Source organism: Helianthus annuus, chromosome 7, assembly GCF_002127325.2.
Source record: "Helianthus annuus cultivar XRQ/B chromosome 7, HanXRQr2.0-SUNRISE, whole genome shotgun sequence".
Classification (NCBI taxonomy): domain Eukaryota; kingdom Viridiplantae; phylum Streptophyta; class Magnoliopsida; order Asterales; family Asteraceae; genus Helianthus; species Helianthus annuus.
Genome location: NC_035439.2, coordinates 95,034,837 through 95,106,925, shown reverse-complemented (window position 1 = coordinate 95,106,925; position 72,089 = coordinate 95,034,837). Strand labels below are relative to the sequence as shown.

At 38.5% G+C, this 72,089-nt stretch overlaps 2 protein-coding genes across 2 annotated transcripts; both read left to right on the top strand.

The window, feature by feature from the left end:
* The first annotated feature begins 22,136 nt into the window (after positions 1 to 22,136).
* On the top strand, positions 22,137 to 29,358 carry LOC110867940 (vicilin-like seed storage protein At2g18540). Its single transcript, XM_022117004.2, has 5 exons — positions 22,137 to 22,470; positions 23,637 to 23,830; positions 23,921 to 24,007; positions 26,825 to 27,124; positions 28,617 to 29,358. Exons 1-5 carry the CDS (start codon positions 22,170 to 22,172, stop codon positions 29,196 to 29,198), a joined length of 1,464 nt encoding a protein of 487 aa, XP_021972696.1. The 5' UTR covers positions 22,137 to 22,169; the 3' UTR covers positions 29,199 to 29,358.
* Positions 29,359 to 37,952: 8,594 nt separating this feature from the next.
* LOC110867939 (zinc finger protein GAI-ASSOCIATED FACTOR 1) lies at positions 37,953 to 41,223 on the top strand. Its single transcript, XM_022117003.2, has 4 exons — positions 37,953 to 38,442; positions 38,882 to 39,278; positions 39,351 to 39,583; positions 40,209 to 41,223. The coding sequence occupies exons 1-4, from the start codon at positions 38,325 to 38,327 to the stop codon at positions 40,967 to 40,969; spliced, it is 1,509 nt and encodes a 502-aa protein (XP_021972695.1). The 5' UTR covers positions 37,953 to 38,324; the 3' UTR covers positions 40,970 to 41,223.
* The last annotated feature ends 30,866 nt before the right edge of the window (positions 41,224 to 72,089 follow it).

Here is a 72,089-nt window from a genome sequence, read left to right as displayed (position 1 = left end):
AACAGGAGAAGCTTTACGCCAAATTTTCGAAGTGTGAATTCTGGCTTCGAGAAGTCCAATTCCTTGGACATATGGTTAGTGAGCATGGTATCCAAGTGGATCCCGCTAAGGTGGAAGATGTCATGAATTGGCAAGAGCCGAAGACGCCCACAGAAATTCGCAGCTTCTTGGGATTGGCAGGATATTACAGGCATTTTATTGAAAAATTTTCAAGGATTGCAGCACCCCTAACTTCTCTGTCTAGGAAGAAAATTAAGTTCGACTGGGGGCCTAAGCAACAAGAAGCCTTTGATATCCTTAAGCAGAAGCTAAGCAATGCACTTGTGTTGACATTGCCTAATGGGATAGAAGAGTTTGTGGTATATCGTGATGCATCAAACACCGAGATGGGATGTGTGCTTATGCAGAAAGGCAAGGTTATTGCCTATGCATCACGTCAGTTAAAGGTGCATGAAAAGAATTACACCACCCATGACTTAGAATTGGGTGCCGTGGTATTCGCACTAAAACTATGGAGGCACTATTTATATGGCATCAAGTGTGTGATCTATTCTGATCATAAGAGCCTCCAGCATCTGTTTAACCAAAAGGATTTGAACATGAGGTAGCGGCGATGGATGAAAACTTTGAATGATTATGATTGTGAGATAAGATACTATCCTGGCAAGGAAAATGTAGTCGCTGTTGCCTTGAGTCGAAAGGAAAGGGTGAAGCCTATCAGAATCAATGCCAAGAACATTGAGATAAAGAATAGTTTGAATGAAAGGTTGTTAGCTGCACAGAAGGAAGCTGTGCTGGAAGCTAACTATCCTAATGAAAAGCTAGGAGTAACTGAAGAACAGTTATCCTATGGCAAGGACGGAATTCTAAAGTTAAATGGACGAATATGGGTTCCAGTTTATGGAGGACTTCGAGATGTTATTCTCCAGGAAGCCCACAGTTCCAAATACTCCGTTCATCCTGGAGCTGACAAGAAGTACCAGGATTTGAAGGCAAACTTTTGGTGGATAGGCTTGAAGAAGTCTATAGCTACCTATGTAGCTAAATGTTTGACATATGCGCAAGTCAAAGCTGAACATCAGAAGCCGTCAGGTTTGCTGCAACAGCCTGAACTACCCACATGGAAGTGGGAAATGGTGACGATGGATTTCATCACCAAGTTGCCGAAGACAAGGAAAGGAAATGATACGATATGGGTAATAGTTGATAGGTTGACTAAGTCAGCACATTTCCTACCCATTAAGGAGACCTATAGCTCCGACATGTTAGCCCAATTGTACGTAGATAAGATTGTATCTCTACATGGCGTACCTGTGTCTATTATCTCTGACAGAGATACTAGGTACACATCTCATTTTTGGAAAAGTTTCCAACAATCTTTGGGCACGCGCTTAAATTTCAGTATGGCCTACCATCCTCAGACGGACGAGAAGAGTGAGCGTACAATCCAAACCTTAGAAGAAATGCTTCGTGCATGTGTGATTGATTTAGGTGGTAGTTGGGATAACCACCTGCCTTTGATCGAGTTTTCGTATAACAATAGCTACCATACCAGCATTAAGGCTGCGCCTTTCGAAGCCTTGTATGGTAGAAAGTGCAGAACGCCCGTGTGTTGGGCGGAAGTTGGAGATGTCCAACTGTCAGGACCGGAAATAGTCTTTGAAACGACGGACAAGATTGTCAAGATTCGTGAACGCCTGAAAGCTGCCAGGGATAGGCAGAAAAGCTACGCGGACTTAAAGCGTAAACCTCTGAAATTTGAGGTAGGGGATAAAGTGTTGCTTAAAGTATCACCCTGGAAGGGAGTGATGCGATTTGGAAGGAAAGGTAAGTTAAGCCCGAGATACATAGGACCATTCGAGGTCATCGAATGTGTCGGATCAGTTGCTTATAAGTTAAAATTACCTGAAGAGCTCAGTGGTATTCACAATGTGTTCCACATCTGCAATCTGAAGAAGTGTTTAGCTGATGAATCACTAGTCATACCACACACAGATGTGCACATAGAAGAGAGCTTGAAGTTTGTTTAAAAACCTGTGTCGATCGAGGATCGACAGGTTAAGAAGCTTCGAAGGAAGCATGTGCCTATTGTAAAGGTAAAATGGGATGCCCGTAGAGACCCGAGTATATGTGGGAGGTAGAGTCCACAATGAAAGAGAAATACCCTCATTTGTTTCAGTAAATCTCGAGGTCGAGATTTCTTTTAAGGGGGTGAAAATGTAATACCTCAAAAATTCACGTCCAATTAAATAACGACACGTGTCATGTAAGACAAAAGCATTATAAACCCGGATTTAGTTAAAGATGTATGGCAGGATTTTTGAACATGTCGACATGTTAATTTACACCTCTGAACGACTTCATTATAAATCCCAAGACCCTAACATGATAATAAACATCTATTATACCTTTAAATCCGGTGATTTCTAATATAGTGGATTCCAAATTTTGCAAGAATGGATCCTATGAAGTAATGCACGATAAATCTTCGTTTATAAATTCCATTATTGTCCAAACCAATAATATTGCAAGATAGGGTAGACACAACTGATCAAGCATGGGTTAAAGGCCTCATACTGACAATTCCTAGCTCAAAAACATACTATGCAAGTTGCATGTTCGAAGCTTGGAAGGTTAAATTTTTTTGCCTTCTGGTAAAGGCTTACGGACCGTAAAGGTCCTGCCTTACGGTCCGTAAGGAGTGCCCAGCGACAGAAAGTTGGCTGTTGGCGGTTATAAACGTTTTAACCGACTTAGTAAGATATTTTCTCATCCATGGGCGACCCCTAACTGTTCCTAGGCCTTAGGGGCACTTGTAAATGATCTGGGAACAATGCTAGACTTAGTTGTCATGATCACAAGGCCTCAAGAACACTATAAAAGGCCCTTCATGTTGCAACATTAGATCAGACCTTCCATCTGTTTTCTTGGAGCTTCCTGGAGCATAAGAGCAGACCCAAGCCATCCCTAGTCGTGCATTGGACCTTAGTAAGTATGCTTAACCTTCCCTAATTGAGTTTTACTTAGTTATTAGCCTTAAAGTCAAACCATCATAATTAACGTTTGACTTTGCGATTAATCATTAATGGTCCAGTGATTAGTCGGATCAAAGATAGTTATAAGTTGTTAATTATGTGGGCATTAAACCCTTAAAAGGGCACCCTCTAATTCCCGCTCTAACCAGATCAAATGTCGGGTCAAAGTCGTTTAGAAAAAGTCAACAGAATGCTAGTTTTCGAATTAACGCATAATTAACAATGTAGAAGACATGTAACCTATTTTATCACTCATATAACTTGGTAATAAGTATAAGAACTGGTCTAAGCTTGTTTGGTCCGAAAATTTTCTGTTTTGACCCGGTTCGGAACCGAAAGTCGCAAAACTTTGACTTTTGCGTTGACTTCAGTTCTGATCCGTTTTAGTAGAGTTTAGATATGCCTTAGAGCTTCATTAGGACCATGTTACATGCTGGAATAACCCTCTGTGATTGGTTCGTTGTTTGCCCCATTCGTTTACATGTTTCCGTTAATTGCCTAAATGTTGACCAATATGCCCTTTTGACCATAAAACGAGTTCTACATAATTTTTGACTCAAATCCAATTGCTACTGATTTTATATGATAAATAAAGTATTTTGAACTATATGTAACACCCCGAAATCGGGTTTGGTAATCAAAACCCCTTATTATTAATACACGGGTAAAATACCGTTAGCAGTAACGGTAACCCGGTAAATATTAGGATTTAAAATAAATAAATCTAATATTAAATAAAACGTGAATAGATGTTTTTAAGGAAATAAAGTTATGAGAGGCCCGAGTTTACGGGACTTAGAATGAAACAGGTTATAACCCCAGAACCAACTAAGTTAACTAGGAATAATTAACCTAGTTAATTATGTGTGATCAAGTGAATGAATAGAAAACAAGATTTTAACCCTCTTTATAAAACATCTAAATATGAGGGACTAAAAATGGGCAAACTAGAAAATGTTTTAATTAAAACATAAACACTCCATATTGGAGTCTCCTGGAGATCGACCAGAGAACAAGGGGTGCGACCCCAAGCTTTATCAAAACCTAGTTCATCTCAAAACTCACAAATTGAGGGCTCAAACCAAGTCAAAATCGAAAATCAAGCATAGATTACTGATCCTCATCACAAGAGGAACACAAGGTATGTAAAATTTCATAAAAACTCTCAACTTGAAATTCTCATGTAATTGGGAAAAATCTGAAATTATAGTTGCATGTATGTCTTATGATGATCTAGGAACAACTATAGTGTCTAGGAACAAACCCTAGACAAATACAAGTTGAAATCATGTGAAATTGTAGTGAAACCTATGAACACCATTGTAGGTGATTAGTGAGTTATGTGGAATTTGATGAACACTAGGAAATAGCTTGTTGATCTAGTGTAAATTGACAATTTTGAAGTGATTTCAGAAATTATAGAAGTTAACCACTTTGTAAGATGGTTGATTTATGTGAAATTAGGGCTAAGAGATAAGCTAGAGATTTGATAAATAAACATGCAAAATTCTGCCCTTAAAGTGTTTGTTGAAATACCTCAAAGAAGGCTCGAAACTAGAATTTTGTAGTTAAAACACCTAGTTGTGATGTTTTGGCTATTATGCAAAATGTGATTTAAAAGAGTTCCAAATGTGATGAACGTGGTTAGAACTTTGGTTAAAACGGTGGTCTAAAGTTAACGCCTACCGGGTAATTAAAGAATGCTAGAACTAGATGATGAACTCGAATATGCAATTAGTATACTAATGGGCATTTGACTTTTAAAAAGTCAAACTGACCTATAATTCGATAAATGGTAAATTTTGATATGAAATGTGTAAGGTGGAATAATCGTATTAAATTATGATTAAACTAACCACCTTGAAAACGAATGATGATAGTTTGACGCGTAACAAGCTAGGTGGAAGTTTGATGAGCGAGCGGATCAAACGAATCATGAAGGAAAGGAAAAGCGTAGTTCGGATGAGAGGTAAGTAAAGCTTACACCCATTTGTAGTAAACGTATGTATTTTATAGGTGATAAATGTGACAACCGATTATATTCGAAATTGAAGTTCCGACACTAAGCGATATGAGTCGGAACGAATAAAAACGATCAAAACCATGGTTAATGGTAAAATGGACAAAAAGGTAAATTAGTCATGTAATGACGAACAAATAAAGATGCTTTTATGTAAAACGAGTTAAAGGGAAAACCGGGGTAGGTTTAAAGGTATGAAATGGTAACTAAATACCATCTCATACGAATAAATGGTCAATTAGGCTAAATGGGTCAATTGGTGTTGTTAACACCATTTGACAACTCATTTGACAAATCGTTTGTTGAGTTTTGTAATTACAGGAGATAACATAAGCTTGCGTTGTTTCAACTGGAAAGATTTAACGCAAAAGTTATGTAAACGGGTCAATACTTTGACCCGAGCCAGGTACGTATAAATAAGCTTTTAGTTAAACATGCAATTTTGGTCAAATATTTAGCGAAAGTCCTTCGTCGTAATGTGAGGGACTAAAGTTGACCAAAACACCCTTGAAGGGTATATTGGGCAAACGACCCATAGGGGTTGTTTAGGAACTTGCGTTAAGATTATGGAATCATTACATATGAATAAAAGTCATAGGAATGCACATTCGTGGTCAAATGCTCAAAAATGGTCATTTGCGTAAAATGACCAACCGATGAGCAAAATTTGGGAAAAAGGGGTACATTACGTCAAATCCACCACAAAATAGTTGTGGTGGATTATTTGTAGTTAATTAGACATGGAATTTTTGTAGCGTCAATAGAAAAGCACAGTTCTAGTCTAAAATGCACAAATACCCTTAACGGGTCAAAATAAGCATTTAAGCGTAAACGGGATTTTATTATGTAAGAAACCCGTGATTTGAGATTAATATGATAAGAGATATGGAAATAATGAATTTCATGAGTTTAAAGGTCAAATAAACATGTTGGTGTGATGAAATCATGAACGGGTCAATATTTGGTAAAAAGGGTAGTAAACCGAAGACTTAAAAGTCTGAAATTATGTTAATCCGGATGTAGGATTTTAACTCCATAAGATGGAGAATTAAATTACGGACGCGTAGGAAAAAGAATCGGGTAAAACGGATTAAAAACGAGAGAGTTATGCTCGTTTCCGTGAAATCAGGTCATGCTGGGAATATACAGCAACTGTTTAAGCAACAATCTGCCAAAAAGGGGGCTAGGTGGGGCGTCTAGCCCCTAGGTGGGGCGTCTAGCCCCCCCTGAACTTGAAAAATGCTTGATTTTGTTTATTTGACCCATATAACTTGTTTAAACTTGTTATTTAACTATCAAAACTAACTTTTAAGTTGGTTTTGATCATAGGTGATTGCCAAGAGTGCCCGGATGAAGATCAAGCTCGATGAGGAACCGAACACGATAAAATTTAACACTCGGGATTAAAGCTTCCGCACGGCGTTACGTCATAACTTTTAAACGACGAACTTATTTATATTATGTTGAAAACTTTTAAGTTGTAAAAGTTTTAGATTACTCGTATTTTCTAAGGATACTTAATCGTAATTACATGTTTATTTTCGTTATTTATACGAAAACCTCTAAAATTATAACATGGGTGTTACACTATATAACCTGATCAGAAAACTCAGATTTCCGGTACAACCCGGAAATCGCTTAAAATAGCTTTTTACGCGTATTAACCACCTAGTGTGGGTTTAAAACCATTTTGTCAATATAAGACTTATTACCAACTGATAAGACCTATTAAAATAAGTTATTTCACTGATGTATTCGGACCCGAATCTCAGGATTTCATTTAATCTCTTTTATAATCTTTTAAAATGACCAAAATACCCATACGGGGCTTGAATAGAGATTAAACTCGTTTTGGGCATAATGGAAGATATCCTACTAATATCACAGCATGTTTAAATCAAATTGACTTAGGAAACCTGTATAGGACTCTTACGGTACCCGTTACGCTAATTACGCGTTCGGTTCGGTTTATGTAACTAGTTTGCATAAATTAGCCGAAACGGGTCAAACCTTGTCGTTTTTATCTCAAAATCCAGAATGTGGTTGGATTACCCATATTATATAAGTCTTCAAACTTGTCGGGTCTAAATCACATTCTATTCCGGTCTTCGCTTAATCACGCGTTCGAACCGTATCTTTCTTTAAAAACTAACCGGTCTAAGTTTAGACTTAATTAAAGACCTGTTAGGATTCTAATAGGTTATTATGAACCTTCGTTCCAGAATAGGAGACCCGGTAAAAGCTACACGCACTTGCTTATTGTGATTAATACGGGCTTGGGGTACGGTATATAAAATACCGCTTGGTCCAGCATTGAATCTTTAATCGAATAGAGGTTAAATCATTGATATGCTCCGTTTCGAAATGTTTTGTTTGCTTAAAGCCTTTGGGGGGTTAATGACCATGTCCCGGATATCCTTGGCATCATCTTATGAGATGGCCACGACCTGAGCACGGGGTGTAGGCGTACACCCGTCAGTGCATAAATAAATAATGTGGTGTGTCTATTGATCTTTAACCCGGTCTACGGATCGGGCTACTGAACGCATAAGAAACATGTAATTCTTCTACAAGATTATATTCAAATAATTATCCCAAGTTATAGAAAGTTTGTGCCTCGTGCATTCAAATCAATTTTATTGAACTTTTCAAAATGAGTCGGTTGAATGTATTTACCAGTGTAAACTGACGTATTTTTTCTAAAAAGGTTAAGTGCAAGTACTACGCGAACTAGGCTGGCTTTCTCCTAGAGTCCTCAATAAGTCTCGCAAGCTTGGATGTCAAAACTGTTGAACAATGTTTCCTATTTATTTTTGATCCACCTGTGGATTACTTTCAACTGTTGTGATACTTGATATTACAATTATATTCGGTTGAAACATATCTATCTTTTGCTTCCGCTGTGCATTTAAATATTGTGTTGTTTGACTGTAATGTTACCAACTACATCACGAGAATCCCCCACCGGGCCCACCGGTTCAACGTGGAAATATCGGGGTGTGACAATGAATGTGTGTGTAAACTTATTTTTTCCCAAATTTTTTTTTCATCATATATTATCTTATCACCGTTGTTTTTCAAGTTGTAGACCACCAGCGGCACGTTCGCTAACACATTCTGATATTGTCCACATAGCCGCGGTAAAAAGTACATTTTATTTGAGAAATAGCAAAAACTAATGTTTATTTTTAGGAAAAATTACAAGTTTTGTCCTTTATCTTTATACCACTTTTCAGGCGGTGTCCTTTTTAACGAATGTTGACAGGCGGTGTCCTTTACTAGGTATTTTGTTGCAAGTTTAGTCCTTTACACCCAACCCAGTTAAAAAACCCTGTTAATTGTTGACAGACGGTGTCCTTTACTAGGGTGTTGTTTGTTTTTTCTGTAGAAAAAGGTCTGCAGTCTGCGGACCACATCTGCAAGCATCTGCAGGAGAAGAGGTAGACCAAATGTCTGCAGTCTGCAAGGAGGAGAGGGTTTGTTTTTTTATATAAAACCTCTTCTAGGTTTAAAACACACACACAACACACAGTATCTCTCTCTACTCTCTCTCTACAATCTGCACCACCGCCATCAGCACCACCACTACCACTTCACCACCGCCACCACTTAACCACTGCCATCATCACCACTACCGTCACCACCTCCGCCTTCACACCTCCACTTCTCCAGCGACCACCACTTCACCACCGCCACCACTTCACCATCGTCACCACCGCCACCATTTCACCAACGCCACCACCGTCACAACTACACCACAACCACCACCTTCACCACTACACCAGATGATCGATGATGATGATGATGATGCAGATCGATGATGATGATGATGATGTAACAGATCGATGATGATGATGATGTAACAGATCGATGATGATGATGATGTAACAGATCGATGACGATTTGGGGGTTTTGTTTCTGATCGATTTCGGGTGTTTTGTTTGCCATCGATTTAGGGTTTCGGAGGTGGAGGTCGATGGGTGTCGGCGGAGGTGGGGGTTTCGGAGGTGGAGGTGGTGGAGGTGGTGGCGGAGCAGGGGTGTCGGAGGTGGAGGTGATGATGATGGTGTCGGAGCAGGGGTGTCGGAGGTGCAGGTGGTGCCAAGAAGAGGTAAACGTCTGCGAAGAGAAAACTTGGGTCCATGTCTGCTCCAAGAAGAGGTCTCGCAGACCTTTTTTAATGAAAGGTCTGCGAGAAAACAAACATGCTGCAGACATCAAACGTTTGCGCGCGTCTGCGTCGCGCAGACATAAGTGGCCAGAAGTACTTCTGGCCAAAAAACAAACAGAACCTAGGTATTTTGTTGCAAGTTTAGTCCTTTACCTAGGTATTTTGTTGCAAGTTTAGTCCTCTACACCCAACAATTAACATGGTTTTTTAACTGGGTTGGGTGTAAAGGACTAAACTTGCAACAAAATACCTAGTAAAGGACACCGTCTGTCAACATTCGTTAAAAAGGACACTGCCTGAAAAGTGGTATAAAGATAAAGGACAAAACTTGTAATTTTTCCTTATTTTTATGAATATATAACCGGTGAAATTTTCATTTATGTGAATTTCCCATACATAAACACTGGTTTTAAGAACCACTGGCTAAACTCCGTAAAAAACCAATATACTTTCTTATTTTTCTCATAAAAATCCTTCAACAATTTTTTGAACGTAAAAAACATACTTTCTATTTTGTCTCACAAAAATTCCTCCACAATTTTTTGAACATTAAAGTTCCTTCACATGTTAAATTTGAACAAAATTATGACAATTTTTTTTTTAAACTTGTTACATAAAGTTATGTTTCAACCTAAGATATGTTTAAAAATTCTACAGAACCAAAAACAGTTCATGTTAAAAACAACTAACCCGAACCGAATAAAATCAGTTTGGTTCATATGTAGCTCAATAAAACGAGTAGCCAAAGTAAATTATACTCTATATTTACTTGAATAAACCCAATTATATGAGTTCATTGTATTCGGTTGGAATCCAAAACCAAACCAAATTCAAATGCGGTTTATGATTTTCTTTTGAAGTGCTTAAATTCCGTTTAGTTTGATTCGATTTTTAGTTTAATCCAACAAATTTCAAACCGAATAAAAGGAACCAAATAATCGAATAAACCGAATAGAACCGATGAACACCTCTACCGGTTCCAAGTTGTTTAAATTATTATTGTCATATTTTTGTTCAAATTTAACATATGAATGGCCTTAATTGTTCAAAAAATTATTGAGTGATTTTTTGAGACAAACCATGAGAATATGTTGGTTTTCATATGCAAAAAATTATTGAGGGATTTTTATGAGAAAAAGGAAGAAGTATATTAGTTTTTATGATATTTTTTCATTATTTTTTTACCAGAATTCGAAAAAAGAAATCTTTAAACTAAATTTTTTGACCCAAGAACCACCGGTTAAACTTTGAAGGACTTACTGACTCGCTTGGTGAATAAATATTGTAATTCTTGTAGACCATATTTAAGTCGCAATAACCCATACACAAAAAGAGTGTTTTATTAAAAAAAAAAAAAAAAAATCCTTTTACACCTAAACCACCAAATAAGTTGCACATGCAAGAATTACCCCACCAAGATAGTGTGATCACACCTAACAGACACACTATTGTAATCTGTAAACTGTTTATTTCACCGTAGGGGTAAACTTGTAATTATAAATCAACCTATATAATCAGGTTGAAATAAGCAATCTCAAACTGCCTACGGAAATTATATTATGTTTTCTAAAATAAACAGATAAGCTTACACATTTTTCTTTATCCAAACACTTAACACCATGTATCTGCTTTTAAAAAAGCAATAAGCAATGCTATGCTCCCTAATCCTCAAATCTTTTTTTTTTTTTTTACTTTTTCAACATTGCCTTACATACAGTACTAATGTACCATTAACCTTTTTAAAAGAAAAAAAAATAAAGAAAATTAAAGCACGTCAGAGTTTCACCCTACGTTAGGTGTGTGGGACTGCTCTTTTTTTTTAAATTTAAACTTAAAAAAAAATTCCTAAATATTTAATTGTCACAGAATTATTTTTGAGTTAATTACACATTTGGTCCATATGTTTGTAAAAAATAACAAGGTTACATACTAAGAGTTTAAGTTAACAATCTTTGATATTTACATAATATAAATTTACATAATATAAATTAGAAACAAGTTGTTGCTTTGAGTGTTATACCTCATGTTTTGGGAGTTTTTCAAAATTTTTGTTGATATTTCACTTTAAATCCAACTTGATTTTATAGTTTTAACCCAAAGTTTTTTTGTTTTTTCAATTTAACCTAACAATTTTGATCCCCTATATTTTTCATATTTTGCAAAATTTTTCGCTTTACATTTAATTCTAAACTTTGCGAGTTAACACGACACAATGTGTGTGTGTGGGATTCAACGATTTTACGTTTTGTTATACGCTTCGTTCTAAATTTTGTGAGTTAACATGGCGCAACGTACGTTTGTGGCTTAGTGTATTTACGTCGTCTATTTTTTTTCCTGTTTAACACGTTCGTCACAACGTGCGAATCATAAATCGAGTTAGTTATCATTTTCTCTGTTTTATATGCTGGTCTAATTTCTCCACGTTAAGACGCCATAACTTCAATGTTAGTGGTTGTTGGTTGTTTGGTACTATTTGTCACGATTTTATACCCCCACCGCAATGCAGAGTGCTTAATACTAGTTACAATCACATAGAAAACAAGGTGCAAAAGAATATTAGTGATTGTGGTCTTTTTAAATCTTTTTAAGAACAAGCATTTTTCAAGTAAAGAATTCAAAAGAAGGAATATAACACCAAATGTTTTTAATAGTTTGATGGATATTAGGGTGTAGGAAGTGGTTAGACATTTGAAAGTGGTAAACTTTAAAATCAACTAACGAGAGTGTGCTATGTCATTCAAGCTTAATTTAATTGTTTAAACTATGCTCAAAAGTGTTGGCAATAGTTAGACACTTCATAAATTGGTAAACTATTTAAAAAAAAGGAAAAAAATGTGTGATTGGTTGAGATGGCATGGACCCCACCACACACATCCCCTCTCTCTCCCCTTCCCTCCCTTCACCCCTCATGCGGCAAATGGTTGGCGGTGGATGATATGCGGTGCCGAGTGGGTTTACCACCCCCACTCCAGACACACTTATACTGGCTCTTAATGGTTCAAACATCTTATTGATTCAGTACTTAATGGTTCAGACCTTTTACTAGTTCAACACTTATCCATTCAAAAGTTGCTAAACAACCCCTTAGAGGTGCATGGTTTAAATCATGCGAAGTGGAGGTGTAGATGGTTCATAGGAATATATTAGCGACTTAGCGTTACGGCTCGTCTAAATAAAATTGATGCGTAATGCTTTAAACTAACGTGTTTTTTCCTTGTTTGTTATCATTCACTTACAATTCTGGTAAGACAATGACACTAACAGTGGCGGATTCAGGATTTTTTTCAGTGGGTTTAATATTTTAGATACTCTAATATAATAGGACCGGATGTGAAAAAAAATTGGGCCGATCCGACGGTTCGGGTCGGGTAAAATTCATCACATAAAACGATACAATACTAAAAAAACATGGTCATTAAAAATAAAAATAAAAAACATGTAATACAAATACGACGGTTCTTACAAATTAAAAAAAAAAATACCTATAATTGCTCCCTACGGGTTTTCATCTTTTGAAAACGTTGCATAACATCTTCGACCGAAACTTGTTGAAAGAACTCATTTTCGATGTAACAAATGCAAGCATCGTTCTTATATCCATCACCCATCCTATTACGCAATTCCGTCTTCACATCCTTCATTGAAGAAAAACTTCTTTCAACACTAGCCGTTGCAACCGGTAAAACTAGTGACAACTTTATTAAACGATAAACCAACGGATAATCAATGTGTATGCTTGTTTCCACCATCCTTTTGGCAAGATCACTTACCCCATTCAAGTTTTCAAACCGTTCATCCCTTTTCACATTACTAATGTAGTGGCCGAGTTGATAGATAAGTTTGTCTTTCTCATCAAAAGTGAAATCATACGGATACATCTCGGCCAACTTTAGCAAGTTTAGTTTATTAAAGGCACTAAAATTACAACGTGGGCTCAACGAACTCATACACAAAAGCAAATCAGTAGTTACCTCGTTAAAACGATTTCCAAGCTCTTGAATTTGCATATCGAGGACCGTGTTGAAATTATTAACCACATAATGGTGACGATTGGTGATTTTGGTCTTCCTTCTTCGATATTTCGGGTCAACATACTCATCTTCCATGTTAACCATTTCAATCTCATATTTGTCACAAAAGGATGTGACATCTTTTAAAAGCGAGTCAAAACCTTCAAGTCGATAACTTTGTAATTCTTCTTTGGTTGATCTAACCGACCCAGCTGCATTTGTCAATTAGGAACATCACCGCCAACAAAAGGATGTGACATCTTTTAAAAGTGTCACACTAAAGCATTAATTTTTGACAGATGAAGTAAGATGATTCATTAAGGGTATACGGAGTGGGTACGGTTTCATACGGTAAACTTAGTTTACCAATTAGGAACATCACCGCTAACATAAGTTTACCACTCAAAGGTAAAGTATTTCGGTGATGGGTCACCGAATCGGTGAAGGGAGGGAAGGGGAGAGAGAGGGGGTGGGGTGTGGTGGGGTCCATGCCATCTCAACCAATTACACATTTTTTTCTTTTTTTTAATAGTTTATCAATTCATGAAGTGTCTAACCATTGTCAACATTTTTTAGCATAGTTTAAACAATTAAGGTTGAATGACATGACACCTCTCATTGGTTGATTTTGAAGTTTACCACTTTCAAGTGTCTAACCACTTCCTACACCTTAATGCTTAACCTTTTAGAGACAAATGTCTGACCAATTCAGATAAGAGGTCTTAACCATTCAGACTAAGGGGCTGTTTGGTAGCTTCTTAATGACCATTCAGATGTTACCTCTTAATGGCTTAAAATCTCTGAATGAATAAGATGTAACCTCAAGTCTGAATGGTTAAGAGGTAACCTCTGAATGGTAAATCATCACATGTCACATTCTTCTACCTTCTCATTGGTAAAATTCTTAAGTGTTCCATTAAGAGGTAGCCTCTTAATAACCATTCAGAGGCTACCAAACAGCCCCTAAGTATAATGTTTAACCATTCGGAGACAAATGTCTGAACTATTCAGACATATGCTCGCGAAACAAACAGTCTGAATCATTAAATGTTAAAATAGTAAGAGATCTAATCCATTAAGAGTCCATTAAGAGTTGAAACAAACAGCTCCTAAGATTTCACATCAGTACTCTAAATTCAAGGCATAAGACATATAATCTTTAAGCACATGGAGGGCGTATGGTATGTCTAATGTAATTTTTCTTTAAAGGAACATGAATTGGATTTTGAAAGCAACCTTTCAATTTTATAAAGTGTTTGGTTTATTAATTGTTAAAGGAGTTAGAATGTATAAAGACCGAACGCCAAATTTAGCCTTACCCCTAGAGATGTACAAACTACAAAACTTGGTTTAGGTCCAAGACTCCAAGGTGGTTCCGGTTTAAAACCGACCCAATGTTTTTATTGATGGGCTCAAACCGGTTTGGCCCAAACTGGTTCGGGTTAAGCATCTGTTTCATCAATGAAACCCTCAACCCCATCTGAATCGATTAGGGTTTTGCCCAAAACCACTTTGGCCCAAATCAGTTTTAAAACCGTTTTTTACCCTTTCCCATCTCCACTGTTGCCGACCCTTATTTATACATGATCTTCAATATAGTCACAAGCTCGTTTAAGCTCGACTTAATTTGGGTATTTGATGAGTTTGAAACACTTCATACGAGTAACGCACCTCGTTACGTCTCAATTTCTAGACACCTGACACATTTATTTTGAATAGTGTAAATATATCAATCATATGCACTTGTCTAGCTATTTAACGCAACTCGGTCCTCTTGTTACGTCCCGAACAGATGAGGTTGGCACGAAACTACAAAACATTAACGTAACATCTCTTGGCCATAACTTTTTAAATATGCTTTTTTTTTTTTTTTTGAAACGAAAACTTCATTAGAAAAACCGGCGAGCCCTCAAAACAAGGACCGCCACAAAAAACTCTTACAACATATACAGAGGACTACGACACCAATCCTTCCAAATAATACAAGTGAATTTAGACCTATTTTTTAACCATAAGAAAGTCCAAGACTTCACTAGCGCGACCGCTTCGACCACTTTTGGATTAGCCCCTTTAAAAACTCTTTCATTCCTCAACTTCCAAACAACCCAGCATGTAGTATAAACAATACCCCTGATAATTTTTTTAGCCCATTTCCTTCTCTGCACACCATCCTGCAAGTGTAAAAGGTCCCTGAAATCAAATGCCAAAATCGGCCCAATGTCGCACCACAACCCAACCGCCGACCAAACACCACAGGCAAAGAAACAACCAGTAAAAAGATGCATCACACTTTCAACTTGTGAGCTACATAAAGGGCAAGAATCATCTAGGATATTAACATTTCGCCGGATGAGAGCTTCCTTAGTCGGGATGCGTCCCATCTCCGCCCGCCAAACAAAAACTTTAACTTTATTCGGAACCCAGGACTCCCATCTCATCGAGTGCTCTCTCCGAATTTCAGAGCCCTCCCTTATCCAAGACTTCACCGCCGAGACCGTCATCGGATCATTACCATCATCACCCCAAAACCACCGATCAACTTCACTAGATAACGACATAGTATTAAGAAGATAGTCCACATCTTGCATCTCCGATAACTCCGCTACCGTAGTTAATTTATGTTTCCAATTTGGCAAGAACCTCCACGTGGTACCGTCCCAACCCAGCCTATCCGCCACAACACATTGCTTATTTCTTTCCAACCCATATAGATTAGGCCATCTATCTTTTAAAACTGTCAAGCCCACCCATTTGTCTGACCAAAATTTCACGGACAAGCCATTCCCAACCTTAACCGATAAGAGATCCATAAACGTCTTCCCGTTAACCATACGTTTCTCCACCTCCTTAACCAAATTGAGCCAGCAACCTTTGTACCGGCGGTTTACCGGTAAACAACCCCACCTACCCTTCCCCCCACGAACCGTTTCCACAACACTCCTCCAAACGCTATTAGTTTGAGTTTTAAATCTCCAAACCCATTTAGCAAGAAGGGCGTAATTCACATCTCTTAATTTCGTAATGCCCAATCCTCCATTTCCTTTAGAAAGCGTCACCGACTCCCAAGCGACCCAACTCATCTTCTTAACTTCACTGGTACCGGCCCACAAAAAATTCCTCATCAACCTTTCGATTTGGTCGGTCACCTTAACTGGGGCTTTAAAAATAGATAAATAGTATACCGGGAGGCTAGACAAAACAGAATTCACCAAAATTAACCTCCCACCCATCGATAACGTCTTGGCCTTCCAAGAAGCCAACCGATTACGAACCGTGTCTAAAACCGAATCCCAGTTATGACTCTTATTCATGTTCGCCCCCACTTTAACCCCCAAATAATCAAAGGGAAAGTCACCATACCTGCAACCCAAAAGATTAGCCATCTCGATCACCTCTTCCTTGTCAACCCCAATCCCAAATAAAAAGGATTTCTTAATATTGATTTTCAGACCCGAGCAGATGTGAAACACCCTTAACAACCTCGCCGTCTTCTCTATATTATCTCTTGACCACTCCCCTAAAATAACTGCATCATCAGCGTAAAGTAAATGAGAAATATTAAGGTTTCCGTTTAGGGATCTAAGATCTTTTAATTCCCCCATGTCGCAGGCCTTCTTGACAAGACACGAGAACGCCTCCATGACAATTAGAAATAAGAACGGAGACAACGGATCTCCCTGTCTAACCCCCTTTTGGCACTGAAACTCAAACGTAGGAGAGCCGTTAACTAACACCGCCGATCTCGAAGACTTCAGAATCCCTTGAATCCAAAGACACCATCTATCCGGGAACCCCATTTGTCTCATAACCGATAATAAAAAACCCCAATTTACATTGTCATATGCTTTTTCAAAATCAATTTTCAGCAAGAAACCTTGTCTCCCGTTCTTTTTAATCCATCCAAACAGTTCATTCAGGATAACCGGGCCATCCAAAATAAATCTATTTTTGAGAAAAGTTGTTTGCGTCTCCGAGATAACCTTCCCCAATATATCCTTCACCCTAGAAGCCAGAACTTTCGATATCGTTTTACTAATAACTCCCACAAGAGTGATCGGCCTATAGTCCCTTAACCCAATCGGCGACGGGGTCTTCGGAATTAACGATATAAACGAGGTACTACACCCTTTACTGATCTCTCCTGTCTCATAAAATTCCTTGAACATATTGATAAAATCATCTTCTAAAACATTCCAAAACTGCTTGATAAAATTAAAATTGAACCCGTCTGGCCCCGGGGCTCTATCTGACCCACACTCGAAAACCGCCTCCCTAATCTCCTCCTTAGAAAACATCCGCATCAGTCTTCTAGCATCCTCACCCGAAACCACCTTAAAACTATCACATATGAACTCCGGCCTTGTCTTAAACTTTTCCGAAAAATGATCTCTGAAGAATCTAAAAACACCTCTTTTGACTAAGCTAGGTTTCGTAATCCATTGCCCTTCTACCTCAATGCCTGGAATATCGTTCGCCGCTTTCCTCCCATTTACCACCCTATGAAAATAAGCCGAATTATCATCCCCTTTCGACGCCCATCTCACCCGGGATTTCTGATGTAGATCTCTACATTTCCATTCCTCCATTTTAATAATATCTTTCTTACACTCCTCCCACACCCACAATTCCTCTTCATCCAAATCCCTCTCTTCCATAAGTTTCTCTAAGTTATGAATTTCGCTTTTACACTTTTCAAGCTCATCCCTTTCTTTTTGAATCTCCTCCTCCCACCATTGTCTAACCGCCTCCCGAACACTTTTTAATTTACTAGAAATAACAATATCCGGACATCCCTCAACATGGCAATTATTTATCGCTTTCGTGACCACATCCCTACACCCCTCCCTATCCAACCAGGAATTAAACCACCGAAATGGTTTACACCCGAAGTTAGAATTCACTAACGAAAGTAACAATGGAGTGTGATCAGATAAACCGCGCGGCAGAGATCGAAGACATGCCCTCAGCCATTTATTGAAGAAGTTATGACAAACTAGCATCCTATCAATCTTGCTGAATTTAGCAATCCCATCTACCATAGACATATATGTAAATCTATTACCGTTCATGTTATACTCCAAAAGATCCACCTCCTCAATGAAGTCGTTAAAATCCGAGGCTGCAGTTCGATTGAATCTTGAATTCTTCCTCTCCGTGACATACCGAACCACATTAAAGTCTCCCATAACCACCCACATACCTTGATTGTTACAAATCAATGTTTTTAACCTCTCCCACAGATTTCTTTTAGCCATAACTCTTTGAGGCGCATACACGTTCAATACGTTTAAAACCGAGCCGTCTTCAACCAGAATACCAGAAGTAAGCAAGAAATTTGTGTCAAATTCAGCAGACACCTTCTTGAACACTTTAGTATTCCACATGTTGATTAAACCACCGGACCTACCCGTGGCTTCAACCATATCGAACTCAACCATACCCCTTCCCCAACAATTATGACAATCAAAACCCTCTGTCGCTAGCAATTTACATTCTTGTAAAGCAACAAAATCGACCCTATTCTTCGATTTAAGATCTTTAACCCATCCCTGTTTACTCCTCAAACCCAAACCCCTAACATTAATGGACATGAAATTCATTCCTTACCTAATTGTACACCTTCTTCTTCCACAATAGTTGTCACCAGAGCTCTAAACGATTCCATTTGAACTCCCACGGTCGCACCCATCTTGATAGTATTATCAATTTCATTCTCAGACGCCAGCTGAGCCCCCATTTGCGCCGAGTTCTCCTCTGAGTCTTGCTGTTTTCCGATTTTGTCTTGATTCGAGAGCAGCTCGTGTCGCCCCTCACCCTCATTTCCATCGTACGTGTCTCCTCTCCCATTATCATTCTGGGACTCCTCAACACCATCTTCCCCCCCATCCTGGTTATTATTTTGATTCCCCTCTGTATCCCCCTGTATGTTTTGATGCAGCCCCAACAAGACATCCAACCCAAAAGGATCCAGACCACTTTGATCTATATCTAATCTGGGCCTCTTCTTTGAACTGGGCCTAACATCTACTGAAATGTGTTTGGGCTACCCAAGTCCCACACGACCTCTGCCCCCCATATTAAAAAATTTTCTATTCTTACCATACTGGCGTCTACCATCTTTTCCAACCCCACTTTCCTTATTCCTTCCCCCAATCTCTCCCATATTCTTGGTAAAGTTATACTGATTACCCATCGTTTCCATCTCAATACCCGAAAAACAGGCCTTTCCATATCCCGAAAAGGAAAAGCAATCTGTGGAGATACTGAGTCCGTCGCAACCTTCCGGTTAACCGGAGTTAAATCGCCCGACCGCCGGACATGACTCGGAGATTCCGACATCTTTTCTTCATCGGCTTGATCATCTCTGTTGTTAACCTTAGTGGTCTCCACCCTTTTCTCCTTCGCCATAGCATCTGAAAACCAATCACCCACTTCCTCTGTCACCCAAACTCGATACCTTCGCCCCTTCCACTGTAATACCACCTCCTCTTGGATCCTTTTTCCTTCGGCCACCAAGATTCCGATATAATCATATGACAAGTCCGTATCTCCACCATCATGAATATCTCCCTTCACCACTAGCCCAAACCTCTCCCCAATCAGATTAATGACCGCTCTGTCAAGTAAATGTAGAGGTATTCCTTGGATTCTCAGCCACGCGATTCGTTCAAACGGTAGGGTTTGGCCTGTCCACTTCTCCGCTGTCTGAAACATCTCTCCATTTTCTTTGGACAGAGCCAAAAATTTTTCGACCTCCTCCGAACTGTTAAACGACACCAGTAGATACATTCCTCCTACATATTGCACAACCCCTGCACCGGCCATCAACTCTCTAATCACACCTTCAGCCTTTTTCAACGCTTTAAAATCCTTCATCCTTGTTATTACTGCTTTTCGGTCCCCCAATATCGATCCTTGAAAGTCCTCGTTGATTTCTATCACTTTCTCCTCCTTCGTTTCAGACTGCCTCCCCAGTATGGCATCCCTGAACGACCTACCCCCGGCCACCGTTCCGCTATTGAACTCCTTTACTCCTGCAGTACTTCCACCCGCTCCGTTAACCATCCCAGGTTTCCTAGCCTCTGGACCTCTGTTTATAATCTCCCCATCCTCTAACGTGAATCTGGCCACATTAAAGGATAATTTGAAATCCCCCAGTCTTATGTCCGATAATTTCTTCTCCATCCCACCTTTATCCTTAACATCCAGTAACGAGATAAAGCCGAACCGGTTACCCAGTTTATCTCTTTTCCTCGCTATGTAAATGTCAAAGATGTCTGCATGCATACGAACAACCTTTGCTAAATCCATCCCACTGCACCTATCTGGAAGATTGGAGACATAGAACTTCGTTAGCCGTCTTTGAATATCCACCGGAATAGGTTTCCGGTATTATTAAGTCATTTTATATGGTACTATTTTCATGATTTTATTTTATATTATTACGTGTGCAATAACTTTAATTATTTACATACAGTAAAGTAAAAATGATTGATGTTGCTAAAAGTAAAGACAAATTTGCGCTCAATCATTCAGAAAATTTCTTTGACTTTTAGCCACATATTTGTTAATTTATTTTGTTTTAAAAAATTGGCTTGTGACAAGGATTTACTTGTTTAGTTTAAAAGATCAAGCTCGACACATATACTTTAACGGAATTCGAGCTCGACTCATCACTCATGTGTATCTATATACCAAAAAAAAATTGGCTTGTGTATCTATATACTTTTACTAAACTAGCTTATTTTAGACGCGAAGTTAGGGTCGTCTTCGAAAATCACAAAAAAAAAAGTTGGCCTAGTGCGAGATAAAAATATTGGGCCTATTTATTAATCCATTGTGTTTGTTTATTGATTTCGGTCAAGTTATTAATCTGTTACACACTAAAACGGTTAGGCTTCGAAACAATTGGGCACGTTTTTGGTTCATAAATCTAGGCCCTTTAAGTTTTTTCCTTTAAAAACGTACAGATTTTTTTATATATATAACTTATAAAATTTCCGGGCCCTGTTTCGATTTAGGCCCAGAGCGGTCACCACCCGGCACTTGCTCTGGGCCGGCCCTGCTCAAAGTTCATTTAATTATTTCTAATTCAATTATTTAACGAGCTAATATGCATAACTTTACATGTAACTCAAGAGTTTCGTCTAGTTAACTTTTAATTTTTAGCATCTTAGTGTATTAAGACTAACGTACGGGCCAACCTTGTAAGTAACCGATTATTTTTTAACGATATCCGCCGGAACATTTGTGCAGATGTCGGCGATTCCGCCCAAACCTGTTGGCCACTAGCTTTCTTTTTAAAGATTCCACATGTCACGTTTCAATAATGTCCACATAACCCGTGGCGAAAAGTACATGTTTATTTGGGAAATAGCAAAAACTAATGTTTACTTTCATACATTTTTACGTGAATTTTCCTTGCATAAACATTAATTTTAAGTATAATATTCTAATAAGTTTCAAACTCGAATGTAACATCAACATTCTAGTTAGTTTGGTTTAGTTTGTCTTTGTCCTCCAAAATCATTGTCTGGTAACAAGCACACACCATTTTTTCAACACCTAAGGGTGTAAGGGGCACCTTCGGTGACCCCATTCACCTAAGGGGAACACCGCCGCCATCACTTAGGTGAGTGGTTTGGGGGAGTGAAATCGGTGGGAAGTCACCGAAGAGAGGGAGGAGAGAGGGAGGAGTGGACCAATGAAAAGTTTTCTCTTTTTTTTTTTTTTAATAAAAAACCAAGTCATCTAAGAGGGGAGTGCCGCCATCAATTTAGGGTGTTAGGGGAATTTAAGAGGGGAGTTGACGTGACACACGAGCAATGGTTCCCCTTACACCCTAACCTAACGATACGTTACTCTACATTCCCTATTTATAACACCAAACATCCCCTACAAACAACATATTCAAGAAAACAACTACTACTACAATGAGGCTTCATTCCTTTTCACTTTGTCTTGCATACTTTGTAGCATCTATCTTTATCTACTTTCCTCATGCGACAATAGCTGTACGCGGTGGTGGTCATGGTCCTGTGCCGGTGAGTGATGGACCTATAGTGAAGAAAGATAAGAGGTGGCCGTTAGTGTCGTCGGGGTTTGGTGAAATCTCGGCCGTTAAGATTAGGGATGGCAATGGGAGCTACTACCTTCAGTTTATTACACTGAATCCTCGTGCTCTTTTTCTTCCTGTTTATCTTCACTCGGACATGCTTTTCTATGTCAACTCAGGTATTATTATAAGTTGGGAAAATTACAAATTAGTTAACCTAGAAAATAGCCAAAATCGTCTTAGAGTTTTAGATTTGTGAAAACATACATTCATGATTCCAGCCAATCACCTATCTTCAAATAAGGTTTCACCAAAGCATGGGTTGGCGGAGGTATAGTATAAGGAGGGGTATCATGAGCTACGGCTCAACCCCATATTCATAGTAGTGTAATTTTTATTTTATTTTTTCGCTTTTATATAAAAGATATCTCTGAAAAAATACATGGATACCCCTAATAAATAAGATACTTTAATTTATAAAAATTCCAAATTTTTATAAGCCCAAACCTTTTACAACACCAAACTTATATAATAATTAGACCATAGGGTTAATCCAAATTAAGTATAATATAATCGAAAGAGGCCTAATTAGCAAACATAGCCCAAGCTCTAAAACAATAAAATATCTCATTTGTTTTGTGAATGGGCGGCAACTTAAGAAACAGAACGTCACACAATTGTGATCATCCCAGACTCTCAACGCCTTTGTTGCTACTCCTTGACCGGTAATTTCTTTTTTTGGGATACCCCTAAAGTAACAGGGTACCTCTACCACTAGGTTTCTTTGAAGGACTAATACCTGCTTTTTTATGTTGGCTAAGGCTTACCCGCACCGGCTGAAATTTAATGACTATGTTTAGTGGCGGTTTTGATGGTGTGCGGGGAGGACCTTCGCACAAGACCCGTAATTTCGAGGGGCACGCGATTTAAAAAAATCCGATATGTATATGTTATATTTTTTTTAAAATAGTAAGCACATATCAATTCCAATATAGCCCCATTTACAAATAACTTTTTATGGTTTGGAATTTAGCCCCTTGACATTAGTTTTATTGAACTCAATACTAACTTGATTATTTTTTTAAATAATAATAAAACATTACGGAATGGCATATTTTTTCAAACTCTAACAGGATACATGAATTTTTTGAGATGCCTCTGACTATGTTAAACAAAATTTTTTGGTCAACAGAATATTTTGATAATTCTACTTTAATTATGAATTAGTTGAATAACAATTGTTAAGAAAACTTGCATTTTTCCATATTTAAAAAAGAAAAACAAGAATGAGTACATAACTATCTTGTAATATGTTTTAAAATTATATATTTGTGGCATTAATTAGGCAATGGAAGCTTGAGTTGGATGAACGTGGAGAAAGATAAGCTCCAACAAATGGTGTTACATAGGGGAGATGTTTTTAGACTGAGTTCCGAAACTGTTTTCTACATACAAAACAACGTCGTACAGTCTTATGGTTACCAACCCAAGAAACTTGAGATTTACGCCATTTTTCCTGGTTCAGAGGTCGACCTACAAGTATGAACATTAACTAACTATAACCACACCCACATTGAATAATTTGAATTAACTTTATATTATAAATAAATACATATTTCATTCTTGCAGACTGAAGAACAACTCGCCGGAGTATACACCGCCGTAAATGATCTAGTACTAGGGTTTGACGATATTGTCCTCCAGTCAACCTTCAGAGTAATCTCTCTCTCTCTCTGGATCACCATCCAGTACTAAGTACGAATCTCCGTACTGGTACAGAAAATATCAAAACTGAAATAAGACCATGTGTAGTGGTAGAAGCTTATAATGCCCCCACCATGGGGCATTATACGACACGTGGCGTCCTAGTCAGCAAGGGGCCATTATAGCAAAAGTGGTGTAGTGGGGCATTATTCCATAACCCCCATTTAATCATTTTACAATCATTTCCCAATTATTTTTTTTTAATTTAAAACATAAAAAAAAACTTCATTAATTTAAAAATAAAATTACATTACTTGAAAAAAAATAAAAAAAAAACTGAAAAAAAAACCGAAAATAGAAAAAAACAGAAAAAAAGCTGAAAAAAATAAAAAAAAAAAACATAAAAAATAACATGATCTAGAGTCCATATTTTTCTTTAATTTTTTGGCGACGCATTTGCGCAAGGATCAACGCATCGCCTTGTAGGTGGTTGATAGGTTTGGACAAAAACTCGATGTCCTTTTCCATTTGCCTCGCCTCTTGCATCTCGTTAAATTCTTTTGTTTCGGCCACTCGTTCCTTCATAATCTCATAACGTTGGTGGCCGAGGTCGCGAATGTCTTGGAGAGGACGGTTCATCTCCTCGAAATCATCCTTTAACTCGAGATCGGAAGACGACTCGACCGTTTTTTTCCCGGTTCCCTTTCTTCTACCGGTGGGTCGGACCAACTCTTCTTGAATGCCCTCGTCCACCGCCTCATTTAAATCAACATTGCGGGCATCCGATGTCGGAGTTGACGGGTCAACGGAGGATGATGTTTTTGACCTTTTAGCCCGACGTCTACTACTAGACGTCATTGGATTAACTACCGCCCACTTTGGACTTTTTCGAAGTAGCTCCCAACACTTGTAGTACGTGAAAGGGCCTTTTGTCCTCTCGAACTCCTCCAAACTCTTCGTTAAAACCCCCACGTCACCTTCACCGCTCGGCCGATTATCGTAGTTACGTTGGAAGACTTCTTGGAACCCATGACACTTGTTGTTGATGTCGGTCCATTTGCTAGAAATGGAGTCTTTGTCACGATGTTCGCCTTGACCCCACGTGCTAAAGAAGAGTGCACGAACCCTATCCCAAAAAACCGGGCCCGTTTGAAAGTTTGCTACAAAAAAAAAATAAGTTGTTTGTTAAAAAATAAATTAACAAAATAAGTAAAATAATATTTATATAAAATAGTTACCGGTCTCTTCGTCCTCCGAAATGTCGACATACGCCCGAGTCAACGCGTATTCCTCTTCCTTCGTCCATTTGATTATATTTTTTGTACGCCGCGGTGCGTCCTTATCCTTCTTCTTATGCGACCTTTTGCCGCGTTTCGATGTTTCTTGCACCGGTTCGGGTTGCGTCTCCGGTACGACTTCCACATCGGGTTCGGCTTCGGGTTGTGACGGTTGAGACCCGCCGGCTTGACCATAGCCGAAAGTGGGAGGAACAAACGGAGGGGCGCCACTCAAGTAAGCCGCGTAAGTCAAAAAGCTCGGGTCCATGTCTTGAAGGTTGTATGGGGTTTGCGGTTGGGTTGTGTTCGGGTTTGCGGGTCTAGCGGGGACACCAAAAGGAGGGCGGAATGGATGCATGATTGTATAAAAATTAGAAGAAAGTGGGCTTTTTTTTATAAAAGTTGGAAGAAAGTGGGAGAGATAGTGAGTTTTTGTATAAAAAATGGTGTGAATGTGGGGTAAATATATATAGTGGGGATTATTTTAAATTAAAAAAAAAATAAAAGAAAGTTACCGTTTGAAAACGGTCGAATATGGTGGCCCCCACATTTTTAAGCGTTATAATTTAAACGCCGGAGGGGATTTTTTTTCGAAAATAACGCCGTAAAACGCCCCCTGTAATGGGGGGTTGGGCGTTTTCGGGCGTTTTCGGGCAATTTTTTTTAAAAAAAACGCCCCATTACGCTTGATCTAAGTAAAGACATAGATCTAATACAGTATTATGACGGTACGATACCGGTTCGATAGTGGTAGTATAATAAAATTGAATCCTAAAACTATAACGATGAATACTTGGTCGATGTTGTTCGGTCAACGTAGGCTAATCTTGACAGGGTTTTAATCAGGGTTATCGTTACTGATTATTGGAGCTTCGCGGGTCAAACGGGTTGTACATATTTAGTAAATTAATTACATGTTTTTTTTTTTTTTCAAAGTAGTAGAGGAGTGGGTATGTTTAAGTTTTTCCTATTTAATGTAATGTTATTTAATGAATGAAATTGGGATGAACCTAACATAAAACATATTTAGTCTCGTGAGTGAGTTCTTGTGTTTATTTGAAGGTTTAACCCCAATAATTGGTATCGGTTTCCTACTGTAGAAGCCGAATGCAAACTATAGAAAATCAGCCAGTTTGAAATATGTACGGTCTAGTGCACGATTCGTGTAATAGTTTGACGGTTTGCGACTTGAATCTTGGAACTAGCCACGCAAACCGAACTGGCCATTTAACATTTATTATTGTATTTGTTAGAATATAAAGTTATGTATTTTTGTATATTATATTCATGAACCATGTTTATTATTTTTTAAATTTAATGCAAAACTATACTTTTAACAAGAATTTTTTTTTTTTCTAAAACCAGCAAATCCAAACCATTAAACCTTAAAACCGTGAAAAATGGCCGTTCGGCTGACACAGCCAAGCCAGTTGGTATGGTCTGTATTTTTCCAAGACCGCAGTTACAAGCTCCGCCTTTAATTTTCTTTAAAACCAGTCAAACCGGACAGTGAACACTCTAGTTAAACAATATTTGGGTTGTCTAATTTCAGGCACCGGAGGAATTGATCGAAGAGCTAAGAGCCGGACGAGAAAGGCAACCATTGATCGTGGATGGACAACCGCAAGCGTGTACTTCGACCTGGGACATCGGTTCGTGGGGTATTAGAGCCACACTAGGAACCATGAGCAATGACATCTTCAACGTAGAAAACAGTATGAAGGCATACAATATTTTTAAAGAGGATCATGATGTCGAAACTTACTTTGGATGGAGTGTAACCGTGACAAGTAAAGAATCTGATGCGTTGAAACACACCAAGTTTGGTGTGTTTATGGTAAATCTAACCAAGGTCAGTTGTTGGAATTTGGAAATTGTGTTATGTTATATGATCGGGTTATCAACGGAACAAGAAATAGCCAAACCACAAATGAAATAACTGATGGAACCAAACCCAAATAAAAAAAAAAACAAAAAAAAACTTAATAAAAAACAGGTGGTTTGCTTTTATATATATTTTTTTAAAGGCAAATTGGATTTAAATAATCCCAACTTGCTCAATTTGGCCAATAATAATCCCAACTCAGTTATTGGCCGATAATAATCCGAACTGGTCCACTTTTGGCCGATAATAGTCCGCTGTTAAAAATAGCTTAACGGAGTTGAGCTTTTTTCCAAATTACAAACCGATGTTTTATGGATTTTGATCAGAACGAGGATACGATTCGATTTATGTAAAACTTACCTCGAAACGGTGCTTCATACGACTTGATTTTTGTTAATTGGAAGTTTAAACACCCGAATTGAAGCACCGTTTTCGTCGTTTGGGGCAGTATTTCGAGGTAAATTTTATATCAATCAACTCGTATCCTCGTTCTGAACAAAATCCATAAAACATCGGTTTGTAATTCGGAAAAAAGCTTAACTCCGTTAAGCTATTTCTAACGGCAGACTATTATCGGCCAAAAGTTGACCAGTTCGGATTATTATCGGCCAATAACTGAGTTGGGATTATTATTGGCCAAATTGAGCAAGTTGGGATTATTTAAATCCAATTTGCCTTTTTTAAATAGTAGATTTAAATAACTCTAACTTTCACCCTACTAAAAACAGTGGTTTGCTTTTATGCTTTTTTTAAATATTAGATTTAAATAACTCTAACTTTCATTATTTGGCCAATATCACTCTCAATTTACAAATTGTCTCATGTCACTCGTATTTTTCAACTTATTTTCTTTTCACAATTCATATCTGAACTCTAATTCAAACTCAGTTAGCTAACGTCAAATGTCACATCATAAACAAGTACCACATCAGATTCCAAACTATCTGAACCCGACACGAAAAAAACAGGTACGGGTCGGGTTCAGGTTGACCCGTACAAAAACAGGTTGACCTATTAACCCATGTTGGTTTTGACACATTAAATTATTTCTTTGTCACACTCATACTCACCATTAAACATCTTATTGATAACCCGCTTAAACCCAACAACTCGCTAATAAATCGTCAACTTGTATGACTCATTTAAAAATACGGGTTAAAGGGGTCGTGTTTGGGTTGACCCGAATTTATATATATGCGGGTTACGGTTGAAATCATTGACCCGAATAATAATATGGGTCAAGTTCGGGTTAAATTTGAACATTAAAGTCCATTCACATATTAAATTTGAACAAAATTATGACAATTTTACAAGTCTAAATGATTACAAAAACAAATTGGATCGAACTCAATGTAAAAAGTCCAAAACCGACCCAAACTGAACCATACACACGCCAACGCCAGTCATATATACGGTTAACATGATGGTCTAAGTTTTAATGATGTTTTATTGTTGAAAGGGGTCGATGATGGGACCGCATTGGAACCCAAACACGGCTGAAGTAGCAATTGTGTTGCAAGGGGAAGGGATGATTCAAGTGGTTTGTCCTGGCATTGCAAGCGAAACGGAGTGCAAGAACTCAAGGCTTAAAGTAGAAGAAGGTGATGTGTTTGTGGTGCCAAGATATCATCCAATGGCCCAAATATCGTTTAATAACAATACCTTTGTTTTCATGGGGTTCAAGTTGGCGGAAAAGGATGAAAGGCCTCAATTCCTAAGGGGAAAGTATTCACTTCTCCAAAAGTTGGATAGGAATGTGTTGCAGAAGTCGTTTAATGTCAAGAAGACGACGATAGAGTGGATTTTGTCGAATAAAAAAGAGAAGATTATCTCTGAATGCATTTCATGTGCGGAAGAAGAAGCCGCAAGGGAGGAAGGAGGTGGTGATGGAGCGCTACCGCCAGAGGAAGGTGGAGGAGGTGGAGTAATGCCGCCAGAGGAGGGGGGCGGATCAGGTGGTGGCATGCCGCCAAAGGAGAGCGGAAGAGGGTGGCTAGAGGAGGAAGGTGGTGGAGGAGGGTGGCTAAATGGGTGGTGGTGACATTCAAGTTTATTAAGTCCAATGAACGTGAACGTAGGTCACGTGGATGCATGTTGATGAATGATAAACAGGAAGGTGTAATTGTTTTGATGAATGTTCTAAGATTGTTTTTAGTTTTTCTTAATAAAAGACATCCATGAAAACCAAATACTTGTCACCATGCTTGTGTCTTTTTTTTTATTGAAGAAGAAAAACAATCAAGTAAAAACCACTGATCGAATATTTGGTGACATGTTTCCATAGGTAATCCGTCAACTTAATTATAATGTGAACATTTTCTTAAGAACATAGAGTCCAAGTTTTCATCGAATGTTTAGTTCTTTTTAAATACTACATCACACCCACCAACTATGCTTCATATTTACACATTTGTTCACCATGAGACAAAATCCTTCAATTAATTGGAGAGAAACACCGTTGTATGTAGCAGGGCCGGACCTATAGTATAAGTAACCTAGGCTTGGGCCTAGGGCCTCCAAAAAATAAGGTCTCCAATTAAAATAAAATTTATATGCTAACTATTAATATTGGTGCAAATTTATTGTTTTAGATTTGTTTGATTTCTTATACAAACAAACCACTCTGTGTTATAGTTGTGTCAGATTTTTGCTTGAAAAGGGTTGACTTGAAAACAAGTAAACTTAAAATCGGATTGGAATGTTCTCGAGTTAAAACTAGGTTAGGGTTAGCAGAGATGAATATTTGGTGGTGGCTGCACATGGTTTTTTAATTTCTTGAATTTGATTATGATGTGCAGAAGAAGCAAAAGGTTGCAGGTCACCTGTGATGGATGAATAGATCTGATGGCGGCGACGGGGTATCCGGAAGACAGGGGTGGTGGTGATGGATGAATAGATCTGATGGAGGCGGTGGTGATGGATCTGAATCGGAAGACAGGGGTGGTGTCTGTGTTGTATGTTTAGAGAGAGAGAGTGTGTGTTTAAAGTGAGAGAGAGTGAGTGAAAGGGAAAAAATGGTATTTATATTTGATTTTATTTTTTTATTTATACTATAAATAATTAAGTAGAAAGACTAAATTGCCCTTAGTTAAATAAATTTAACTGAAAATTTTAACCAAGTTAGTGCTAAAGGACGAAAGACGTACTAAGTTTTCCAAATAAAGGACTGTGGCTGTAATTATTAAAGGTAAAGGTCATCCATTGCAACTAGCTATAAACATAAAGGACGAAAAGTGTAATTTTTCCTTAAAAGTTTAATATTTCTTTAAGGACAATAGAGTTGTTTTAATTGAAAATTAATAATTAAAAAAACAAAAATAATAAATTATAATGATAGTAATCACTAGGGATAAATAAAACTATCATAATAATAATAATTTTTACATTTTAAAAGAATATATATAATATTGAATTAATTTACCCAATTAATTAATATTAGTTAAGAATATAAATATATATATATATATATATAAGGGAGGGCGGGGCACCAAGCGGCTTCGACAAACATTCCATAAAATGTCACCTAGCAATTTCTACATATTATAAAATTGCATTATTTTTATCTTCAAATCCGTGTAGTACGCGGGTCTATAAACTAGTATTTAATAAAAGATAAGTTATCATTTATTTTATATTATGCTAAATTTATTAACTTTTACGAAATCTTGTAAAAGAAGTCAAATATATTGTTGTTATTGAAATAACTAATAGCATTAGAGGGGTGGGGGTGGTCATCACTCATCACTCACAACACCCAATCAAGTTCCGTCATGTCATCAACCATTTTTCCATCACTCACAACCTTTTTTAGTGGCAATGGTCATCAGTCACAACACCCAACAATAAACCCTCACACCCCCTCACATCCATTTATCACGGAATGGGCCATAACGCGTGAAGTTTATCACGCAAACATTTTATCACTCGTTAAACTTTTAGGTGGCGGTGGGATTTTGTTTGTTTTTCACGCGTTATAATTGTTCTATCACGGAGAAATGGGCACTGCCCCCAGTGCCCTAAACAAGAGCATATGGTAGAACTTGTTGAACCATTAATGTCATATGAATATTGGACATAGATGTCATGGGCCTAGCCACCTACGTGGGCTGGAACAAACAAACACACACAAACATAGATTTCGTGTTTTGAAGTGCAACCATAAATGCTAAAGAAGAAGAAATATGAATATTGAAGCGGAAGTCAATCAACCAAGCTCAACCAAGTGATTAAGAGACTGGTGTAAGGGGTGGTGCCCACGCTCTCCCGCATCCCCTCCGGTCTCGTCCCAATAGCCAATAGGAGATCGGCTGCTTCTTCCATCCAAATAAATAATGTATGTTCGGAGTCATAAGTGGGTTGATGAACCCGGAGTTATAAAGTTTGGAATCAAGCATCCATTAGATTTGATTTTAACATGCTTAGAGCATTCACAATAAGACATTTTTAGCCTTGTTTTTTTTTTTTTTTCATTTTTCCACCTCATTCATTTTTACCTATTGTGGACTTCATTTTTTGGGTTCATTTTTTACATACATATTTCCTCACAAACATGAAAAATGAAGAAAAGGTGGGGTATGTGGCAAATGGTAGGGCCGGGAGGGGTTTTTGATGTAAAAGGTGATGGTGATGTGGCAACGTTTTTGGATTTCCTTAGACCATGTGTAGTGGTAAATCAAAATAATGCCCCCACCATGGGGCATTATTCGACACGTGTCATCCCAGTCAGCATGGGGCATTATAGCGTAAAGTGGTGTAGTGGGGCATTATTCTAATAATGCCCAAATAATACCCCTTTCAATCATTAAAAAAAAAAGAAAACACATACTAGTTGCTCATTGTCTTTGACAAAGAAAAAGCTGCTACTCCCTTTGCAAAAGTGTGGGGCATTAATTAACTCGTCAGACATTGGCACTCTCATTGGCCACATGGACTCCAAGTCAACATTCCCCTCTTGCATGTTCAGCGTTTTAAAAATAACGCCAACATCCATTTTATTTGAAAATAACGCCGGCTAACGCCGGGTGTAGTGGGGGGAGGGGCGTTTTAGGGCGTTTTTTTTTTTCAATTTTTTTTAAAAAAAAAAACGCCCCACTACACATGGTCTTATTGGGTGAGATTTTGATGTTTTTAAAGAATGAGTGTTTTTCTGATGTTGGTGTAAGTGGGTATACCCTATTAAAAAAAAATTCTTTTTTTACATATAAATATCGTTTTTTTAAATAACGTGTCATTCGAAATATCGGGCCCTAGCCGGTGGTCCTCCCCGCCCACCCTCAAGACCGCACCTACTCACCCTCTCTAGACTTTTAAGACAAATAGTCTTCTCAGCAGAATCGGTATTGGGGCTATGATAAGATAGCCAATCCATGCTGACTACAACATGAAATCAACCCATTGCCGTAGGGATTAAGTGAATGGAGTAAAAGCTACCATCAGTGTCGATTTTCATATCACAAAAGACACTAAAGGCTAGAAGAATCTCACTGTATAATATTTCCTCTTTTAAGTAGTTCTCTATTTTGCTACAGTGACGGTGAATTTCTTGCTAAATTTGTAAGACAAATGATCTACTAGCATATTCGTTAAATTAAACGTGAGTGGACAAGGAATTGATAAGAAAATTACCTACCATAAAATTTGATGTACTCTTTGCTTCCTCTACTTTGATTTGAAATGCTCTCACCATAGCCTTACTAGATTCCACCTTTGTATGGATATTTACTTATGGTTTAACCTTTATACGTTATGTCTCCTAACTTCAGATTAATTTTGCACAATCTTGTCTCAAGTGTCCCGAATCATAATAGTTGTAATAGACTCTTATAGGACTAATACATCGATGACTAATATGACTAAATTTGTCACACTTATAACAAATACCAGTGGCGACTCCACCATTTCCATTATCTCTCTTATCGCATTTCTTATAATTATGGTACTATAATACATTTATCACTCCTCGACCTGAAAAGTTTTTCTTATTAGAAAGACTTGAAGGCGGTTTACCGTTCCTCTTCTCCCTTCGAACAATTTGTCTTTAAAATTTACATTCCCTTTTCCCTTCTAATAAAATACATTTATCACTCCTCGATTTGAAAACCTTTTCTTATTAGGGGAGTGGGGATGGTATCACTTGCAAAAATTTCATCACCCACAATCATTTTTTTTTGTTTTTATAAAGTTTATAAAAAAAATCTTACAAGTTTATAAAAGAAACAATTTTTTTTTATGACCAGGACCAAACCTGCCAGTTTTAAAAGTTGAAATTAAAAGAAATAATGGGATGTTTGGCCTAGCTTTTATTTTTTTGGCTTATGCTTATATTTTAAAGTAGCTTATGCTTATTTTCTTTCATTTGATAAGCTATTTTTAAGTGTTTGGATTAGCTTATATTCTACAAGTTGATAATTAATAATTAATCTTTAGTTGTTTGTTAAGTTATTTTGTATTATGGGAAAGGAGTATAATATCATTGTGTGTAATGAGTAAAAAACCATCTTCTTCAAATAAGCTTATTCAAATAAGCTAAAAACCATGTTACCATAAGCTTATTGGAATTAGCTTATATAAGCTAATAAGCATAAGCTTAAAAAGCTAAACCAAACACCCATTAATGCTTATTTTGTAAAAATAAGCTAAAAAAACTATAAGCTTAGATAAAAAAGCTAGGCCAAACACCCCTAAGATTTAAATAAGTTTTGTAAATAACTATAAATCACAGAGACTGAATGTGTAAATAACAATAAGATTTAAAAAGGAATCAAACTTCCCGCGAAGCCATCATCTTCGACTTGCACCGAGTTTTCCGGCGAAGCCAACAAATTTCCGGCGAAAATCATCAAAACGTACAAGTATTAATGCACAACGTACAAGTCATACACATACAATCCAATTTTTACAACGCGTGAAGTTTTCCACGCGTTGATTCTTTCACGCGTTGTCGAAGATGGTGGCGGCGGTGTGCTATATGGAACAACGAGTGATGGGGGTGCCATCACGGACCACCCCCAGTCCCCTTAGAAGGACTTAAAGGTAGTTTACCCTTCCTCTTCTCCCTTCTACCAATTTGTCTTTAAAATTTACATTTCCTGTTCCCTTCTAACAAAATATATTTGTCACTTCTCGTTTTGAAATTTTTTTCTTATTAGAAGAACTTAAAGGCGGTGTACCCTTCCTGTTCTCCCTCCTAACAATTTGTCTTTAAAATTTATATTCCGTTCTCCGTTCTAACAATTTGACTTTAAATTCACAGTCCCTTTACTCGAGCAGTCTCAACAAACTTTAAGTTAAATGCTACATATGGTTTATTACAATTTATATCAAGTGTAGATCAAACATTATAATACAAAATCAACACGCCCATAGCCAAAACAGACACACCGTACCCAGTATAATCTCACTCATAGCCCAGCTATTGGTAGGGTCTGGGAATGGTGGATGTGGGCATGTCTTACCTCTATCCCAGTGGATAGAGACACTGCTTCCAGTGAGACCCACAACTCCAAAATCATGTTTATACCAAAGAGTCAAATAAAACATGTATAGGTATATAACCACATAAAAGTAATGAAGATATTCTAACTAAGCTACCAAGCATGAGAAATAGTGAAGACATATAATAGGATCAGATAACACATGAAATAGACGCACATACAAGTTATAGTATTCACAGACCACTGGAAAAAAAAGCTAGTCCTAAATCTATAACTAATACCAAACCGTAACCTCCTCCTAAAAGTCCTTAACCTTAATCCTACGTCTCCATGAACTTCTATCCTCAACCATGTCCTCAGAAAGGTGAAGTCTAACAAATCCTGCCTAATTCGCTCCTCCCAAGTCAATTTCGATCTGCCTCTACTCCTCTTTCACTCAACATTGAGAGTTTCCACGGTTCTGACCGTGGTCGTCGCCTGCCTCCTCCTCACATGTCTAAACAATCTCAACCTCCCATCCCTTATCTTATTCGAAATACCCTTAATCTTTCCCCAAAAACCTCATTTCTTATCTTGTCCAGCCTGGTGTGTCCACACATCCATCTTAACATCCTCATCTCAGCTACCTCCAGCTTACGCGTATGTGTCTTCCTGATGGCCCAACAATCTATTTCTTATCTTCCCCTTTAGTGTAGTTAAAGCCCCCGAAACCTAGTGAACCATCAAGATTACATTTACATACGCGTCTTTACGCTTTTTATGTTATCTATAAGCGGTCCAAAAACACAAGTTTTTTTAAGAGAAAACAAATCAATTCAAAAGGTAAAAATAAATTGTACTCGATACTTGTAAAGTTCAAAGTGGTCAATTTGATTTGTCTCCAAGGTAAAAATATTTGCCGATCCTGTAAATTGCATGAAATGACCGGATTATATTAATTCTCCATATAATACACCAAAAGAGTTATGAGGAACACACATAAGAGATAAGACATAACGCCTTTCAAAAAAGAAAAAAAGAGATGAGACATAACAAATGACTTTTTTTCTTTTTTATAATATATAACTTTTTTATGTTTCTAAAAAGAAGACAGGATATGACTTTGTGACGTTCTGAATATAAGACAATTTTATATATTATAAGCAACCAAAACTCCTTGACTAATTCATTAATCCTAACTGTCACTAATTTGCTCTTGACTTACTAGAGTAATCCACCAACAACCCATTAGTTTAGAATTTCATATAATACTATGGTGTTAGTTGGTCTGATCAATGTACATCAAGGATACATGCCCTTTTTTCTTTTTCTATTTTATAAATGTGTCAACTTTTAGGATTTGCATTTGTTAGAAGGTTATTGAGATCATGTTAATAAAGTTGTGCAAATTTTATAGTAATGTTTTGAAAATATGATATGAATCGGATCGAAAGCAACGCATGTTTATTAATTTAACATGTCGACCAATAAAGAGAGAGACAAACACCAGTTGAAAATCACTTGTTTTGCTTAGTTCCATCAATTCCAGTCGGTTCATTTGTGTTAGGCCGATTTGCTCATAAACAATAGTGACAACATTGACGGTTTTTGATTCAAAGGTTTGAAACGACCAAGCCCTATGCTTTTAAAAATATTGACCTATTGAATAGTTGAGATAAAAGTTAGCAAGAACATTGAAAGTAGATGAGGTGTTATACCTTTATGGTTATTTCCGGACAGGTTTCAGATTTATAGCTATGACTTACACGACAATGCGATCGAGTCTCAATTTTTACCTGTGTATTATGTTTTACATCTGATGATAGCACAATTGCACAAATAAACACATTATTCAGCTATATACTTTATGGCTTACGTATCATCAAGAAACATTCATTTTACCCACACAGGTCATGATACATGAATTTGATTTGCGCATAACCGTTCTATTCTCACATCATCTTACATCTATAAGATGTAATAAGATAACCCAATCTCCAAATTCCTATATAAACACCACATTTGTGCAACAAACTTTAAAATAGTAAAAATAGTTAATATTCGTATGCAAAAATACAAAACATCTATAAGATAAAAGAAACATATACTCAAACTCTTCATTATGTAAAACATGACAACAATATGGACATATGGTCAATATGCATGCAGTTATGATAAATTTATAATATTATACGTGACTATCACTCACGTATGCATCCACTTGTATAAAGTACGATAAAACTACGGGTGCAAACGAGCCGAGCTACTCGCGAGTTACTCGAGCTCGACTCGAAAAAAAGCTCGAACGAGCCGAGCTTGAGCTCGAGCCCGAGCCTAAAAACAAGCTCGTTTAGTAAACGAGTCCGAGCTTCGCTTATCGAGCTCGAGCCGGCTTGCGAGCCTTAACGAGCTTTCTTTTTATATATTTTTATTAATATATTAAACATATATTTAAATAATAATTATTACCATTTATATAAATATAAAAATAACTAAATTATATGTATAACAATAATTATAATTAAAAAAATTAATTAATAAATACTAAACGAGTCGAGCCCGAGCCGAGCTCGAGCTTGAAAAATTACCTTCGAGCCGAGCTCGAGCTTTAGAAATAAAGCTCGAATCAAGCCGAGCTCGAGCTTTCATATGTTAAACGAGCTCGAGCTCGAGCCTGGTCGAACTCGGGCTCGGCTCGGCTCATTTGCAACCCTAGATAAAACAGATACTCGAGCATATACCCTTATAACATCATTGATACTCTCATGTAACATATGTACTTATACTCAGTGTTGTAATAATTGTTTGGCGCTAGTTGGTCGGTGGGCTACCGACTAGCGATTAATCGGGATTAATAGAGAATAATCGGAATTAGTCGGATCGGGATTTCTATATGTAATTTTTAGTTATAAATACACACATACATTTATATATATATATAGTTTTTTAAGTAGACATGTTTTAACCTCTTACGGACCCATTTTTTAAAGTAATTGACTGGTTTTTGTAAGGTTTGGTCGAAATTTGGCTACGATCTGGCCAAACTTTGGCCAGAATAGGACAACCATTGACCACCTAATAATTAATCAGGTATTAATCGGTAAACTTATAATTAGTGATTAATCGAAAACTAATTAAAAACTAGTCAGGATTTTTACAAATAAAGTAAACACGCCATTTACACCTATAAAATTGCTTACACATTGGGGTAGAAAAGATCCTCATGAGACCACGTGACTTTTGGTCTAAAAAACTTAAAAGGCCAAGACCAAAAGTACTTTGACTTTTGAACCACAAACAACCCATTATTCTACACTAACCATAGTTAGTCATCCCAACTCAACCAAAGTTACACAACCAAATCTTTTAACTTATTCCCATTTTGGACCCTCTCAACTCATCTTTCAATCCAATAAACGACGACTTTTTGCAACACATCATCCTCTGGATTTTCACCTTCTTTTCCAAGATATTTCATCAATTTTGTCCTTAATCTGTTCTCAATTTCATATATCTTACTTCAATTTCGGATTCTAGCGATCTGTTTCTAGTGTTTTAGATTCTATCAATACAGCTAAAAATTAGGGCAAATGTCTGAACTCTGAAACCCTAGCTTTTGTACTCTAATTTCACTGTGATTAAAACACCTGTAGAATTGATTGTTGTTAGTTTGATTGTGATTGATTGGTAGATAACTCTAGAAGAACAAGTTATAGCGATTGCCGTAAGCAAAACCCTAGGATAATAGCGTCCTCATGACTGCCGATGAGTCTGCAGTTTCCGGCGAAGCTAGTGGTTCTTCTCCGGGCAATCAGTTGGCGATTTTGCCGGAAAAGCCGGTTAAACGGAAGCGGAATCTGGCCGGCATGCCAGGTAATGTTGTGTTGATATTAATTTGTTAATAATTGAACTATTGAAGTGTGATTATGAAGGTTGTATTGTTAATTTAGCTGGTTGTTGAGCTGGATGCCTTAACTAGGTGTTATTATATGTTAGGTTAATGAATAAGTTTTAGTGGATTATTACAAACTGATTTTATGCTTTTTGAAGCAAGTGTTAGGGTTAGGGCTTGCTGTATTGAAGTTGAAATGAAAGTTATGTTGATTTTTGGTGTTTCTGAATGTTTAATGTATAGATCCGGATGAATAGGTTGAATTATATATTATATTAATGAATAAGTTTTAGTAGATTGTTGCAAATTGATTTCATTCTGTTTGAAGCAGGTGTTAGGGTTAGGGCTTTTGCTGTATTGAAATTGAAATTAAAATGAAAGTTATGTTGATTTTTGGTGTTTTGAATGTTTGATACATAGATCCGGATGCAGAAGTGATCGCTCTATCTCCGAAAACTTTAATGGCCACAAATCGATTCGTATGCGAAATATGCAATAAGGGGTTTCAGAGAGATCAGAACTTGCAACTCCATCGACGAGGACATAACTTGCCGTGGAAGCTTAAACAGAGGACCGGGAATGAAATTAGGAAAAGAGTCTACGTATGTCCTGAGCCGTCATGTGTTCACCATGATCCGAAGCGTGCGTTGGGCGATCTTACCGGGATTAAAAAGCATTTCAGCAGGAAACATGGCGAGAAGAAATGGAAATGTGATCAGTGCTCGAAGAAATACGCAGTTCAGTCTGATTGGAAAGCTCATTTGAAGATATGCGGAACCCGAGAGTATAGATGTGATTGTGGGACTTTGTTTTCAAGGTTGAGTTTCTCTAAAAATCTTTTGTTATTGGCTAACTGCTAATGCTGAAATTTTCGTTTGTTTGTATGAAGGAGAGATAGCTTTATTACCCATAGAGCGTTTTGTGACGCCTTAGCTGTTGAGACTGCTAAAGGTCAGCCAGAAGATGAACCTCTTAAGAAAGATGAAGACAGTAATCCTAAAGATATAGAATCAGCACCACAATCAACAGCAACAGCATCACCGCCGCCGCCACTACCGCCACCCACCGCCAGTCCTGCAGTGCCTGTAACATCTTCAGTTATGTGTGTTGCAGATTCTCCAGGTATAACGGCTTATGTTTTTAAGGTTTTAACAACTATTATTTTTATATTAAAGTTGGCAACAAAAGTTTGGTTTTTTCTCTATTTACTTATATATAAGAAGATTGAACCCCATGATTTCATTTAGAGATTCATTACAGTTTACTTAGGGCTGCAAACGAATCGAACATTCAGCAAACAGTTCGTGAACCGTTCGGTGGGAGGTTCTTTTGTGTTCGTTCGTTTAGTTAAATAAACGGACATGAACAGAGGTCGCGTTCGTTCATTTATGTTGGTGAACGTGTTTGTTTGTGTTCGATAGTTCATTTGTGTTTTTAATTTTTGTATTTTATTTAAATACCTTAAAATACTGATAAATAAAATATTTAGTAAGTATCTGTTATTATATATTTTGTTCATGAACGCTTGTTTGTGTTCGTTTGTTTTCATTTATGTTCATGAACATTAGTTTGTGTTCATGAACGTTCATTTGCATTCGTTACCTAAAATTAACAAACGAACACGAACATGTTCATGAACAGTTCGTGAACACATATATTTCCTTAACGAACAAACACGAACAAGGTCTTGTTCATGTTCGTTTGGTTCATTTGCAGCCCTGAGTTTACCAGCACATCTTGCCTACAGATTTTCCGGAAATTTCCAAGTCGAGTCACGATGCTACACCCGTTGTGGATAACCCGCCACAATTGGTGGCGGGGTTGACCGGAAGCTGTAGCGGCAGCTGCAGCTCAACCAATACCGGAAGCACAAGCAGCAGTGTATTCGCTAGCTTATTCGCATCATCGACCGCACCCAAATCTTTACAACCACAACCTCAAACAACCGGATTCAAAGATCTTATTCAATCCATGACCCGACCTACACAAACACCCGATCCTACACTCCCATCTTCAGCTCAAGAACCCATATCGCTATGCTTGTCAACCAATCACGGATCCTCGATTTTCGGACCGGCGGGGCCGGAGCTTCGGCAATACGTTTCTCCACCTCAGCCGACGATGTCAGCAACCGCATTACTTCAAAAAGCTGCACAGATGGGTGCAACTGCGTCCGGTGCATCACTACTTAGGGGATATGGGCTCGAGCGGGATGATGCTGACGGTGGGTCGTCTATCGGGCTTGGACTTGGGGTGGGGTTCGACGGGCGGCCCGGTTTGCAAGAACTCATGTTGGGGACTCCGTCTGTATATGGGCCAAAGCACGCCACTCTTGATTTCCTCGGGTTGGGTATGGCGGTTGGTGGTGGAACAACCAACGGTTTATCGGCTCTAATGACTTCCATTGGCGGTGGTCTTGATGTTACGAGAGGGGTTTCGTCGTTTGGACTTGGTGGTGGAAGAGGCGGCAGTGGTGAGTTCACCGGAAAAGACATGGGACCGCAGTAAGTTGACCTACATTTTCTTTACCTCAGTAATTCTATCTTGGTAACTTTGGTATTTAGGAAGTAGTTATGTTATATGAATTTTTTACTATATATTGATGTAAATTATTGTTTTATTTCTGTTTGTATAATTAAATCCAGAAGTTAGCAGTTAGCAGTTTTGGAGGAATCAACCTCTGCCAACTTGCTTTTTCTTAATCCTATGTTCTGCATCTAAGATTATGTATATTGTTGACTTTTTAATTTTTTAAATGAAAATAGAACATGTCACAAGGGAAATGCTTGTTATCTTTGTGAGAGTTGACTATTACTAGCTTTCCCCTTTATTTGGAAATGAACAACGATTATGTATGCAACCAGCATCAAAGCAAAGTAAAAATTTGGGACCCTTTTCCAAAATTTTCTAGTATGTACTTTTGGTCGATTACGACATGAAAATTACAAACATATAGTTATGCCCTTATACAATTTCATGACACGTGTAACCTTCATATAGTTTCTGCTAGACAAAAATGCCTCAGGAATTTGGTTTACCATCCAAACATTTCTAGTTTGAAGAGGCAGAAAATGTTTCATAGCATGTACTGATAGTTGTGTTTATACCACTAAGACATAGCACAATTCATCATATTTTTTTAGCTACCTAAAACTTACTATATCCAATTCTACATACTAAATGTAACTCCATCCCACCAAATCAAACCATTATGCAACTGAATGGCGTTATTTTGTGATTGATTTGCTTAAAATTGAATGTCAAGTTAACACAGTATAGAGGAAATATAACCTATTCAAAACTGAAAATTTATATCATCTGTCTGTCTAAGTTTCATAGCTTTGTCTTTAGTATGTTCGCTTTTGCTATATAAAAGAGGGTTGCGATACAACTTGCTGCAAATCCTAGTTTGATAAACCCTAATCTGGACTTCAAAAAATTAGAAACCAGGGATAAATCAAGACTCCTTACTTACCAATAAAGGAATCAATAAACCCTAATTGCTAATCAAGATAGATCAAGAAAAGGATGAAGATCGAAAGAACTTGGATTCTTCAGAAATCGCCAATGCAACTTGTTGCCGTTTACCTGCTTCTTTTTTGTAGATAAATAAAAGTCTTCTTTACAATTGAATCATCGGGTTTCAACAAGCTAATTTCAACTTCCATTGCAGCACACCATGATCAAATAAAAACACTAGAAAGTTTAAGTACAAAACACATATCTTAGAAGAGAAAAGTCTTGTAAACGAAAGATGTTACTAATATGAACAGTGAAATCCTAAGATAAATTTACCTTTTTTATTAGCCTGTATTGTGGGCTTAGTTAGGGGCACCAACCCTGCCACCTTAACACACACAACCCCTCATAGGACACGACCCCGTGTCTCTTGTCTGCTTTTGTTTCTTTTTCTTTCTGGAATCTTGAGTGTGGCACGACCACGTACTTGTCTTCTGATTTGTTGTTTTTGGTCTTGGGGTGAAGCTTGGAGGGTTGGTATGATGTATCAACTTCCCTTCTTTTTTATTTGTGTTGGTTTTTTTCCGTTAATTTGTTCCTTTTGTACATTTAAGCTCCTTTAATCCTGAAAATCAAAAGTATACAAAGAAACACACATTTTCCAGTATTAGTAATAAAAAGAGTTGATTTTATACCTTATTTGGTCTATTTTAAATGTTGCATTTGGTGCATATCAACACGCTGTGTTGTATGGAGGGTACCCTTAATTGATTAACCTGTACACAACCTATGATATGATCCCGTACACAAGTCTTGTACACTGATTGTTTTGGTAACAAACCACAACTAAATCCCGAGTTTAGAGGAAAGAAAGAATTTTAAAATTTTGTTGATCCTTTCCACCAATAATTCCGATAAACCTGTAAACACAATCGACACTTCCAAAAACAGATCATATGAACACTTTTCAATTTTTTTTTATCTTCAAAATTGTTATTCGAGAAATGTATTGTTTTGTATCAAAAATTTTGACCGTACACTTAAAATACGACCTGAGCAAAATCTAGACACAAATACAATTAGTTAAACAATGATAATCAAAACAGAAGTTACTTGAACCATCAACCTTTTCGATTTCGTGGAATCTGCTAATTCTTTTTCTTGATCTTCGAGTGATATCTTGAAACCGAGCCTTCGAATAGACTGGCTCTGATACCAATTGTAAGTCCAGAGATCTTCACATAATATCACAAACTCAATCAAGAGTGTGGAAAACAATTGAAAGTGACAAGAAGAAATTGATTGTATTATGTTGCACATGAGTCTATAAACTCGTCTGGTACAAACTAACACAAACTCAAAATGTTATGTAAACTCATCAACCACTAAATGACCTAAGAACCCCTATTTATAGCACATAAACCAATTACAAACCGGGCCACAGCCCAACGGTATACTATCTAGACAAGCCCAAAATATCACAAGTTTACAACTAGCCCATAATACTAACCCACTACTAAGATGTACAAGACAAGCGTAAACCTACTAAATTATACCCTTACACTAGAATTGATTCCCTGCATGGTGGTTTGGGGCAATTTGGCGGTTAGGGATGGTTTGGTTGCAGGTGGTGGTTTGGCGGCGGAGGAAATGGGTTGTTGCAGGTTGTGGTTTGGGGCGGTTTGGGGTTTAAAGATTGTTGCAGGTGGTGGTTTGGGGCGGTGGTCGGAGGTGGTTTTTGCGGTAGCTACATTGTGCGGCGATAATGAGCTGGTACAAGGGTGGTGCAGTGGTGGTGGAGATTGTTGAAGATTAGGGATGGATGCAGGTGGTGGTTTGGCGGTGGAGGAAAAGGGTGGTACAGTGGTGAAGGTTGTGAAATTGGTGGTCGAAGGTGGTGTTTGCGGTGGCTAGGTTGTGCAGAGGTGGTACAATTGTGGTGCAGTGGTGGTGGGGATGGTGGAAATGGAGAGAAGAAGATAGATATAGGGAGTGGTAGTGGAGATGGTAGTGAGGTGGTATCCAAGTCAGCATCCACGTAAGAAAAAGCTAGCCAATATGTTAAAAAGTGGGCCGCTAGTGGATATTTCTATAGTTGGGACTGACAACGGCCGATAGCTGATAGTTGAAATTATTAAAATCCATTATTACTTATTATTGAATATATAATATTTTTCAATTCTAACACATCATATACATATACATACATATATATACACGTGATTCATTATATAACTTAATGAAAAAACGAACCTTTATGTCATATGAATCTAAAATCTAACTCAATTATGTATGTTTCCCTTTATCTTTTTTTTTTTCATCATCAATGACAAAAGTATGTTCGTTTTTCACCTATATAACTCCTTTTAACACTTTAAAGGCTTCAAATGGGTAATAATGAGTAGCAACGTACAAGTTGTAATCCATCATTCGACTAGATGATACATGGAGAACGACAATGTACTAGGTCGAGCTTTATTTACAAGTGAATCGACCCTTCAATGAAAAGTTGAGATGATTTATGTACTAGTTTTTCTATCAATCCAATTGTACTTTTTAGTTTTTACAACTTCTATTCTCTCATTTTTTTTCTCTAAAGATTTAATCTTTTTAGTGATAATAAATGTGTTGACACGCAATACATTCTTGAACATTATTTTTAGTTTCATTTTAATCCTTATGGTTTGGGTAATTTTGTCAGTTTAGTCTAAAGATTTGAAAAGTTGACATTTTAGCCCAAATAGTTTTAAACATTGCCATTTTAGTCCAAATAGTTTTAAACGTTGTCATTTTAGACCACTGGGTTAACTCCATCCTTTTATTTTGTTAACTAGAAGGGCATTTCGGTCATTTTATATGTAATTCTGTTAACTTGAAGGACAATTCGACCGTATAAAATGATCGAATTACCCTTCTAGCTAACATAAAAAAATGGATGGAGTTAACCTAGTGGACTAAAATGGCAACGCTTAAAACTATTTGGACTAAAATGAAAACGTTTCAAACCTTTGGACTAAACTGGCAAAATGGCCCAAACCACAGGGACTAAAATGGCATTTAACTCTTATTTAAAAACAACCTTTTATCATTTCAGCTCTTGTTGTGTGGTAGAGGCTATTGCCTATTGAGAGAAGACCATGGTCGTATTCCTTACATATATATAATTATACTATATAACATTTTGTGTACGTTCTTAGCTACAATTTCAGTTTCCAAGTTATCATGATCTACATCTGCCGGTCATTACCACATGACATTCAATTATTAGCAAGATGATTCTCTAATTTGGGTTACAAAGCCTAGATATGGAGGACCGAAGCTGAAGACGATTGAGCTGGATGGTGCCTGTTAGTCACCACTGTTGTCACCGATCATGAAGAATACGATTCTAACCGTTGTCAACGGAGCTTGGTGAGGGTATTGCCGTAGCCGGCAGCCGTTCGACGGCTGTGGATCTCGCTCATGGTTGCAAAAGTCGCTAGGCGCTCCCTAGTCGATCGACCGGGAGTTGAGAGTACTCGGCATAGGCGGAGAGTACTCAAGGAGTACTCGGACATGTTAAATTATAAAGAAATTAGTTTTCGGAAATTAAATATATGTCTAATAACATAAATTTACTAATATTTATAACAAAGTACATGAAAATGATACTCATTATTTAATATGATAGTCTTATAAATTATGTTTTATTATTTTTTAAGTCAAACTCGGCCCGAATTGACCTACTAGATCCGATTTTGGCCGAGTTTGACCGCGTTTGATCGATTCCGAGTAATTAGGCGGAGTTAGAGGAAGTCGCCTCGGCAGCCTACCTTGTAGCGACTACTCGGAAAGTACTCGGCCTTGGAAACCTTGTTTTACAACCATGATCTCGCCTGAGAACCATAAGCCTTTCATCTTCCTCTCTCCGTAGGTAGTTAAAAGTATTTTAAAACTATGGGGTATGGGGCGGGGGTTGGGGCGTGGGTTGGCTGAAAAAGCCCAAGCCACCACCCCGGGTGGGCTTGGGTTTCGGCATGGCCCAAGGGTGTAACACCCCGTGTTTTCGAATGTCAAAGTCAAAGTCAAAGTCCAAGTCAACTTTGACTTTCTTGGACTGTAGATAGTCGATTTTGTGTTTTAGTTGTATTATGTGGAGTAAGTGTTGTAATCAGCAAGAATCGAAGTAATCGAATGTGTTTTAACGCGAACCGATCTACGACTGTGAATAATAGGAAGTAACAATGCGATAAAGTTAACTAATCAGTAGTCAAACCGATCTAACAATCAATCGAACTCGAGACTCGAATTATGCGAATTGTGGTATTGTTATACGTGTGTGTGTGCCTTATGTGTTACTTGTGCGTGTTTACTTTATGTTTGGTGTGGTATTCAAGCGAATCAATCGAAAATCGAATCGAAACTCAAAAAGCAATCGAACTCAATCGAAACCGGCATCGAAACGTTACTTATAGGAGATTGTATGTTAGATATAGTAGTTGGGATTAAAAGTAATTTGACTAGGAACTCTATCGTATCCGTATCATCGTCCCTCGAAATCGAAACGTCGAAAGTCGTCGCAAAATACCCAAAGTGTGTCGCGGATCGAACAGGAAGGCAACCTGATCGAACAGGCCAGCCGATCGGCTAGCATCTTGCCAGCCGATAGAGCAGCCCACTCGATCGGAGCTCCTGGCCGATCGGCTGCCACTTTCCTCTTTTGGAGCCTATAAATAGGGCTGTCATTGTCATACTTTCCATTTTTGGAAAGCAATGACCAAACCAGCCATCTTCTTCACCTTTTCTCAGATTTCTCTCAATCCCGGTAAGTTCTTACTCTAATTCTTGTACGTTTTTTTATCATTACTTGATTCTACACCTTTCTATCTTTCAAAACTTGGATTCTAACCGTGAAATCACCAAGATCTAAGTGTTCTTGGGTGATGTCATCATGGTGTTCTTGAAGAACATCATGTTTTGGCCTCATTCCACTATGATTAGCTTAGATCTAACCGATTTCCACATAAACAAGTTAAGATCTATCAAGATCTAAACATCCACAAGTTGTGAAGGATTGAAAGAAGGCATTCCAACTTTCTTTCAACTCTTTTACACTCAATGCCTTCAAATCAATAGAAACGAAGCTTGAATCGGCTAACTAATCATTCAAATAGTTAAAGGTTCAAGATTCGGGTTCTATGAACAAGGTTCACCGATTTCGGGTTAAACTCTAAACCGACATTCCGAACCATCCACCGGCCGGACTTGGTGATTCCTGTTCGAGCCAAGGAAACAAGTAGGAACGGAGGTTATCATAGTTCAACACGTTGTCAAGATACCTTGAAAGAATGACAAATAAACAAACAGCCAAGTGTTAGACGAAAAGCCGACCAGGTCAGAAATGCTGGCCGAACGGCTAGGCTGTTCGAACAGCCCAACTGATCGGACATGCCAGCCAATCGACCGGGCCAGCCGATCGGCTAGCACATGGTCCCACGCTTTCAAAATCTTATGAGGTATAGTATTGACGAAGTAGTGTTCGATCGAGCATGTCACTCGATTGGTAAACATTACTGTTCGGATCATGAGATACTATGCTTCAACACTTAATCGTTTTCACAACTCGTTCGTAGTAGGGAATGCCAGCCGATCGAACAGACTGTTCGATCGAGTGACATTCAGCTGAGGACCACTTCTGAAATTCCTAGCCGATCGAGTGAGCTAGCCGATCGAGCGAACCGCTCGATCGATCGACTTGAAAGGCAGGAATACTTCAGTGTTCTCAAATGCTGCAACGAAAACTTCAAAAGTTCAAATCCTCAAACACAAACACACCAGAGGAAGAAACAGTCCACTCGAATGGTCCAGCCGATCGAGCCGGAACGGGACTGTCCAATCGGATATACCAGCCTATCGAACGGGCCGTCCGATCGAACCTGCCATTCGATCGACCAGCCTATTCGATCCATTCACACTTGTTTACTTTCCACGTTACTCATTGTTGTGCTATCAAACTACTCAGGCTAACCCTACTCTCAGCGCTCCCTTCAATCCATAATCAATCACTGTGAGTATACTCGATCCCTTTTGCTTTTAACACTTTTGGGTGTTACATACGTTACCTATCAAATCACAATCAAACACAAACTATTTGAACGTTGACCATTTGCATGTGCTACTTGACTAAATGAATGCTGTCTATTATGTTTACACGTGGAATGCTATCTACCTGCCTTAGCAACATAGTACTATAGTTTGGACTCAGCACCCGTTCACACGGGGGTTGTTAAGGACAATTACTTGCATGGATTATGGTGGTAATCATGTATTGCGAACCGTCTCGGACGGTCAACCCGCAGTCGTTGGTATCGATGGTCCCATGTCGATAATTAACATGCATCGTTTTCCTTTGTGTACGTGCCTGGTTATGCGTAAACTATTCGAACTCTATATGCTATTACTAAACTTGTGTGCTCACCTTTACATTTTATGTATTGACAATACTTTAACGTATGTGACAGGTAATTAGGATGTTTATCTGCTAGGGAAGCGAGGCTAGAATAAAGCTCTAGAGGCCAATGAATAGTTGTAGGTCGTGGTCTACCTAGGGGTCTCTAGAAGCAAATAAACAATTGCCATGGAGCCGTTGGAGTTGTCCGATCCGGGGTCTATGGCATTAGCTGTCTGTAGATCTTGTCCGGATAAGTCTTAATGACTTCAAGCAATACTTTTATTCATTTGGTTTGTAATAATTAAATCTGAGTTGTCGGAACGGAATTTATTTGCCTAGTTGCTTCTATGATAACTTGTTTATTTATTTGAGATACGGTATGGGACGTATCATTAAACTGAATTTGTAATAATAGTTGTTGTGGAAACTTCTGGACATCTGTTTCTCTCAGTGTCGCGCCCCGATGATTCCGCCATCGGTTGGGGTGTGACAGATTGGTATCAGAGCCATAACTATAGGGAATTAGGCAGACACGACCTAGTCCGGGTCGCTGTCTTAGAGACCTAGACTATAGTTAGGAACCATCAGACCAAGTTTATGTGCTTATTCTGCAATCCTCCACTATCACTGCACTCGAATTTTCAAATAAAGTCGGAAGATTTAGTTAGGAATAGGTGTGAAACCGCAACTCCCGACCAAATTGACTGACTTATGCTGATTTCATTCGTTTATTCATACTTATCTCATTATTTTCACCAACAAAGAAGAGAGAATTATACCAAATCAGGGGTGAAACCCCCATTTTGATGAAAATTCTTCTCGATTTTACTAAAAACAAGGAAGAAATTGCTAAGCCAAGGGGTGAAACCCTAACCTTAGCAGTTTGTCCTGTGTTTTATTCGTCTCACCAAGGCTTTGACGGACTCCAACGACCTGAACTCACAAGTATGGCCTAGGGAACGCGTGTGGGATGCCCAAGAATCGAGGCAGAAACACGACCTCTAGAGTCGAAAGTGATGACAAGTCTACTGTGAATTGTCGAGTTGCCTTGGGTAGTCGATGCCTAGTAGCCGCAGGCGATCTATCTCTCGATTTTATGTGTTTCGAATTAGACGAGTCATCAGGTACACTCGTTGATTTTATGTGTTTATGTGTACTTTCTCTGTTTTGTGATTATATTTGCTTTTTCTGTTTTATTTTGGGATGATATTCGATTCCGCTATCATTTTAATCGACACACACAACTCGTACTGTTATTCTATCCCTGATCGATCCCCAGTTATCACAGTTCTAGACGATGTTATACTATGATATGCTATACGACTAAGTTAGACTATACCATACGGTGCTATCAGATACAATATCCGAACGACACGCGAACTTTGAAGGATAGGTTTCTGTTTTCTGACTGCTTCAGTAATTAAGTGCCTAGGTATTTGCGTGTTTCCGTATTTTGTGCTCCAAGTATTTATGTGCTTCTGTGACCTACGTGTTCTATGTGCTTCTGTGCTTATGTGTATCTGTGGTTATGTGATTATGTGATATGTGATTCGACGTGATTCTATGCTTTAGATAGTGGTAGACGTGTGAGGTGAGATTCGATTACGTTGTGTTGAGTCCTGTGACGATGTCTATTGCAGACCATGTCGTCGTCTGGATCACGTCACCGTCTGACTCGCCAAGAAAAGAGAGACCGACGTCTCGCTGTTATCATCTCGAAACAAGTGGCGAAAGCCGTGAGTGAGGTGTATGAAAATGCCAGCAAAACGTCTGAAGAATCCCGAGCTGAGAACCCTAAGGATTCAAGCAAGACCGCTTTTAGCTTCAAGCAGTTTAAGGCATGCGGACCGAAGGAGTTCACCGGTGAGGATGGCCCTACCGCCATGTTTCATTGGTTCGACTCAGTTGAAGTCACCCTGCGACAAAGCGGATGCCCCGAAAATCTCCGCACTCTCAATGCTACTGGCGTCTTCCAGTCCCGTGCTCTAGACTGGTGGACTGCTGAACGAAACAAGCGTGGGAATGATGCAACTTACGAGCTGACATGGGAGGAACTGAAGGCAATTATGATCGATGAATTCTGCCCTCCTCATGAACGCCAAAAGCTGGAGGATGAATTTTGGGTCATAAAGCAGAAAGACGGAGACAACGTTGCCCTCACTGCTCGCTTCAAGCAGCTCGATATCATATGTCCCGATCAGGTCAAGACTCCAGAGATGACCATCAAGAAGTATATCCGAGCTCTGCCAGACTGTGTAGCAGATTTTGTTCACGCCTCCAAGCCAGCAACGATCGAAGAAACCTACCTACTCGCCGCTGAGATCAACGATAAGCGAGTCAAGTCTGGTTTCTGGGATAAGCAAACCAAGTCTCTGCATCAAGCCACTGCAACACCCACCGACTCATCTGCTCAATCCTCCAAGTCTTCAAGAAGGAAGAAGAAGAACAACAACAACAACAGCTCCAGCAACAAGGGCTGTGCTGCCGCGACAAACGCCACTCCCCTGCAAGCGGTACCAGCTCAACAGCAGCAACACCAGCGCTCAGCTCTAGTGATCAATGCACCGCCAACGAAGCGTGCATACACAGGCCCTCACCCACTCTGCCCGACATGTTCGTATCATCATCCAGTGGGTCTAGCTTGTCGTTTTTGCGCTCACTGCAATCTGTACGGTCATTTCACTGCAAACTGTCACTACGGTCCTCGTCAAGCCCCAGTTCAAGCTACTGTTAACTAAGCTCTACTCCCTGCCCCTCAAGGCCAGCAAGTAGCTCAAGCACCAGCAGTCAATGCTCGAGTCTGCTTTACATGTGGTGACCCTAACCACTTTGCCAACAGATGCCCGAACAGGGTGGTCAAGCAAGAGCCCCAGCAGCAACAGCAACAACAGCAGCCTCAGCACCAGCAGCAAGCAGCCCATGCCCAAACCTTTAACATCAATGCCCGCCAGGCTCAGGTGGATAACAACGTGGTTAATGGTACGTTCCTTGTGAATGGTATTTATGCATCATGTTTGTTTGATACTGGAGCCGATAACTGCTTTGTGTCATTTGAATTCGAGAAAATCCTTAGTCGTAAGCGCTCTTATCTGTCCTCGTCATTCGAAGTCGAAGTTGCTACAGGAAGAACTATTGCCGTTAATTCAGTACTCCGTGATTGTACTCTCGAACTCAACAATCACATCTTCCCAATCGACCTTATTCCGATGCAACTCGGAAGTTTTGACGTCATAATAGGCATGGACTTTCTTCGTGAAAACCATGCTGAAATCGTGTGCTTCGAAAAGATGATTCGATTCTCGCTCGCAAATGGTGATCTCCTATGTGTATATGGTGAAACAACATCGAAAGGTCTCAAGCTTATGTCGTGTATTCAAGCCAGCAAGTATCTCCGCAAGGAATACCGAGCCTTCTTGGCCAACATTGTAGTAGCGGAGAAGGGAAAGAAAAAGAAAGTTGAAGTCAAAGATGTTCCAGTGGTTCGTGAATTTCCTCAGGTGTTCCCTGACGATCTTCCCGGACTACCACCAAGTCGTGATATCGACTTTCGTATCGACCTCATTCCTGGAGCTAACCCCGTTGCCAAAGCCCCTTATCGACTCGCACCATCCGAGATGAGGGAACTCTCGAATCAACTCCAGGAATTACTGGAAAAAGGCTTTATTCGCCCAAGCACCTCTCCTTGGGGCGCGCCAGTCCTTTTTGTCACAAGAAGGATGGATCGTTCCGAATGTGCATCGACTATCGGGAGTTGAATAAGCTAACCATTAAGAACCGATACCCCTTACCCCGAATTGACGATTTGTTTGATCAGCTACAAGGTGCAGCATGTTTCTCTAAGATCGATCTACGTTCAGGGTATCACCAGCTACGGATTCAAGAGGAAGACATACCCAAAACTGCTTTTCGAACCCACTATGGCCACTACGAATTTGTTGTTATGCCCTTTGGTCTAACCAACGCACCCGCGGTTTTTATGGACCTCATGAATCGCGTGTGTAAGCCATACCTTGATCGTTTCGTCATCGTATTCATCGACGATGTCTTGATTTATTCCAAGTCGAAAGCCGAACACGCGCAACATCTACGTTTGGTTCTCGAATTACTCCAGGGGAACCAACTCTATGCCAAGTTCTCCAAGTGCGAATTTTGGTTGGAGGAGGTTCAATTTCTGGGTCACATAGTGAATAGTCGAGGTATCCATGTCGATCCTACGAAGATTGAAGCTGTCAAAAGCTGGATTACGCCTAAGAACCCGTCTGAAGTTCGTTCTTTTCTCGGACTAGCGGGCTATTATCGACGATTCATCGAAGGATTTTCAAAGATCGTTGTGCCGCTCACTGCTCTTACGCATAAGGACAAGCCTTTTGTGTGGGGAGACGCACAAGAGATTGCCTTTCAAACCCTTAAACATATGCTGTGCAATGCACCGATTCTTACGCTGCCCGACGGAAGCGACAACTTCATTGTCTACTGTGATGCTTCTAACCTTGGTCTCGGCTGTGTTCTCATGCAGCGAGACAAGGTTATAGCCTACGCATCTCGTCAGCTCAAGATCCACGAGAAGAACTATACAACCCACGACCTCGAGCTAGGCGCGGTTGTCTTTGCATTGAAGATTTGGCGACACTACCTGTATGGCACTAAGTGTACAATCTACACTGATCACAGGAGTTTACAACACATCTTTAATCAGAGAGAGCTTAATATGCGTCAACGCCGATGGGTTGAACTTCTCAATGATTACGACTGTGAGATTCGTTATCACCCAGGCAAGGCGAATGTGGTTGCTGACGCGCTCAGCAGAAAGAGTTACGTGCTCAGTACTCAGAATATCCAAGCCCAGCACAACCTCGAAACCCTTATTCGTGAAGCTCAACATGCTTGCTTTAACGAGCGTACATTGAAGAGAGAGCGAATCTATCACGACAGAGCTCAGTTAGTAAGCAAATCAGATGGGATATTCTATTATCTAGACCGAATTTGGATCCCTAAGCGGACCGATTTGCGAAAGATTATCATGAACGAAGCCCACAAGTCCCGATATTCTATTCATCCTGGTGCAGACAAGATGTACCAGGACCTGCGTTATAAGTTCTGGTGGCCGGGTATGAAAAGGGATATCGCTCTGTATGTTGGAAGCTGTTTAGCTTGTGCAAGAGTCAAGGCTGAACATCAAAGACCTTCTGGCTTACTCGAACAACCGCCGATACCTATATGGAAGTGGGAGAGTATAGCTATGGATTTCATAAGGAAGCTCCCACCCACGCCATCAGGTCACGACAGTATTTGGGTCATAGTTGATCGTCTCACGAAGTCAGCCCACTTTTTGCCGATACGAGAAGACTACAAGGTGGAGCGACTAGCCCAAATCTACACCGACGAGATCATTCGTAATCATGATACGCCTCGTGACATCATTTCAGACCGCGACGCTCGGTTCACTTCGCGATTGTGGGAAACGTTTCAAGCGGCCCTTGGTACATCGCTTAATCTGAGTACTGCATTCCACCCTCAAACCGAAGGACAGACTGAAAGAACGATCCGTACTCTTGAAGACATGCTCCGAGCGTGTGTTATAGATTTTGGTGGTAGTTGGAACAAACACCTGCCATTGGTGGAATTCTCGTACAATAACAGCTATCATGCCAGCATCCAAATGGCGCCTTTCGAGGCTTTGTATGGTAGAAGATGTCGATCGCCTATTGTGTGGCACGAGATCGGTCACTCGCAACTAACCGGTCCCGAGATTCTACAAGAAACGACTGACAGAATCCACCAGATAAGAGACAACTTGGTAAAAGCTCGGAACAGACAGAAAAGTTACGCCGATAAAAGACGCAAGCCCCTTGAATTTGAAGTTGGTGACTACGTGCTCTTAAAGGTATCACCTTGGAAGGGTGTAGTCCGATTCGGCAAGAAAGGGAAACTCGCGCCTCGATATGTTGGACCTTTTAGGATTCTGGAAAGAATTGGAACAGTCGCCTACAGACTCGAATTACCGGAGGAACTCTGTAACGTCCACCCGACTTTCCACGTCTCTAACCTCCGAAAATGCCTTGCTGATCATGATCTAATCGTACCGCTCGACGATCTTCAGGTCAACGAAACGTTACACTTCGTGGAAAAGCCTGTCGAAATCATGGATCGCCAACCAAGCAACTCAGGCGCTCTCGCATCCCGATCGTGAAGGTCCGATGGGAAGGCAAACGAGGCGCGGAGTTCACTTGGGAACTCGAAAGCAACATGAAGGCCAAGTACCCGCAGTTGTTTAAATAAATAGATCTGAAGCATCAAATTGGTAAATCATGGCGTTGTGTAGCCTTCGAGTCTAATTTCGGGACGAAATTCCCTAAACAAGGGGAGGCTGTAACACCCCGTGTTTTCGAATGTCAAAGTCAAAGTCCAAGTCAACTTTGACTTTCTTGGACTGTAGATAGTCAATTTTGTGTTTTAGTTGTATTATGTGGAGTAAGTGTTGTAATCAGCAAGAATCGAAGTAATCGAATGTGTTTTAACGTGAACCGATCTACGACTGTGAATAATAGGAAGTAACAATGCAATAAAGTTAACTAATCAGTAGTCAAACAGATCTAACAATCAATCGAACTCGAGACTCGAATTATGCGAATTGTGGTATTGTTATACGTGTGTGTGCCTTATGTGTTACTTGTGCGTGTTTACTTTATGTTTGGTGTGGTATTCAAGCGAATCAATCGAAAATCGAATCGAAACTCAAAAAGCAATCGAACTCAATCGAAACCGGCATCGAAACGTGACTTATAGGAGATTGTATGTTAGATATAGTAGTTGGGATTAAAAGTAATTTGACTAGGAACTCTATCGTATCCGTATCATCGTCTCTCGAAATCGAAACGTCGAAAATCGTCGCAAAATACCCAAAGTGTGTCGCGGATCGAACAGGAAGGCAACCTGATCGAACAGGCCAGCCGATCGAGCAGCCCACTCGATCGGAGCTCCTGGCCGATCGGCTGCCACTTTCCTCTTTTGGAGCCTATAAATAGGGCTGTCATTGTCATACTTTCCATTTTTGGAAAGCTCTGACCGAACCAGCCATCTTCTTCACCTTTTCTCAGATTTCTCTCAATCCCGGTAAGTTCTTACTCTAATTCTTGTACGTTTTTTTATCATTACTTGATTATACACCTTTCTATCTTTCAAAACTTGGATTCTAACCGTGAAATCACCAAGATCTAAGTGTTCTTGGGTGATGTCATCATGGTGTTCTTGAAGAACATCATGTTTTGGCCTCATTCCACTATGATTAGCTTAGATCTAACCGATTTCCACATAAACAAGTTAAGATCTATCAAGATCTAGACATCCACAAATTGTGAAGGATTGAAAGAAGGCATTCCAACTTTCTTTCAACTCTTTTACACTCAATGCCTTCAAATCAATAGAAACGAAGCTTGAACCGGCTAACTAATCATTCAAATAGTTAAAGGTTCAAGATTCGGGTTCTATGAACAAGGTACACCGATTTCGGGTTAAACTCTAAACCGACATTCCGAACCATCCACCGGCCGGACTTGGGTGATTCCTGTTCGAGCCAAGGAAACAAGTAGGAACGGAGGTTAACATAGTTCAACACGTTGTCAAGATACCTTGAAAGAATGACAAATAAACAAACAGCCAAGTGTTAGACGAAAGGCCGACCAGGTCAGAAATGCTGGCCGAACGGCTAGGCTGTTCGAACAGCCCAGCCGATCGGACATGCCAGCCGATCGACCGGGCCAGCCGATCGGCTAGCACATGGTCCCACGCTTTCAAAATCTTATGAGGTATAGTATTGACGAAGTAGTGTTCGATCGAGCATGTCACTCGATTGGTAAACATTACTGTTCGGATCATGAGATACTATGCTTCAACACTTAATCGTTTTCACAACTCGTTCGTAGTAGGGAATGCCAGCCGATCGAACAGACTGTTCGATCGAGTGACATTCAGCTGAGGACCACTTCTGAAATTCCTAGCCGATCGAGTGAGCTAGCCGATGGAGCGAACCGCTCGATCGGTCGACTTGAAAGGCAGGAATACTTCAGTGTTCTCAAATGCTGCAACGAAAACTTCAAAAGTTCAAATCCTCAAACACAAACACACCAGAGGAAGAAACAGTCCACTTGAATGGTCCAGCCGATCGAGCCTACCGGCCGATCGAACGGGACTGTCCAATCGGATATACCAGCCGATCGAACGGGCCGTCCGATCGAACCTGCCGTTCGATCGACCAGCCTATTCGATCCATTCACACTTGTTTACTTTCCACGTTACTCATTGTTGTGCTATCGAACTACTCTAGCTAACCCTACTCTCAGCGCTCCCTTCAATCCATAATCAATCACTGTGAGTATACTCGATCCCTTTTGCTTTTAACACTTTTGGGTGTTACATACGTTACCTATCAAATCAAAATCAAACACAAACTATTTGAACGCTGACCATTTGCATGTGCTACTTGACTAAATGAATGCTGTTTATTATGTTTACACGTGGAATGCTATCTACCTGCCTTAGCAACATAGTACTATAGTTTGGACTCAGCACCTGTTCACACGGGGGTTGTTAAGGACAATTACTTGCATGGATTATGGTGGTAATCATGTATTGCGAACCGTCTCGGACGGTCAACCCGCAGTCGTTGGTATCGATGGTCCTATGTCGATAATTAACATGCATCGTTTTCCTTTGTGTACGTGCCTGGTTATGCGTAAACTATTCGAACTCTATATGCTATTACTAAACTTGTGTGCTCACCTTTACATTTTATGTATTGACAATACTTTAACGTATGTGACAAGTAATTAGGATGCTTATCTGCTAGGGAAGCGAGGCTAGAATAAAGCTCTAGAGGCCAATGAATAGTTGTAGGTCGTGGTCTACCTAGGGGTCTCTAGAAGCAAAAAACAATTGCCATGGAGCCGTTGGAGTTGTCCGATCCGGGGTCTATGGCATTAGCTGTCTGTAGATCTTGTCCGGATAAGTCTTAATGACTTCAAGCAATACTTTTATTCATTTGTTTTGTAATAGTTAAATCTGAGTTGTCGGAACAGAATTTATTTGCCTTGTTGCTTCTATGATAACTTGTTTATTTATTTGGGATACGGTATGGGACGTATCATTAAACTGAATTTGTAATAATAGTTGTTGTGGAAACTTCTGGACAATCTGTTTCGCTCAGTGCCGCGCCCCGATGATTCCGCCATCGGTTGGGGTGTGACAAAGGGGCAGGAGTTTAAAGCCGGGCGTGGGGCGGGTCTATCAATATGACATGGCGGGCTGTGAATGACCAAACCAAACTAGCCGTTGGCCAACGGCTATGTTAAAAAAATTATTTTTTCACTATAAAACTCACACTTCTATTCCTTTTTTTACCACATTCAACCACAATACACTCCACATCTTCTATAATCATCTCTATTCTCATTCTACAAAACGAAAAATGCATCCTCATAATCGTGGTTATGACCCGAATAACCCGTGGGCATTCCAAGAAAATCCTAGCCCACCACCGAATCGTCCAAGGCTCCTCCATTTTTAATACACTCTGCTATGCCCGATGTGGCGGGTTACACATCGTATCTCTCGAATCGTGTGTATACTAACTTCCCTCACACCGACGATTCTATACCTAGCCCGTTTTCACAAACGCCCATTAACCTTTCACCAACCTCCATCAACCTTTCCCAAACCGAAACCGTCCCCGAAACTCAACCACCCAACGATGGACCTTCCGCATCCAAACCCATCAAAAAGAGAAGTCACAAGAAAAAAACCGAGGCGGAGAAAGCACTTGAAACCGCCAAACGAAAAAAACAAAGATGGGTCGTTAATGAAGAACTTGCATTGGCGAGGGCTTCGCTTCAACAATCTCTACATCCAACTTTAGGTATTTTTTAAATATTTTGTACCCCTTAATATTTATGGTTTTTTTTATATAACTTTCTAATATATTAAATTTTGTTTTGATTAAAATAGGAAATTCTCAACATAGAAGCCATTTGTGGGAAGCGATTAGTAAAGCAATCTATGAAGAAATGGAAATGGAGGTTTATCGTGAAAACGATAGCTTATCCTTGAAGTGGACCGAGATAAGCGGTCAACTTACAAAATTTAGTGCTTTTTTAAATAAAGCAAAGCAAAACCCAAAAAGTGGTGAAACCGAAGTCGACTTTGTGACAAATGCATTGGTTACATTCAAAACAAACGTGGAGAGCGACTTCCGTTTCATGCATTGTTGGGAGATTTGTAAGTTCCATCCAAAGTGGGTAAATATCCCTAGTGGTAGCGAAACTAAAACGTCTTCCAAAAGGTCAAGGACACCCTCGTCCCAAGCCCAATCAGATGCACAAGATCAAGAGTTAGAGGACTTTTTGGATGATTCGCCATACTGGCCTGAATACGGAAGAGATGCCGCAAAAAGGCGCGCTCAAAAATCAAGATCGGGTACGGCACCGCCTTCAGTTGGGAGTTCGGGCTCGCGTAGGGGAGTATACAACGATCAGTTGGATGGCATTGCATGCAAGTTAGATACATTCAACGTATTCCAACAACAAAGGGCCGAAATTCGGAAGAGCAAAGAAGCTAGGGATGCCCTGAAACAAAGACGAGATGATATGAAATTTCTAGCCCAACCCATTGATCACCTATCAGGTGAAGAGTTGAACTAATGTTGGAGACGAGAGAAGAGATAAAGAGAAAATATAAGCACTAGGAATTTTTTTGTGTAATTTTCTTTATTTAAAAATATTAAAAAATTTAAATTTGTTGTTTTAAAAATATTAAAATAGCGGTTTGGCTGGCCACGCCCCAAACCCCCGCCCCACCATACCGTCTTCAATGTGGGTCAGCCCAGCAAAACCCCCCTCAAGCCACGTGTCAACCCATACCTCAAACCTCCGCCCCACCACACCCCACGGTGTAAGTGGTAATTGATTTGTGGAGGAGGTGGGATAACGACAAGATGATGGGCAAGTGTGTCAATTTAGTTTTGAAATGAAAATGCAAATATCTGTATATTAAACATGTGGTTTAAAAGTGGGTTAGATTATTACAGATAAACAAATATTTGTGTTAAAAGATATAAATATAAAATATGATTAACACACTAAAGTTTTATTATATTTTTTCCCGATTATGAATAAAGCTAACTATAAAATTCTAGATAGATTAATAACCTGACATTCATTCAATATGATGATTAAAAAAATAGAACTTTAACTTGGATATAGGTAATTATTTAGTGCATAAAAAGTAAGTTAGATCTATAAAATGATAAACTCATATAGCAATGACTTAAACTTAAAAGATTAAATTGTTACCAGTTTCACACTTATGGTCTATGGACACACAAATAATTTGTGTTCGTTTAAAAAAAACTTAAATACGTAACTCTATTTAATTTTGCCATTGATATTTTGGTATACATTTATTGAAAACGAAGTTGTATTTTAAAAAGAGTATTTTCTTTGTATCGTTATACGAGTAAAGCACCGTGACGAACCTAACAACATAAGTTGGTATTATGATAACCGGTACCAGTATATAGCAATTTTAAAGTAAAATATGGTTTTCAGTTAATGTAAAACATGTTTTCGGGCATACAAAGACTTTGTTTTTTTTATTATTTTCTTTTTCGATTGCTGCAGAAGGTGTTGGTACAGTAACAAACCAAGTTGATATCGACTGAGTTTCCGCCGCGTAGCGATGGAAAATACCACTAGTTATGATAAAAATTATGAATATATTGATGTAGTTTACAAGCATGTGTAGAGGGACATTATTCGTAAAAAAAAAAAAAAAAAAAAAAAAAAAAAAAAAAAAAAAAAAAAAAAAATTGGAAACAACTTTTTAGTCATGTAATTTATGTTTTCCCAACTTTACAGGAGAGAGGGAGACATATTTGTTCACAAACACCTTGTTGTCTAGCTCAACTTATAATAGCCCTAAAAATCGGTTTTCTTTTTTACTCAAGCTTTCGGTCCCGTCCGCCATGTCCAAATAGTGAAGCCTTTAAGGAGTTTTTTTTCCAAACTAGTGTAGATACAAAAAGTATTTCCCTATTTGGGTACTTTAAAAAAATATTTACCTATTTGGGTACTTTTCTATATCCCTTAAATTTTTTTACCTAATTTATACATTTCTTTTTATTTTTCTACCCAAAGTTAAATTAGATTACTCACAGAATTAGAATCATCAAAAATATGAGTAATTATTTTTTGTAAATTAATAAAAAATTCTGTAAATATTCAAAAAAAATTCTGCAAAAATTTTACAAAAAAAATCTGTGAAAAATCCACAAAAAATCTGCAAAAATATATTAAAAAATCTACAATAATTTTACAAAGTTAAAAAAAATCTGCAAAAAATATTATAAAAAAACCATATAATCTACACTAGTTTGGAAAAAAACTCCATTTCTTTTTCCGTTTTATTTCCTTTTTATAACCTGAAATTGTCTAGGCCCCATTTAAACAAAGCTCATAAAAAAATAAAACAATAAATTCACAAATTTACTCCCCTAAGTTATATCGATTAAGTGATAGTAATCTGGTGGAAAGTTTGATATTTCAAACAAGTTTATTTAAAGCCAATGAACCTTTGGTGGAGTGGTGGAAAGGACTTGGGCAATGTGAGTGGTCTCAGGTTCGATCCCCACCTCCATCAAAGGTGAGGCATTGGGGTTATTCCCAACCCAAGGATGGCTAGGACTCTGATTCAAGCCTGAGGGAACCCGAGTTTTTCTATTGTGGCACATTAAAAAAAACAAGTTTATTTAAACTCAAGCAATTTATAAAATAAAGTTATAAATTTTGAATTTCTTGAAATTTGAGTTTTGAGAAAAGATCTTAAGTATTTTAATTATTTCAATTTTATTAATAGTGATTATTTCTTCAATATTCTGTATGTATACATACTTTGGTTTTTTTTTATAGATATTAACCCCAAACGAACTACAGAATGTGGACCATTAAATCCACCAACTATTACCCTATAGATTATATGGTTTTTTTTATAATATTTTTCGCAGATTTTTTTTTAGAATTTTTGAAGTTTTTTTTTTTTGAATATTTGCAGAATTTTTATTTTTTTACAAAAAATAATTACTCATATTTTGTTGATTCTAATTCTTTGAGTAATCTAATTTTATCTGAAAAATAAAATGAAATATATAAATTAGGTAAAAAAAATTAAAGAGATATAGAAAAGTACCCAATTAGGTAAATACTTTTTGTATCTACACTAATTTAGGAAAAAACTCGGCTTTAACTCATGTGAACCGGATTCTGTTTTCAAAGTTTTTACATATAAAACATGTAGAAACCATTTAATAGAAACAAAACTAAAAAAAATTGTTGAAAAAACAACTAAAAAATAAAACCACAATAATAATAATAATAATAATAATAATAATAATAATAATGAGTTTTCTTTTTATTAAAACGATTTCCACATGTATTTATTTGCAAAGATTCTTAAAAGTTAAGTAAAAATGATTTTTTTACATATAAAAATGAGTTTTTATTAGTTTCTTTTACATATAAGACTCATGATCCAATCATCCATCAATTCCCTTCTTTTTTTTTTGGTAATCCAATGAACCTCTCTCTTTACTTAAGCGCAACAAGCATGTATAAATATAGCAGATAAAAAGTATGGTTCCTTATAATTTTTTTTTTCTAACTCTAATACATAAATTGGAGACATAACCACCTACACCACATCAATATCTTTTCCTCTATCGTTAAATAATCAACACACTACGTATAAGGGTGCACGGTATGGTTTGCGGGGACTCATTCGGTGAGTGAAGTCACCGATCGTGACCACACCCTCTTGATGAAGACCATCGGTGAGTGGTGTTTCGGTGAGCCAAATCGGGGTATAGTCACCAATTTGATTGATGAGAAAGGTGTGCCATTTTCGACCGTTGCATATATATAACTCAGACATCCTAGAGTGATTAACCATACCTAGTGATTGAGTGCAAATTGAGGAGTGGAATTGTCACACCCCGATTTCCACGTGTCTCACCGGTGGGCCCGGTGGGGGATTACCGTGACGATGTTGGCAACAATATAGTCAAACCACACAATTATATAATGCACAGCGGAAGCATAATTTAAATATATAATTTCAACCTCTGATTGTAATATCAAAATGTATTACAGAAGTTGAATATCCACAGTGGATCGTAAATACAGATAAAGTATTGTTCCATTAGATACTGCAATCAAGCTTGCGAGGCTTATCCCGACGCTAGGGAGCTAATACCAGCCAATTTCGTTTAGGTACCTGCACTTAATCTTTTTGGGGAAAATACGTCAGTTTACACTGGTAAATACATTCAACTGACACATTTGAAAATGTTTATTAAAATTGATTTGAATGCACAAGGCACAAACTCTTTTATAACTTGGGAAAATTCATAATGATCTTGTGAACGTTTTACATGTTCTTTTATGCGTTCAGTAGCCCGGGTCGTGCCGGGTTAAAGATTTATAGACACACCACGTTTGCGTAAAACCGTAGTACAGAAACCAACGGCTACGTCTTTTAGTTTTAATGTCGACACTTTATACCGGGTGTACGCCTACACCGGGATGTCGATGGTCGTGGCCATTTCGTAAAATGATGCCAAGGATATCCGGGACAACGGTCATTAAACCCCCCAAAGGCTTATAAGCAACAAAACTGTTTAAATGAGCCAATCATATTATTTAGTTATCCACCTAAGCGGTGGACGAATATAGTGCTCAATCAAGCGGTATTAATATACCGTAACCCAAGCCCATATAGGGGAAATAAGTCAAAAGTATTTACCTTTGCAAGTATTAATCCTTAATTTAGATCAAGTCACCGATAGCTTTTACTGGGGCTCCTAATCTGGAACGAAGGTTTTAATTAACCTCTTAGAATCCTAACGGTCCTTATATTAGCCGTAGCTTAAACCGGTCGATTCCGATATATAGATATGGTTAATTCGCACGAAAAGGCGAAAACCGAGAATGGAGTATGATTTGGACCCAACAAGTTCAGAGGCTTGTTTCATATGGGTTTATAGTTCATACTCTGGATTTTGGGGTTCAAATAGTATAATTTGACCCGTATCGGCTATTGCACGAAAACTAGTTTCATGAGCCGTACCGTGTGCGCGAATAGGCGAAACGGTTAACCATAAGAGTCGTACGCTTATTTCCTAAGTCAATATGCCTTAAAAGTATTCTGGTATCAGTAGGATACCTTCCGTAATGCCCGTAACGAGTTTAAGTTAATATTATGCCCCGTAGGGGCTTTTCGGTCATTTTAAAGACTTTAAAAGGGATTTTCGAGTTCTACAGGAAATCTGAGTTTCCCGAACAGCTTAAAAAGCTTAAAATACTTTATTTATTATTTAAAACCAGTGGCAATTGGAATCGGGTCAAAAGACCTTGTAGAACTCCCGTTTTGGCCAAAAAGGGCATATTCGGTATTAACCGAACCGTAGCCATAACCGCAGGTTATGAGCAAGGTAAAATTCATTAAAAATCTTTAAAATTCCCAAAATATTATTTTACCACAGTGGGTAAAAGTTTTGGTGATGAAAACTTGGGTTAGATGAGCGTTATGCTAATTGCGCCGTTAATTACAAAACTTTCTGAAAAGTGCGCCTTTTAGCATAACTCTCATTCTAGGGCTCGGATTGACGTGAAACTTCAGGGACATGCTTATAATTTAATAAGCAAGGTTTTGGTCCGTTCACGTGTCCGAAATACTCGTTTTAATTTTTAAAAGGCCGTTACGGTCAACTTTTAGGCGAATGACGGAATTGCGCTAAAGACTCGGATAACTCATGAACCGACCACAGAGGCTTATACCAACATGTGACCTGGTCCTAAGAGAGTCCTAGGGTATATTTATACCTCACTAAAACGGGTCAGAACTGAAGTCAAAGCAAAAGTCAAACTTTTGCGACTTTCGGCTCCGAACCGGTTCTATATAGCAAATAATCGATTCAAACGAGCGCAAACATGTTCATATACTTATTATCATGTTTTATGATTATCAAAACAGGTTCCATAACATATATATTACAGATTATGCATAAATCGCCAAAATGGCTTTCTGTTGACTTTTTAACCGCACGTTTGACTCGATATTTGACATAGTTAGAGTTGTGATCAGAGGGAACCCTTTTAGAGGTTTAATACCCACATAAATACCAACTCATAACCATTTTTGATTCGTCATAAGACTGAATCATTTGCAAGATATTGCAATGACAACCGTTAGTTACGACGGTTGCGTTTATAGGTTATAACTATGGAAATGTGAAACCAAAATGGTTATGAATGACTTACAGAAGCTAACTCTTGATGAGAGAACAGAAGGGAAAGCTAGAGAGCTCTTGAATGATCAGATATAAGTGTTTTTGAGTTGTGTGAATTGTTATGCTTAAGGCATGCTATTTATAGCCAATGCCAAGCCTTGTTTGATCATTGCAAGCACTACCATCTGACCAGAGGTCATGGTAGATGTTCCCTAAGTGATATGGGTCATTTGTAGGGTGCCCATACCTCTTAATCATGTGTATGATCGTTCAAAGGTGCCAAAAGCCAAGTAGTTACAAGGTTTCTGCATCTGGGCGTCGTACGCGACCCGCATGGACAATCCATGCTACTTGTACGCGGGTCGCCTGGGATCAACAAATCAGACGCATAATAGGGGACGCTCGCGGCCCGCCTCGACTTATGTCGAAACTTCATGCGGGTCGCGTGGGGTTATATTTTCAGAATTTTTCAAATCTTTTATAATCATTACAGAATCGGGCCATTAATAACGAAATCTTTCGTAATGATTCACCTGGCCTTTCGGTTCTGAAGGGGTAACTTTGCGGTTTGGCCCTCGGTTATTTACCGATAGGGGCCTCGTGTTAATTACCCGCATTATTGAGTCCCCGGTTTATTTATTAATTATATTGGAAAGCCTTAACTTTCGCTGTTGACGCTTTTAACCCTTCTTCTACGAATTCGATCGTAACTTTCTCGTTTCATATCGAAACTCCGCGAAATTCATATATATTATTTTAGTGAGGGTATAATACCGTTACAAAGTCTTTGGAACGTTAAAGGGTCACTCAGAGGTATTATTAAACATGTTGACACAGTTAACCCCTGTAGTTTGTAATCTCTCACTTTCAGCCGCGTTTTGTTTTTGTACGATCTATAATCTATTCGTTCGAAGGTTTAAGCATTATTTAGGGATACTATACAGTATATTTACCCTTGTTGACAATTATAACCCTCGAATTTATATACTTTCAAGGTTTGTCAAAATTAGTCCTTTATTTATTATAGATGCCACGTGTAAACAAATGACACGTGTTAACACATCATTGGACACAAAATTTCGAGGTGTTACAGGAATAGTGAATTGACATGGCATAATATTATTGGGTAGAGAATCACTCAATCACCCTTGTAACACCCCGTGTTTCGAAAGTCAAAGTCAAAGTCAACATTGAAGTCAAAGGAAGAAAAGATTTCTAATTGCGATCTGTCACTCCTTGCTCAACTGTTGTTTTGACTTCTTTAGCTTGTAGATAGTCTAATTACTTTGTTACGTCAGTTATATTATGTGGAGTACTTGTTATAATCGCATGTATTTATCGCTTATCGCATCGCAATCGCATTCGCAACTCGAATTATGCGTTCTGAATATTGTTTTACGTGTGTGTGCTACTTATGTGTTACTTGTTGATGTGCGTTAAGTGTGCTATATTTTTTATGTATATTTTTAGCCCTTTAACACTTTTTAGCCAAGTTTTAAATTTATAAAACACGATATTTACTAACACTAAACACACATATGGGCAAGTGCACCCATCGTGAGCGTAGTATAGTGTTGGTAAGATACCGAGGTCGTCCAAGGACACAAGAGCTTTTAATACCGGTTTATCCTCAACGTCTAATCAAATCAAAAATTTAGGAAAAAGGTTTTAAACTAGAAAATAAAAACTAAAATGCTGAAAAATAAAATAAAAGTAAAAACAGATAGACAAGATGAATCACTTGGATCCGACTCGTCTTTACTGTAACCTTTGATTATTTCCGCACTTTTGCACTTTTTAAGAGATTATCTTAGTTATTGTAGTAGGCCCTTATTTTGAAGGTGACGTTACCCTCAACCCAGTAGTTTGAGTCAGCAAGGATACAATCCTAAAGGGTCGGATTATTGAAAGATAATTAATTAAGTTATTAATGCATATTGTGGTAGGTGCTATATTTTTTATGTATATTTTTAGCCCTTTAACACTTTTTAGCCAAGTTTAAAATTTATAAAACACGATATTTACTAACACTAAACACACATATGGGCAAGTGCACCCATCGTGAGTGTAGTATAGTGTTGGTAAGATACTGAGGTCGTCCAAGGACACAAGAGCTTTTAATACTGGTTTATCCTCAACGTCTAATCAAATCAAAAATTTAGGAAAAAGGTTTTAAATTAGAAAATAAAAACTAAAATGTTGAAAAAATAAAATAAAACTAAAAACAGATAGACAAGATGAATCACTTGGATCCGACTCGCCTTTAGTGTAACCTTTGATTATTTCCGCACTTTTGCACTTTTTAAGAGATTATCTTAGTTATTGTAGTAGGCCCCTCTTTTGAAGGTGACGTTACCCTCAACCCAGTAGTTTGAGTCAGCAAGGATACAATCCTAAAGGGTCGGATTATTGAAAGATAATTAATTAAGTTATTAATGCATATTTTGGTAGGCCCCTCTTTTGAAGGTGACGTTACCCTCGGCTAAGTAGTCGGAGTCAGCAGGGATACAGTCCTAAGTAGTCGGGTTAAAGTTTTAATAGTAGTTTACATATGGGGGGATCAAAGAGTTTGGACCCCCGCCATCCAATACCATTGGGTATTGAAGGAGGTCCTACTAAATTTGACCCAGGTCCTTGCAGGATCTATACACTGAACAATGGCAAGATTCTTACCAAACCATTCCCTTAACCCCCGACCAGGTAGCCAACATATCTCCATATAGACCGTGGAGATATGAATGGTGAAAATCTTTTATTTTATATAGACATCAAAATAATGCCAAGACCCCACGGACAAATGATAAGGAAGAATCACCTTCAACATGTAAAACTAGTTATTAAAGTCATTAATACATAACCAAATAAAAAGTGCGAAAAGATTAAAAATAAAAAGTATTACACTAGATGCTTGTCTTCACCAAGTGATGTAAGAGACTTAGGCAAACATGGCCTTTGATTGTCAAGAACTCTTACGATCAATCTTGGATCCCGAGACGACTCACACACTCTATGATGGATGATAGATGATGGTGGTGGATGATGGTGTTGTGATGGTGGTGGTGGGTGGGTGAAGTGTGAGAGAGGTGGTGTGCCAAGGGATGGTTAGCAAATGAGCCAAGCACCCCTATTTATAGCCTGAACAGCAGCTCGGGCACGGCCCCGTGTCCATTGGGCACGGCCCCGTGTCCATCCTCCTTCTCTTTCTTCATTAATTGCAGTTTTTCTGCATTAGTTTGACCACGCCCCCGTGTCCGCTGGGCACGACCCCGTGTACAGAAGCTTATCTGTACTGTTATGGGTCATTTTCTGAACGTATAACCTGACTAATATTCTGCTTTTGGTTGTTTATTTGAGATCAGGATACCGGATCAGGATATTGGTAACATCCTGAAACGATATCCTGGTAATAACTGATTTAACCACGTGCAGATTAAAGGGTATAAGTCTCCAACGTTCAAGTGGACTTCTTCTCCTTGAGACTCGGGCAAAACAGTTAGGAGAAAGACATTGAAGTCGGAAGATGTGGACTACAACGTTCACATGTGGAATATTCGCCGGATCCCGGGATAATAGGATAGTTGGTTATTTTCTTTTTACTATAAATAGATTGATCGGATCAGATTAAGTCACATACACTCTTTCGCACACTTTGCTCTCTAGTCACTAGCAATCATCACACACGAACACTTGTACTCAAATCTCATTGTAACATTTAGTTGATCCGTATCATATCCTGCACTGTATCCTGATATTTGAAGTAATTGAAGAACAAGGCAGTTGCGATTGTCAGCTCCCGAGGTTTTATGCCAGCGATCTAGATTGATCAATGGCTTTCCTCGTATATCCTGTATCACCCTCTACATTTTTGCTCATTGTTTGATCATAGATACAGCTCGATATCTTGAGCCGAATCCTGAAACTGTTTTTGCAAACCACTTAATTAACACATTTTTGAACACATTCTCTTAGCACACTACCTCACTTAACTAATTTGATCACTTAATTGCTTCGGTAATTTTTGACCAAAACATGTACAATCAAGATTTCCCTAGATTCTGCGAATCTTAGAGTTGACCACGGCCTCATGTCCAGTGGGCACGCCCCCGTGGTGGGTGATAGAAGCTTCTACAACGTTGTCTTTTCTGCTGACACTTGGGCACGCCCCCGTGCTCATCGAGCACGGGGCGTGTTCAGCCTTCTGTTCTCTTGTTTTGCTTGGGAAGATGCTGTCGGGAGGTCGGGCATGCCACGTTTGTACCTTTTCTTGTATTTATGTTAGATTTAGCTGCCTTTTTGCTTCTTTTGTTCATTTGAGCTCATTTAATCCTGAAAATACAAAAGGAAGACAAAAACACACTTTTTCCAACATTAGTACTAAAAAGGGTTAGTTTTATGCCACAATTGATGTAATTTATATGTTGCATTTTGTGCAAATCAAATACTCCCACACTTGACTCTTTGCTTGTCCTCAAGCAAAACTCTTTATAATGTGGCTTTACACTCCCAAATGGAACGGGTAGAAGAGAAGGTTTTTGGGCTTGTCATAAAGTGTCGGAATTCCCAAGATTCTTTATAAAGTTTTATTTTTATTTATTTACAATCCTATTCGTCATGATTTATTTAAAACATTACATAAGATAAATTACTTATTTGGGCATAACGTGCCTTTTTTGAAATTCCATTTATATACAAGTTCACATACCTCAGGGGGGATCACTCAACACTAGGCCGAAGATGTATTTTACTGAATCACTCGAGAGCGGCATGGAACTTACCCCTACCATAGGCTTGCCAAGCAATCAATCTTCCTCCTTTTTAACTATACACCTTTGTAAATATCAAGAGGACTTTTGTGTGAAGGGTTAGGTTTGGGCTAAAGGTAGGTGGTTGGGTTAGTGGTTAGTAGAAAAAAAGGCGAAAGGCGTAAAAAACATCGGTTTTCGTAAGACCTTTTTTTTCATAACTTTTTTATTTTGATGAAGCATTTCTTTCAAACAAAGTTCTTTTTGATAAACTTGTTTGTTTATTTCTTTTGGCTTCATCATCATTTTTTTATAAGGAAGTCAAAAGAACAACCGAGCTTTGTTACTAAAATAAAGGGTTTAAAAGAAAATGGTTTTGGTGGGTAAAAGGGTGTTTGTTTTGGGTTAAGAAATGAAAAGGTTTAGGCTCAAAGGGGTTAACTAGGGGGATTTTTTGGTAGGTGGTAAAAAAAAAGAAAAATAATGGTTTAGAAATAAAAAGCGTTAGTCCTAATGCCTCCATCATTTACTTACTCGGGTTTAAGTTGGTAAGGACCGGGAATGTATCGTCGTGGCAAGTTCTAGAGTCGTAAGAACCAAGCAACTATTCACACAAGAAACGAAAAATGAGCATTTAGTTTAAAGATATGTATTTGTATGCTCAATAACGGCTCAAAACTCACTTTTTGTGGGAATGAGTTTTTATGTGATCAAGTATATATAATCAAATTTTAACTAAACTTGTTATGCCGTTTCATAATTTTCTTATGTTGGTTCTTTTTATCACGACGTTATCGGTTGTAAATTTGTAAAAATATATCCTTTTTAGAACTTGAAATTCCCAAATTAAACCTACACAAGTAAAAAAAATGAAATTTTTTTTGAAAAAAAAAAAATTGGGGTGATTAGCGATTCCAATAGAGTTTTGTGTAAGGCTTGTAATTAGGACTTGCAAGATTCAAGGTTTTAGCATCCCCCCACACTTAAATTACATGTTGTCCTCAATGTGTCCCAAAAATAAGTTTTTAGGTTGATTGAATGTGTAAAAAGGTGTGAAAAAACAAAAATTTATGTTACTGGGCGTCTGGACACGGCCCCCTGTTCAGATTGTCAGTAACAGAAATTGATAAAAAGAAACAGAAGCCTGGGCACGGGGGCGTGTTCAGTGAGCACGCCCCGTGGCCAGTTACCTGAACTAGGCATTTTCTGCAGATGGTTGGGCACGGGGCGTGTTGGGTGAGCACGGCCCCGTGCTGAACTTGCTGTAATGAAGAAAAATTTGTCGGATGGCCCTGTTTTTGTGCATGGGGTGCTGGTTCAAGTTTTCCCTTGGTATCCTTCACCATCTTGAGTGTGTTTTATTCCTGAAAATTAAAGCTAAACTAGAAAGCATAAAAATTAATCTAAGCTAAACTAAGGATAGTTCCGCGGAATGCCTCCGTGGTGCACCACGTTTATAAGGGTCCTTGGCTAGACCCAAAGCCAGTCATATGCTACTCAAGCGGGGTGTGTTGCATCCCATGTTGCACCGTCGAGAGCATCATCCAAACTTGAGTCTATGACCTTCATGTAGTTAACCGGATTGTTGTCTTCTATTCTCTTTCCAACTCCAAACTTCATTTCCTTGTTTCCAATCCTCAATGTTAGTGTTCAACCATTCATGTCTACTACTACGTGGGCCGTAGCTAGGAAGGGTCTTCCTAAGATGAGTGGTACTTCGGTATCTTCCTCCATATCTAGTATGAAAAGTCGGCTGGGAAAACGAATTCGCCTACCTTGACTAATAGATTTTCAGCGATACCTTGTGGATATTTTACGGACCTATCGGCGAGTTGTATGCTCATTTTTGTAGGGCTTGTTTTTCCTAGGCTGAGTCGGTTGAACATTGATGAGGGCATGTGTAACACCCTTAATTTTTTTCTAGATTTTTAAGAATAAAATACACCATTTCAATTAAAATATTGGTTACATAACAAACATTTCTTAAGGAAGTTCATAAGTACGTCAACTTTTAGTCAAGTGATGACTAAATTGAAATGTTTAAAAGTTGATTCAGAAATAGTTTACAACCCATTAACTAAGTCTAAGTAGAATTAAAACATTGCGGAAGCTTCAAAAGTCGTGTTCGGTTCTTTTTCGTTGCTTGACCGTCATCCATATGACCCACCTTATCACCTAGGATCAAAACCGTTAAAATATTAGTTTTGACATTATTAAACAACACATAAACATGAGATCCAACATCAAATATTAGATAAAAGAAAAAAAAATAAAAGTTTTGTTTTCTGGTTCCACCGTAACTTACGGTGTCACCGTAAGTTACGGTGAGTCCTGGAAATCTTTTGGTCCACCGTAAAACAGTAGTGAACCACCGTAAGTCCCTGACCTCTACCGTAATTTACGGTACCACCGTAAATTACGGTAGCACCTGGAAATTTATGTTTTTGTTTGGTTTGGTTATTACACCAAAACCCAAACTCTCGGATTTTAGTTTTCTAGGATGCCAATACGTTAAATCTCGCAATTCTAATATGTTATATAATATCCAATATCAACAATCAATCTATCACAATCCGGAGCATTAACCATGCCTTACTTGATTATCCGACCCGTTTGGCTCGTCTATGGAATTTCTTTCTTTTGACGACTACCAACGAGTTCTAGCCA

What these genes read in the sequence shown, in the direction of transcription:
- LOC110867940 (XM_022117004.2), top strand. Translation starts at nt 22,170, where the DNA reads ATGAGGCTTCATTCCTTTTCACTTTGTCTTGCATACTTTGTAGCATCT. An exon ending in GCTTTTCTATGTCAACTCAG is followed by an intron (nt 22,471 to 23,636) that starts GTATTATTATAA and finishes GGCATTAATTAG; the next exon opens with GCAATGGAAGCTTGAGTTGG. An exon ending in GTTCAGAGGTCGACCTACAA is followed by an intron (nt 23,831 to 23,920) that starts GTATGAACATTA and finishes TCATTCTTGCAG; the next exon opens with ACTGAAGAACAACTCGCCGG.
- LOC110867939 (XM_022117003.2), top strand. Translation starts at nt 38,325, where the DNA reads ATGACTGCCGATGAGTCTGCAGTTTCCGGCGAAGCTAGTGGTTCTTCT. An exon ending in GAATCTGGCCGGCATGCCAG is followed by an intron (nt 38,443 to 38,881) that starts GTAATGTTGTGT and finishes TTTGATACATAG; the next exon opens with ATCCGGATGCAGAAGTGATC. An exon ending in TGTGGGACTTTGTTTTCAAG is followed by an intron (nt 39,279 to 39,350) that starts GTTGAGTTTCTC and finishes GTTTGTATGAAG; the next exon opens with GAGAGATAGCTTTATTACCC.